We start from the raw sequence: 71,647 nt of genomic DNA, 5'->3' as shown, positions 1-71,647 counted from the left end.
ATGGTTCCACTTATAATCTGCTAGGGAGTTCTGACACATACACAGATGACTATTTGATAAGCATTGGACTTGATTCAAAAAGCCAGCACTTACTGGATCCATTACTATAGGCAAATCATGTCACTTCTCTGGGCCTCAGTTTTGCCCTCCATGAAATGGGCATAATGAGACTCGACATTTGCTTCCTCAAAGGTTGTGGGAATAAAGCACCCTGAGAACCATAAGGCATGACCAAAATGGAAGCTGTGGTTACTGTTATTGACCCCAGTTTTCCCAGTGTGGGTATTCCTCCAATAACCCAGATTGCTTTCTAATCCCATATAATTATCGTATGTGTCTTTCCCCACATCCTCCAGAGAGAATTTGTATATCCAAAGAGCTCAATCCCCTGGATCTCTGAATATCTCAAGCACATTAACAGAGTATTCAAGTTGTCCACTTGCTGTTCTTCACCCTCACCATTCAGGACTTAGAGATTCAAGGAACCTTCGAAACCATCATAGCCCACTTCTTTCTCCTGTCATATATGTCCCCAGAGACGTTTCTTGTCCAGAGCTGGAATTTTGTGTCTAGGGCAAACAAAAAATATGCCCAGTGCAAGTGCAGTGAACTGCACTCTCAAAGGTTGCTGGAGAGTAGGGTGGGATCAGGCATCTTCCTTTTTGTCATGAAATATTCTTGCTGACTCTGATTAGGTGCTGAGTTCAGCTGGCTCTGTGGGGCTCAAGGACTGAAAGTGCAGTAAGTACCCTCTACATCTCAGAAGCCTCATGTACAACTCATTAGAGAATGGGGTCATAGATTTTAGAGATGAAAAGAACCTTCCAGGAAACTGAGGCATAGAAAGGCTAAGGAGTCTTCCCAGGGTCATACAACCAGTCAGCATAAAAAACAGTTTTTGAAGACAGATCTTCTTGACTCCATGTCCAATACTTGGTCCACTCCTACATCTCATACATCCACAATAGGTCTTTATTTGTGGGGGTTACTTCTAATAATATAAAAGGATTCATTATAGATGATTTGAGAGGTATGGCAAAATGCTGCTGCTGCTGTTATTATTTGTTGTTTTTCCTTCATTATTGAAGAGGACCATGACAGGTATCATGACTTGCAATGAATTGACTTTAAGTGAAGAAGGTCTATGCAAAGTCACCAGCCTCACTCTCTCTTCCAGAGCCATTGGGGCAAGATATATTATCAGGATGACTGGAGATGGCCCCAGATGTTTAAGGCAATTGGGGTTAAGTGACTTGCCCAGGGTCACACAGCTAGTAAGTGTCTGGAGTCAAATTTGAACTCAGGTCCTCCCAACTTCAGGGCCAGTGCTTCATCCACTGTACCACTTAGCTGCTCTATGTGCAAAAATGCAATGTCCTATTGAAGGTATTCCCAAAAGGGAAGACTTCATGGAAGAGTTGGTATTTGAGTTCAGCTTTAAAGGATGGAATTTAACAAGAAGAGATCAGGAAGAATGGCATTCCAGATATAGGGAAGGCATAGAGGTGAGGAAGAGTAAGGAGTATTTCTAGTATAGAGAGTAGTCCAATATTACTAGAGTATAGCATAGAGGGGAATAATATGAGCTAAGGTTGTAAAAGTAAGGAGGTGCCAAATTGGAGGGAGACTGAATGGCAGATAAAGGAGTTTTAGACTTGACTCTCTAGGCAATAGGGAGCCACTGAAAACTGTAGAACAGCAGAGTTAATGAGAGCTCTAAATCAGGAAGATGAACTTGGCGGTATGTGACTAACAAATTGGAGAGGGGGAGAAGATGGAGATTGATAGATGTGCTATTATGGTCATTCAGGCAAATGATAATGGATGTGATCATGGAAATAGATAAAAGAGGGAATTGTGAAATGGATGAGGGAGGTAGGGTGGACAGAAAGGAAAGAAACAAGCATTTAGTAAGCATCTACTATATTTCAAGAACTGTGCTAAGATCTTTACAAATATTATCTCATTTGATCCTCGCAAGAATTCCAGGAGGTAGGTGCTATTATTATCATCCCTATTTTATGGAAGAGAACATTAAGGGAGACAGGGGTTAACTGATTTATCCAGGGTCATAGTAAGTATCTGAAGCCAGATTTGAACTTAGGTCTTCTTGACTGCAGACCTATTGCACTGCACTATCTAGTGTAGCGGATAAGACATATGTCTTGGAGTCAGGAAGGCCTAGGTTCGAATCTGGCCTCAGATACTTAACTATGTCACCATAGGCAAATCACTTAACCTTTCTGGGTCTCAGCTGATCCGTCTGTAAAATGAGCGGATTGGATTTGAAGGCCTTTAAGCTCCCATCCAGCTCTAAATCCATGATTCTACAATCATGAGTCATCTTCATAGAAGTGATCGCTGAGGTCATGGGGTGAATCCGTAGCCTGCCATCTCTCCTGGAGGTCGAGGAGGAGGCAGAAACACAAATAGAGTGACCAAAAGAGTGAATGATACTCTGTTGTGTCTCAGCCTCAGAGGCTGCACTGCATGCTCAATCACCTACAAACAAAAAGTCTGCACCAATTCTCCCTCTACTCCAGTCTTGGCTCGTAGCCTTTTCGAGTTAAATCATTCACCGTCAGTGTGGTAGCTGACCTTGATGCCATTTTCATTCTCACTGAAGGCATGTGACTATATCATCACTGAAAACATCATGCTAAGAAGCATGGGAGCAAATGCACAGCCCTGCTTCACTCTGCCTGTAACTGGGTAAACATGAGAGCATCACCCATTATCCAAAACCCTGGCCAGCATTCCATCATGAAACTGGCATCTAATACTGATGAACTCCTCCAGGCAACCAAATTTTGACATGACCAATAGTATCAAAGGCTTTGGTCAGATCAACGAATGTTGTGCTCTGCTCCTGACATTTCTCCTGGAGTTGTCAGGCAGTAAATGCTATATCAACTATTCCTCATCCCTTTCTGAAGCCCCACTGGTTCTCAGGGTAGGTGACCATCTTCCAGGTGAAGGATCAGTCTATTAACGAGAACTCTGGCAAGAATCTTACCAGCAATGACAAAAGAGAAACACTCCACCCTTCCTGCCCCCGGGATGGTCAACTTTTCCTTTATAGAGATGGACAATGGAGGCATCCTTTTCTTGTCATATAATGCAGAAGATTTCAGCCAGTTTTTATATGAGCAATGAACCCCTTGCCTCATAAATCTCAGCTGGAATAGAATCAGCACCAGGTGTTTAACCACAAAAGAGGAGCCTAAAGGCATTCAAAGCCTCTTCTTCATTTGGAAGTTTGGATAGGGAGGGATTAACTTCTACCTGAGGTGTATAATCAGTGGTTTAAGAATTGGTTGATAAAGGTACGGTGAGAACACAATGGAAGTGTTCAGTCCATCTCTCCAGCATCATGTCCTTATCACTAATCAATGTGGCTCCATCAGCACTGAGAAGTAGAGATGCATCGTAAATCTTTTACCCATAAATAGCCATTAGGGCATCATAAAAGCACTTTGGATAGTTACTATTAGCAAAAAACTGAATTTCATCTGCCTTCTTACTGAGCCAAGAATCCTGCATCTCTCTAAGCTTCACCTGTGCTTTTGATGAAGTTAAATGCTTCCTTCTTAGAGACAGAGGAAATATCCTGCTGGTAAAGCCTGTGGAATTCTTGTTTTTTGCTTAGCAGCTTTTGAATTTCCCCATTATTTTCATCAAACCAGTCCTGATTTTTGCAACTGTTCTGGCTCAGATGAGTAATGGCAGTGCTGTATACCAAATCTCTGAAAACTACCCACTCCTTTTCTACTCCACTGTTGCCAACCCTGTGTTGGCTCAGCATTCCCTCCAAGTTAGCAACAAACTGTTCATTTAAGGAGAAGCACTCTAATTTATTGAATTTAAGTCTGCTGGCAGTCATCTTGCCTTGGACCTGCCACTTTTGTTGAATGTGAATATTTAGCTTGGAGAGGATAAGTCTATGATCAGTCCAGCCCTCTGTACCACACATCTCCTTTGTCATTCTCTTACAATCACATAGTCTATTAAATACCAATGTTTGCTGTGAGGGTGCATTCATGAAGTTTTGTTGCATTTAGGCAAATAGAAGATAGTGTTGGTGATGAGGTCATGAGATGCACAAGTCTTCAGCAGTAAGTGACCACTGCTATTGCTGTTTCTAACTCCATTCATCCCAAGGACTTTTTGCCTACTCTTGCATTAAAGTCACTCAGAATTATAAGCTGATCCTCTTTCAGTATATTGATGATGAAGGTCTCTAAGTCTTCATAAAATTTTCCTTTGATCCCATCAGGGTTCATCATGGTGAGAGCATAGGCATTAATGATGGTGAAGTGGCATTTTCCTGCAAGTGGCAGTCACCTTGTTGTGAGTCTGTCATCCACTCCTTTTGGTAGACATACCAGCCTGTTGATTAGATTAGTCGTGATTGTAAAACCTACACCAGCTTCATAGTACTTCCCATCAATGTGGCTACTCCAGAAAAAAATGTGTATCCAGCTCTGACTTCAGTAAGCCAACCTTCATATTCCAGTCTTATTTCACTAAGAGCTACTATTAGAACTGCATCCCTGCCAAGTTCTCTTGCAACAAGAGCTCCTTGTCTCCTCTCAAGTCTACTGGATTTCATGTTGTCCTTAAGCATGTGCACTTTCTATGTATCAATGGTAAGTGGAATCATCTTTGCAATAGTTTTTTTATATTTTTTGTATTTTGACCATGGGGCAGGAGCCCTGACCGCTGCGGTAACCATGCCAGTGTTAGGTTAGGTGAAGCAGACAATTTCTAGAGGACTTTTTCCAGCCCCTTCCTATACCAGGAAGTGAGCAGTACAGTCCTTAAAAAAGGATGCTCAAGGGGAGCAGCTAGGTGGTACAGTGGATAAAGCACCAGCCCTGGATTCAGGAGTACTAAGTTAAATCTGGCCTCAAACACTTGACACTTACTAGATGTGTGACCCTGGGCACTCAACCCTCATCGCCCCACCAAAATAAAAGGCTGCTCAAGGTCAATTTCAGAAAAACCTAGAAAGACTTACATGAATTGATGCTTACTGAAGTGAGCAGTACCAGGACATTGTACACAGTAACTGCAACATTGTGTGACGATCCATTGCGAAGGACTTGGCACTTCTCAGCAATGCAATGATCCAGGACAATTCCAAAAGACTTATAATGGGAAATGCTCTCCACATCCAGAAAAAGAACTATGGAGTCTGAATACAGATAGATATATGCCATTTTCACTTTGTTGTTATTTTTTCTTATGGTTTTTCTCTTTTGTTCTGATTCTTCCTTTACAACATGACTAACGTGGAAATATGTATAACATGATTGTATAATATATAAATAACATATAAATAAAGAAATAAGTAAATGAATGGATGAATAAGAATTTTAAAAGGCTGCTCGGATACCCAGGAGGTTGCCAAATGCCACTGTGGCTTCAGTCCAGTGAGAAGGTGACCCCTTGGTCTGAGCCACCGGTATGCAGGGTTGTGACTACAGCCCCCACTGTATCTACATCCGCTGCTGAGTCACTTGTTGTTGCCACAGGACTTTGAGGTAGGTAAAAATGGTAAAAATGGGTGATGCCCTTTGACTCAAGCACAAGTTGGATTTAAGTGAGGCAGAGTTGTGCGAAGTCATTGACCTCACTCTCTCTTCCAGAGTCATCAGAGGCCAGTGGCAAGGCCAAAGTCAATACTACTGATGACGGCTCAGGATGCAGTGAATGACTTTGGTGTCATCAATGTCTAACCAAGCTTCAAGGGCTCCACTGTACCTGCTTCAGCTGCCTTTGTGGCCATTGAAACAAATTGTTTTCATTTGCCCATTCCAGTGGGGGACGTCTTCACTTGCTTGCAGTAGACACCCCTCTAAATCACTGATGGGCAGCCCACCAGTTACCTTCAATGTGATGTATCCCCTCTGCTGAAATGGTTTACTGGGTGTGGTCACTGCACATGCTGGCTTCTTGGAGCCATGGGTAAGAGTTATGTGAAAGGTGAACCCCCAAAGTGGATGAACAGCCCTGAAAAGGGCTCAACAGCCCTAACACCAGAGGTACTGGTCTTCTCTAAACACCCATACACCCCAATAATATAGGATGAGAGCATCAAGGATATGCATACAAAGTAAGAAATGAGATCCAAGAGGGAAGGTCATTACCAACCTGGGAGATCAGGGAAGACTTCATGGAGGAGAAGGCATTTGGGTTGGTTTTTTAAAAATAGGTAGAGGGGACAGCTAGATGGTGCAGTGGATAGAGCACCGGCCCTGGAGTCAGGAGTACCTGAGTTCAAATCCGGCCTCAAACACTTAACACTTACTAGCTGTGTGACCCTGGGCAAGTCACTTAACCCCAATTGCCTCACTAAAAAAAACCAAAAAATAGGTAGAAATTGAGTAAGCAAAGATGGGACGAGAGGGTGTCCCTGGTGCAAGAAAGAGCATGATGAGGGGTAAAAATGCAAGGTGCATTTGAGGGGAGGGCATTCTCCAGTTTCATTGAAGCACAGAGTACATGGAAAAGATAAAGCTGAAAAGTAAGATGGTACAAGGTGGCAGAAGGCCCTGAATGCCAGCCAAGGACAGTGAGCTTAAATGAGTAGATGACAGGGATCAGTAAAGATTTTTTTAAAAGAGAAGTGACCTGACCTTGTGAGGCCTCAACGACGTCCCAGTCCAGCCAAAGACAGACAGAGCCCTCTCCAGGGCCGGGGGCTGAGACCCAGGCTATGGATGAGGCACAAGAACTCACACAGTAGGAAGCTAGACGGTTCACCAGGCAGCTGAAAAAGGGAACCCCATCTGATGCAGGGTTGGAGAAGCATTGTGGCCTAGTACAAGGAACCTTGAGTGGATGCAGGAAAGCCTTGGGAGTTGAGTCCCACTCTCACAATCTGAACGTGTGACCATGGATGAGCCACTTAAACCCGTCTGAGCCACTGCTTCCTCCCCCACAGGGTGGTCAGGATTAGCTGGGAAGGAAACAAGCACTTATTATGCACCTACTGTGTGTCAGATATTGTGCCAAGGGCTTCACAAATGTTATCTCCCTTGAGCCTCACAAGAACCCTGAGAGGTAAGGGCTGTTATTAGCCTCTTTTTACAATTGAATAAAATAAGATAAACACAGGTTAAGTGACTTAATCCATATTTTACAGTTGAGGAAACTGAGACAGACAAACCTGCCCAGGGGGTCACACAGGTAGGAAGCACCTCAGGCTGTACTTTAAATCTGATCTTCAGCACTCCAGGCCCAGCACTCTCTCCACTCATCCACCTGGTGGCCTCTATTAGCTGAGGTAATAATAAACTTCCAGACACTATGTAAACGAAGGTCATTATTAACTCCATAGAGTTCACCAAGGGCAGCCCATAGTTGTGCAAAAGCACTGAGAATTCCCAGGGAAGTGAATGGGGGCAGGGGGAGAACGGCAGGTGCAGGAAAGTACCACGAAGTCCAAAAAGTCTGGAACAAGGTTGGGAAGGGAATGAAGGCCGCAGGAAGAACTGGCTGATGGGAGGAGGGCAGGCCTTGCAGAGGCTTATTCTATAGTGAGGGTAGGATGATCTAGGGTGAGAAAGACAAGGGAAGTCCCAAGATGAGACACCAGCTGGGGCACGGTTGGTTTTGAAATCCAGATGGTTGGGAACCGGGCCAGGAGGGGAATGGGAAGCTGGACCCGTGTCAGATAGCAGAAACAGACTTAGGCACTGAGATTAACGGTGGCCTCCAGCAACTAATGAAGAACATTTGGAGGGCTCAGGGAGAGGGGCGCCCACGCAGGACTGCTTATATCACACAGGGTAGGCAGTCATCTACTCCATCCAAGCCCAGGGCTGGTCCATGAGTAGGCATCAGAAGAGGAAACCAACCAAGCTTTAATCACATTCTCCCTTATTGGATTCCCCCACACCCACACCCCCGCTCCCATCCCAGCACCCTGGCCCAGGAAGAAAAGCCTCTTGAAACTAAACCAGCTTGGAGCAGAATCTCCGCTCACCTGCCCACCCCACCGCCCCCCATCCCCTTCCTTGAGCCTGGTCCCACCCCTGCCAATATATCAAAAAATACATATGAAGCACGGGCACCGGAATCCTACCATAATCAATTTAATTACATTGAAGATATTGCCTTAATAGGCTTAATTTTATTTAAAATACATCCAGCCAAGGCTGAGATGATACATTGTAGAAAATTGGTTCAATATTATGGATGGAGGGTGTCACCCAGCCCCTGTGTTTTACTTACACACAGAATACACTTGATTAACTAGGGGACAGTGTCATAAGCAGGGCTCAGAGGCTTGGAGGGAAAGAAACAATACATCCACCAGCTTGATCCACAGGCCATCTATGGGGTTTTAAAGCTAAAAGGTTCAAGATGACACCCCTCGCTCACCTATTTCTTTCCCACCAGCTAATGACAGCCGAATGGCACAGTGGATAGCACACTGGGTCTTGAGTCAGGAACACCTGAGTTCAAATGCAGCCTCAGACATTCTCTAGCTGTGTGACCCTGGACAAGTCAATTAACTTCCATTTGCCTCAGTTTTCTCATCTGTAAAATAGAGATAATAATAAGACCTATCTCCCAGAATTGTTATGAATATCAAATGAGATCATATTTGTAAAGTATTGAGCACGGTGCCTAGCACATAGTAGGTGCTATAAAAAAGTTAAGGAGGAGGAGAAGGAGGATGGAGGATGAGCACAAGGAGGAATAAGTTCTCTTCCATTCCCTGGAAAGAGCCAGGACTAGGAAGACAAATGGTTCTAGAAAAAGGAAACATGGTTTTGTGGAAGGAGCCCCAGACTTGGATCTGGATCCAGATGGTGCTTCTGGCTCTCACTCACTGTATAGCCTTACCCGAGTCACTGTCCCATTCTAAGCCTCAGTTTCCTCATCTGTAAAATGATGGGGTGGGTCCACATGGCTCCTGAGGTCTCTTCCAGCTCCAGACCTATGATTCTATGATCCCATCTCAGAGCCTCCTCTTTAAAACAGGGAAAATTATACTTTCACCCGCTGCCTGGCAGGGCTGCTGCAAGGAGCCTGCTTTGTGAACTGTAAAATGTTATGGAAATGGGAGCTATTACAATATTCGCATTATTGTTCCCTGCCATGATCCCATCTTACCCTCACAGCAACCCTGTGCCATCGCCTCCTTGCATATCAATTCTACATTCTAAATTGTATTTCCTTGGGCCCAGGCTCTCTCTACCTTCCAAGCTGACAAATGGTGGATGCACCAAAGTCACCCAAGCCTATCCTGTGCACTAATAGCAGAGGATATCAGGACATGAGGCAGTGACAAAATTTGTCCCCAGAAACAAGAAGGGAACGTGCACCTCTCTCCTTTCTTTGCAGAAGTGAGGGACTATGGATTCGGAATACTGCATATGCTGTCACACTGTTGATATACTGGCTGCTTTTGATTAACTGCCTGTTTTATTCTTTGCTACAAGGGATAACTCACCGTGGGGAAATGTGTTAGGAAATTAAGGTGACAGAAAGACAAAATATATAAATAAAAATCTAAAATAAGCACAAGTGCTTCAGTCAAAACCTACAGTGATCAGAATGAGGGGAGGATGGTTTTTGAGTGGCCAGAGCCAGACGTTGCATTCAGGAGACAAAAGGAGGTGATTTGGAGGCCATCCAAGGCCAAGGGGAAAATCTCTGGGGCCAGGGTGAGAGAGTCCTTTCTTGTACAAGGGACAGAAATAGGAACGGGATGAGCCAAAACAATTTCAGATGCTTACACAGCCCAGCCCAGGGTCCAAAGAGACCGACTAGTGAGAAACCAGCGAAGTAGGTCTTAGACAGGACTACAAGTCGTATGAGGACTGACAGTGATTCCAGTCCTGTGAGGTAGACTGACAAACTTATCCCTGTGCCCTGTAACGATCTTCTTGTCACCTAACCCATTTTATGCGTATGTGTTTTTCATACATCCACAGACTCTCAGGACTGGAGGGGACCTCGGAGGTCATCAAGATCAACCCATCCGTGAATGGGAATCTCCTTGGCAATATCAAAGTCATAGATTTAGAGTTGGAAGGGAGCTGAGAGGCCTTTCAACCCAACTCCTTCATTTTACAGATATGGAAACTGAGGCTGAGTAGGTGACTCACCTTAGTTATAGCGATTAAGCGTCCAAGGTGGAATTGAATTCAGGCCCCTTCCTCCAAGCCCAGTACTCTACTCACAGAAACACCTCGGAGCTCAGCAAATGGTCACAGAGCTCTACTTAATGACCTTTAGGAAAGGGAAACTGAGGCAGCCCATCCACTTTGGGATAACTCTAAATCTCAAGAAGCTTAAGAAGATGGAGCCAAGGTCTTCCACTCTTCCACTTGCACTCAGAACAAGTCTTTTCTGCATGATGGCCTTTCAAATATTTGGAAGTCCCAATGAGCCCCCAAAGTTTGCTCTTTTCCAGAAAAAAATGACCCACTTTTCCAAATGATCCTTCAAATAGTTGAGTTCCTACTTCCTGGGCTACCCCATCATGAACTCTAATACTGTGATTTCTGGGCCCCAGGATGGACCAACAGAAATATGTGGGGGCATAGGGACCATTCCTGGCAAACTCTCCGATCAGAGTATGTAGGCAGCTACCTACTTGGCCTACACTGAAGGCTGACCAGGAGGACACAAAACAGCTCTGGCCAAAGGGCCTGGTGTGAATCATCCAAGATTTACAGAGGAGCCCTGGGAAAGAAACCTATAAATCTACCTGGAGACACGCTAGAAGGGAGTAGCTATCCATCAGGCCCCTGGGCCCAGTTATTTACAGAGGAGCCTTCCTGCCAAGAGAAATAGCTCCCCTTTCTCCAGGCAGATGGAGAGAGTGAAAGCAACCCTATCCTCCCCTCTTTACCCCAGGACTCATTCTCTAGGTGGAAATTCATTCCCAGACTTAACAAGATAAATGAGTGGAGCACATTGGGCAAGCGGTATGCCCAGACATCAGACAGCCTTGTTCCCACTCCTAACCCATGCCTCCTTTTGGCCAAGGAGCCCCACTCTCCGCCTCCTACAGGAAGTCTTCCTTGATTGATCCATCCATCCCCCCCACTTTCTCTCCCCCATTCTTCCTAGAACCCTCTTTTTAAGGAAGTGCCCATTCCTTTATTATTCTTCTGGCTCGTAGCTCCTGACTCTATGAACTTGTCTTCACCATGTACCCAGGGAGGTGCTTTCTCTCCCCACCCTCCCCCCATGCAGTAGAGAGAGTGCTGGGCCTCCGGGGCTTACTAAGCACAGTGCCATAATTAGCATTTAATAAATGCTTGTTGTTATTCAGTCATGTACGATTCTTCATGGCCCAATTTGGGGTTTTCTTGGCAGAGATACTGGGGTGGTTTGCCATTTCCTTCTCCAACTCATTTGACAGCTGAAGAAACTGAGGCAGGTGGGGTTAAGTGGCTTGCCTAAGGTCATATGGCTAGTAAGTGTCTGAGGCTAGATTTGAACTCAGTTCTTCCTGAGTCCAGGGCTAGCACTCTATCTATCCACTGTGACACCTGCCTACCCTTAACAGAAATAGAAGAGGGATTAATTTGGGAGGACAGATAAGATTGGTAATGAACATCACAACCCATCCATGCCTGTTCATTCTATGTGACTCACTCTGTCCCACCAAAATACAAAAAAGGAGCAAGAATACGCTGTTCAGAGAATAGAATCTGTCCTCCCCCATCACAGCCTATAAGGGCACACCAGGGGGCATAGCCCCTGAGTTCCTATAACTATCTGTAATGATGAGATGGAGAGGGAGTGAAGGGAAAGGAGGGGCAGGTATGGGAGTGTGGTTAGGTTATAACTGCCCTGAGGGGCTGATGTGTAGTGGAGAAAGGGAAGAGGTTGAGAGCTTACATAGGCACAGGAGGCTGGCATCTGGGAAGCAGGGGGGGGGGGTTGCTAATAATTGGTTAAAAAAAAAGAGTAAGAAGGTTGTGTTAGACACAAAAGTAAGTGAGGGGTGAGATATGTTCCCTGTTTTCCTACTTCTGTTGGTCAATCACACACCACTTAGGGTTCTGCCACGGAGCCCATTTTGAACACCTCTGGTATAATAGATAAAGCATAGGACTTAGGGTCAGAACAGACCTGGATTCAAATCCCACCTTGGACACTGACAACTACATGACCTCAGGCAAGTCACTTAATCTCACTGAGCTCAATTCACTCTCTTGGTTTACCCATCTGTAAAATAAGCATAAAAATACTTACAGTCAGGGGCAGCTAGGTAGTGCAGTGGATAGAGCACTGGCCCTGGAGTCAGGAGGACCTGAGTTCAAATCCAACCTCAGACACTTGACACTTACTAGCTGTGTGACCCTGGGCAAGTCACTTAACCCCCATTGCCCCACCAAAAAAAAAACCCTTACAATTTCTACCTCCCAGGGCTGTCACAAGACTCAAATCAATCATTTAGCCAAAAAAAAATCACATGCCATATACAACAAAAGCAAAGATGAAATAGTCCTGCCCTCAAGGAGCTTATGGTCTATCAGTAACAAATGAGACTTTTAAAATGTGAAATGCTTTGCAAACTTGAAGTATCAGTTATTACCAGTGGGCTTCTCCTCCCCAGAAGTCTTCAGGAGAAGTCTGGGTGACCACCTATCAGGCATAAGGGGATGGGGATTCTTTTTCAGCTTTGGGGAACAGTGCGTTTTCTCCAGCTGTTCCCCATACCTGGAATACTTCCCCTCCTCACCTCTGCCTCCCAGCTTCCCTGGCTTCCTTCTCACATTCTGTGGAAAAACCTTTTCCAATCCCCCTTAGTGTTAGTGCCTTCCCTCTGTTTATTTTCATTTTTATTTAGGATGCATTTTGTGTGGACGTTTGCATGCTGTCTCCCCCATTACACTGTGAGCTTCTTGAGGGCAGTGACCATCTTTTGCTTTTCTTTATGTCTAAGCACGATGCCTGATGCCCAGTAGGCTCTTAAATATCATAGTCTTGGCAACTTGACTAGGTTGCCTCCAAGGCTCTTTCCATTATCCCATGGTGCCCCCTGGTGGTTCCAAACCCTGCATTCAATTCCCAGGGCTCAGAAGGAGATCATTTTGGACCCTTACAGATTTCTCCCCTCCGTCTAACAGAAGAAAGGGAAAACATCACCCTGTCTGGGAGAGGGTCACTTTCCCAGGTTGCCTTACACAAGAGGACCTTCTCCACCTTCATGCATGCCAAGTAGGCCTTGAATAGTGTTTAGAAACATAAATATCTAATTATTCCAGTTCTAAAATTCCCCCAAAATTTCCACTTCAATTCAATTCAAATCAAATCAATAAACATTTAATAAGCTCACATTGTGTGTAGAGCACTCTGCTGGGTGCTGAGTGAAGTAGAGTGTCTGAAGAAAATCCACAGTCCCTTCCTTAATGAAACTCACTCATAGTCTAATTGTAGAGTGAGATACCAACCCAGATGACCCTAAGACAGTCCTTAGGAACTCCTCCATCATGTCCCTTTGCAGGATACTTTCCCTTCCCCCCACTCCCACTTTTTAGTTTCTTTTTGTAGTCTTTCCCCATTAGATTGTAAGCTCCCTGAGGGCAGGAGCTAGGTGGTGGTGGGTTTTTTTTCCAATATGTTTATCCCCAGCATTTAACACAATGCCTAGTACATAGTAGGTGCTTAATATTTATTGACTGCCCTACACTGTGTCTTGATGGGAGACCATGCCCTAGGTTTGGAAGGTGGGGAATTTTGTACTTTGCTTTTACCAAATCATCTTACTAAATGCCTTTGCTTTAAGCCAAATGTATCCAGTGAGTGATTTTTCCAGGTATGACGGCTCATGAGCTATAGGAGCAAGAGTAGGTACCCCCAGGGTTCCCTGAGAACCTAAAGTAGCAGTCGCTTTCTGGATCCAAGCTGCCAGTGAAAGCTGTGGTGGTAGCCCAGAGGGGGTGGGACACAGAAATGGGAAAGTGTGGCTGTAGAATGCATCTAATGGGAGACTTGGGTGATTGGTTGGCTAGTTTTGCTGACCTGGTTATTTTTTCCTCTTTTAAAAAATTATTTGTTATAAAGCTGGCTCTCTGGAATGGATGGGGAGCTATTTATTGAGAAAGGTGGGTGATGTGAAAACAAAACACATCAATAAGATATTTTTAATTTTTAAAAAAGAAGTCACATTCTAGCTCAAAGTGCTTTGGGGGCTCAAAGACAGGGGATCACTGGGGGTGTCACAGAGGAACATAAGGACTGAAAGGCAATTATGGACGTGGATTAATCCCAGGGGGGGAGGTTATGGGCTTGGAGAGGTCAGTGGGGTTGGGGGCAGCCAAGGGATGGAAGGGTAGAGAAAGAGAGCCTGAAAACCCAGGCAGAGGAACCCCAATCTCATGCTGGTTCTGTCCCTAACTTACGACGTGACATTGGACACACCCTGTCTCCTCTCTGGCTTTCCCTTTCCTCCTCTATAAAATGAGAGGGATGAATCAGGGGGTCTCTCGGACCCCTTGCACCTCTCAAGTCAATGGTCCTGCTGTGTTATGATTCTGAGATTTTTACATTTCCTAAGATTTGATATTAGGGCAAGAAATCGGAGGTCACGGCAGCAATGCAGGGTCCCCAGCTGGGGACAGATTTGAGGTGGCAAATGGTGAGGGGATGGGGGACAGCCTAGACGCCTGCCCTGGAAAAGTTACAGAACAGACAAAGCACATGAAACAGGCCTCCTCTAGCTACCTATTCTAGGACCTGCCCGGCTCTGACTTTCCTCCCAGAGAAGAGACCTCCAGCAGGTTTTACATCACCAAGCCCTCCTTCTCCCGCTTCTGTCCCTCGCTTTCCCTCCCTCCCCTGCTAGCTTCATTGCTCTGGCCCTGGCATCCATGCCGAGCTGTAATGGGCCTCCTGGTGGACTCCCAGAATAGATGGCTCGGGGCCTGGGGAGCTCGGCCAGCCTCGCCCTCAGCCTCCCCCATTCGTAACGTGGACACAAGGAGGTTCCTTCGGCTCCCTGATTGCACTGTCTCCCTGCTGGCTCTGACTCCTTTCTGATTAAGATATAACAAGAGCTGCCTGATTTGGGGGCCCAAGGCAGTGGTGACACAGATCTTGGCCTCCTCTCTCTCTCTCTCTCTCTCTCTCTCTCTCTCTCTCTCTCTCTCTCTCTCTCTCTCTCTCTCTCTCCCCTGTCTTGTCTGTCTCTCCCTCTCTTTTTCTCTCCTTTCTTCCTCCTTCTCCTCTCCTAAGTACCCTGTCCCCTCTCATTCTCTCTTTTTCCTTCTTTCTCTCTGTCCCTTCCTACTCTCTAAACTCCCTCTTTGTCCTTTCTCTTCTCTTTCCCCTTCTTCTCTGGTCTTCTCCTTCTCTCCCCTTTTCTTTCCTTTCTCTTCTTTGTTCTTTCTCCTATCTCACTTTCCCTCTTTTTGTTATTTCTCCTGTCCTCTATCCCCTCTCCCTCTTCTCTTTCCTTCCCTTTTTCTTTCTTCTCTTTGTTTTCTCTCCTTTTCTAATCTTTTTGTCATTTCCTCTTTTTCCTCTTTCTTTTTTCCTATCTTTTTAGCTTTTCTTTTTCCTTTCTCTCTATGTCTCTGCCTCTGTGTCTCTTTTTATATCTTTGTCTCTGTCTGTGTCTCTTGCTATATATCTGTATCCCCCCTCTCCTCTCCTCTCCTCTCCTCTCTCTCTCTCTCTCTCTCTCTCTCTCTCTCTCTCTCTCTCTCTCTCTCTCTCTCTCTCTCCCCCCCCCTTTCCCCACTCCCCCTCCCTTTATCCTACCAAGCTTGGCTCTACGCAGCACACTGTGTTTACAAGAAAAGGAGGACAGATTTTTGTTTCTCTCTTTTGTCTCCCTTTCTTCCCTGGAGGTAAACGTGCTCACATCACAATCTCCCAGGAAGAAATCCTCTCAGAAAGAGGAAAAATAAGCAGAGATGGAGGGAATTGGGCCATTCCATGCTTACACACACACACACACACACACACACACACACATCCCCAACGTTTCCCACACAACCCCCCCTCAGCCAGCTTTCTGGGTAGAGCCCCACTGTTACATTTAGGGTAATTGAAAATGTCGATCTTTATTCCCCAGAATAAACAGTATTAGAGAAGGAGATTGAGGGGGAAGGAAGAAGAGAATAAGGGAGAAAGAAGAGAGAGAGAGAGAGAGAGAGAGAGAGAGAGAGAGAGAGAGAGATACAGAAACATATTGAGACAGAGATAGAAAGACACAGAGAGACAGAACTAAATAAAGAAGGAGAAAGGAAGAAAAGGGACAGAAAAAAACAGGGAGAAGAAAAGACACATGGGTAGAATGAGACAGAGAATTAAAGAGAAAAAGACAGAGATGAGAGAAATATTTCTGTCATTTAAAAAGCAATTCCCTCACAATTTCCCAGTGAGGGAGGGAGGGAAGTGACTTTAAATATTATTTTGCAGATGAGGACACAAGATCTGAGAGTGTCCGTGGCTTTTCTTGTACACAGCTTGTAAATATCTGAAGCAGGGCACCGACCAGCCTTTGGGGTTTGTTCCACACCCCACCCCCATTGCTTTTTTTCCTCCAAGAAGATGTCACAATAACAAGAGATAACATCCACCTCCCAGCAACACAGATGACAGAAGGTCCCCGTAAGTGGGGCTGAGAATGGTCTAGGACTGGAGGGGATGAGAGTGAGACCAGACACCTTGGGGCAGTTGACGGTGGGAGAGGAAGACAACTAAAAGCATGTGTCTAAATGCTTTCTATGTGAGCCCGTGCATGTCTCGTGTGCATGTATGTTTGTAAATGTGAAAACATGTTTGAAATAAAACCCAGATCCCTTAGTTTGGCCATTCCTCAACCTGACCCCAACCCATTAGCCTTTCCCACCTGATGGTCTTAACATAGAACCAGAACTGGAAGGGAACTTAGAAACCAACAAGGCCAACCTTTTCCAAATGATGAAATGGAGGTGGGGTGAAAAAGACACTGGGATGAAGAATAAGGACACCTACGTTTGACTCCCAACTCTGCCAGTGACTAGCTGTGTGACCCTGGCTGAGACATATGTCTTCTCTGACCCTCAGTTTCTTCATCTGCAAAATGAAAGAATTAAACCAGATGGTCCCTCACGTCTCTTCCAGCTCTGATAGCTCTAAGGACTCTTCTAACTTTGTTCCAAGACCACATCTGTCTCTAATATTCTATGTTCTGATGTAGTTCCCAGCCCTGACATTCTATGTTCTGTTTTCTAAACTGAGTCAAGAAGCATTTAAGTACTTACTGCGTTCTAGGCTGTGCTAAACATTGGGATTACAAATACAAACAAGAATAATAAGAAAAAAAAAGATAGTCCCTGCCCTCAAAGAGCTTACATTCTAATGAAGGAAGACCAGACGTAAAGGGAATCTTGGGGCAGGAGGAAGTGGAGCCTGAGGAAGCAAGAAGTCTGGATATTCAGGAGCAGAGTGGACACAGCTGGCCTGGGAACTGCCTTAAAATGGAGTCTCCAGGAGAAACTGACCAATCAGAGGAAAGGGATGCAGGGCAGCCACACCTTCCAGGGTGAGAGGGCTGCTAGACTCTGACAGAGAAAGAAATCCAGAAAATCAGGAGCCGCTGCAAGAGGAGAGAGAAGGAGTGAACCGCCATTCCACATTCTACTTTCTAAGGACCCTTCCACCCCCGATGGGGCATTCTGAGATCCTCCCCAGCTTTGACACTGTAGATTCCAAGACCTATTCCCCAAAGACCCTTCGCACTGGGACATTCTGTGATCTACTTCTTGTACACTTCACAGGGTCTGTCCCTAACTGCTTTTACTCCTGATGCCCCTTCTACAGGGAATAAATACCATTTCCTGCCCTTCCTGTGCTTGTTGAAATCCTGCCCCTCGTCCAGAGCCCGGCTCAGACACCGACAAGCTCTTTCATCCTCCTGCCTCTCCCTCCATGACCTTGACTCCCCAGAGCTCCTTCTGCCTGCCTCATCTTATCTTCTTAGACTGTGAACTCTCTGAAGGCAGGGTCAATGTCCACCAGCACAGGGTCCCAAATGAAGTAGGTGCTTCATTGAGGTTTGTTGAACTGAAGGCATACATAGTACACATACCTTTGTGCCCACAACATTCCTTCATGTGTTAGGGTTAGGTGTGAGCATTTGGCACCAGAAGGCAATGCTGGAGCTGAAAGGAACCTGGAGATCACTTGGACCATATTGGTTGCATGGGTGGGCACCATCCCACAGCTTCTCCCACACACTGGCTCTGTGACCTTGGACAAGTCACTTAACCTCTAGTGGGCTTCAAATAATAGTCAATAATGTCAAGCTGCCAAGAAAGGGCCAGTCTGCATTGGGAAGGGGAGTTTCTTCACTGCATGCTCCCAAACCAGTAAAATTATAGGGCCACAATTATAGGAACATACATTTAGAAGATGCCTCAGACATCATCTAATCTGACCCCCTCCTGTTACAGAGGAAACGCTGACACCAGGAAGGGGATTGATTTGCTCAAGGTCATACGTAGTAATTGCCAAATGGCAAGATTTGAATCTGGCCCCTCTGACTCCAGAGCCAGAGCTTTTCCCACCATACCTTAATGCTACAGATCTAGGTAAAAAACAAACCAAAAAATCAATCCACCTTAGGAAGCTCTGTACAAGAATTCAGTGTTTCCTGGAATCTGGGACTGACTCTCCACCATTATAGACACTCCCTCAGGATGTGACATCTAGACTGGGCTGTGAAGGAAGGTTGGAATTTGGGCAAAGGGCTCTAGGAATTTTGGAGAAGGGATAGAACAGTAACGATTTATAGGCATCAGTCTCATAGAAAAGTTGCCCTGAGCTGAGCCTCAGAGGAAGAAAAAGATTCTGGAATTCAGAGATAAAAAGAGGATGTACAAGGGATTGTGGGTGTAGATTCATGGAGGCAGGAGATGGCACCTCCAATGAACACAGAAGCTTGAGATGGACAAAGTGACTTTGGTACTTCTCTCTGCCCTGGAGCCAGAAGGGTAGGAAGTGAGATGGCCAAGGACCCAGAGGAAGGCAGCACCTTCCATTCCTACGGCCTGTAGTTTCCTGACTCCACCATCAAGGTGGCCTCTCCATCAATTGTCTGATGGCATCATTCACCATCCCTGAGACTTCTCAGAACAAAGTACCCATTGCTGGTCAACACCACCCTCCAATGTGTATTGTCTTCTTTTGTTAGAAAGTAAGCTCGGGGCAGCTAGGTGGTGAAGTAGAGAAAGCGCTGGCCCTGAATTCAGGAGGACCTGAGTTCAAATCTGACCTCAGACATTCAACACTTACTAGCTTTGTGACCCTGGGCAAGTCACTTAACCCTCATTGCCCTGCAAAAAAAAAAATAAAGTAAGTAAACTCCCTAAGGACAGGAGCCATCTTGGTTTTTGTTTGTATATACCTAGTGCTTAGCATAGTGTCTGTCATCCAGTAAGCTCTTAATAAGTGCTATTTCATTCATTCATTCACTTATCAAACAACCATTTGGGTCTCTACAGTCTCAGGTCTTCAGGACACCCTTAAAATTCTCCCACATACTCCCAGGGCATCCCAACTTTCCCCTTCCCCTTACCACTGCTTTTAATACCCGAGTGCTTCAGGCCATCAGACCTTCCCAGGCCTTTGCCCTCACTCTCCAGGATCATGGAGGCCTTTAGACATGCCTTGGGAGACTCAGTGAGCGAGCTCATCAGGGTGACCCATTCCTGTCCAACCCCCAGATTTTTATCTGAGTCATAATGCAATGTGTTGGGTGAACATAATGGCATGTGGACTCTTCACAACTGTTCTAGTTAGTGCATTCCTGTCTGTTTTGTGGAATAGTCACTGGGGAGGAGGGTGAGGAGCCAGGGCCAGCTGGCTCTGGACAGGGTGGGTGTGCTGGAGTAAAGGACAGCCAAGGAAAGCAAAAGAGGGAGCAGCGGTTAATAATGGTAGCTGGCATTGACATCATATTTCAAGGTTTCCAGAGCACTCTGTAGACATTACCTCATTTGAGTCCCACAGTAGCCTAGCAAAGAGCTATTAGAGGATTATTGTCTCCATATTACAGAGGGACAGGAGTTGGACCTGGGATTCCACTGGTATAGAGAGACTTCTCTATACCTCCACCAATGCAGGTTGGCACCTTCTCTGCCAAGTGATTTGCATGGGGTAACACAGCCAGTATGCGTCAGAAGAAGGCTGTGGACTTGGGGCTTCCTGGTTCTGAGGCTGTTTCTCTTTCCCCATACCGCTACTCACTTCAGATGACTTTCTGGAATATTGTGCCAGTATGGATAGAGGGCTGGCAGTCATGCAACACAACAGTCTTTGAAGGACTGAGTGTGACGTAGAAAGCAGTAGAGGAGAGTGTGATGGTGGTAAGCAGGTTGCCAACTAGAACCAAGGAGGACCTTTGATACAGAACAGAATGTCATCAGGAAAATGGTGACGGGAAGAGAAAATGGGCTGGTCACAATGCAAGGAGGATGGGTGACAAGTGTACAGCCCAAGGGCTCTCAAAAGCAGGAGAAAACAAGGACACCTCCCTCCATCCAGTGTGGTGGGTAAAGCCCCCCACCCCATTAGTATGGGTTAAACAGTATGGGCAGGCGTCATGCACAGTGATTAAATCACATCCACTGAAGTGTTTCTGTGCTATTACAGAGAGGGAAACTGAGCCTCAGAGAGGGGAAGCAACCAGTCTGTGGTCACACAGTCAGTAAATGGCAAAGGTGGGATTTGAACCCAGCATTCTCCAATCCATTGTTCTTCCCAGTGCAACACGATGCCATTGACTCCATGAATCACCTTGGGTTGCTTGCTTCCTCTCCCTGAGACTCTCTGAATGGGCTCTCAGAGCGTCTGTGTCTATGTGTAAGTCTGTCTGTCTATCTGTCATTATGTCCTTAAGTCTATCAAGATCACGGAGATCTGGGAGAAGGAGAACAGACTGTCCGTGGCCACACAGATACTAAATGTCAAAGGTGGGGTTTGAACTCAGGGTCTCCAAGACCTTTCTAGTCCTTGGCTGAGACCCAGATTCCATTCGTCACCTTGGATTCGTAGATCCCAGATTTTGAGCCGGAAGAGACCTCTGAGGCCACTCAGTCAGACCGTTTCAGTGTACAGGGGAGGGTGGCATCAGAGACAGGATTCGAACCCATGTCCTGTGACACCAGAACCAGGTTACTCTCCACCATGACATCCACTCATGAGCCTCTGGATTGAAGAGTTTATGCCAGTCTCTGCCCTCAAGGAGCTTCTGCCTAATGGGGAATAAGAAAATACAAGATACACCTGGGATAAAATAAAAGGAAGGCAGCGCCTGCCTTCCCCTGCTGCCTGCCTTTGACGAGTCAGCACCAGGGAGCTCTCACTCTATCCTTAGACTATCATTTCTGCCTCTGTGGAGTCATTCATGCCCTCGGGAAGCTGGAGGGATGGAGCCGATGAGGTAGGGGTTGGGGGAGAGCGGGGTCAGGCACCAGGCTGGGGCAGAGGGGAGAGGAGGTGGCCAGCAGCTCATAGATCTAGGCTCCAAGGCAGAGATTCTCATTTCAAGCTCAGCCCCGCTGGGTGACCCTGTGCAAATCTCAAAGACTCTCTGAATTCCTGCCCGTGGCCTGAGCTCCATTTCCCAGGGGGTGGCTGGGAGGCCAGGCTGTCAAGGAGAATGGAAATCGCTTTGCCAAAGGGCAGCCCACCTGCTAAGTGAGAGGCACCTGGAGGCAATCCATTCACCCTCAGCAAATATTGATTGTGTGCCCACTATGTGCTGGGCATTGTGGGTGACACAAAGCTGCGGGACACTGGCTGCTGCTTATTCATTCTCACTAGGCAGCTAGAGGCAGCATCCTTGTCCATTTTCCTTGAAAACCAGGTCATCCTTAGGAGCCCAAACATCTTTATCCGAAATGTCCCCCTTCTAAACAAGTTCTAAACACACAGTCATCCCTCTCCTGCCTCTCTTGTTCTTTCCAGTCAGGATAAACTTATCTCCTTGAGAAATCACAAAAGCCAAGCTGGAATCTACATATTCATGGGTCTTCCTGAGACTGTAGTGCTAATTCTCAACCCCTAATGCCCATTCCTGTTGCTTAGCCCTTCCTTTAGGGTCTGAGGTCTTCCCATGCTTAGTACTCATCCCCATCTCTGGTCCTCACTTCCTCCACTCCCATTCCTTGTACTCATCTCCCATTCATGTCACTCTCCACCCCATGTCTGGTATTTTCTCTCCCCATCCCCAATCCTTCATTTCCAGTCCCAGGTATTGAATCCTGCTATCCTTAATCTTCTCATCCCATTCTCGTTCTTTGTCCCCACTCAGACAATCAGCCTCCCATCCCTGATCCTCAGCCCTTATCCCTGGTACTCAACCTCTCTAGTCCCTGGTACTTAATTCTCATTACTTAATAACCCATTCCTCCCACTACCTATCTCTGATCCTCAATCCATAACTCTACTCCGAGTACCCGATCCTCATCTCTTGTCCTCGTTTCCCTATCCCTGTTTATTCAACCCCTGCCATTCCCTGTATTCATCATCCATCTCTAGTCTTCAATTCTCTCCATCTTCCTTATATTCAGCCCTTCTCCCCTGGTCCCAAATAATGACTTCTATCTACCATTTCTGGTTCTTCTTCCCTATTCCTGGAAGTTATCCACAATCTGCCACCCACCCCATCACTGGTCCTCTCCCCTCCCCATCAATGGTCCCTCCACCCATTACTTTTCTTCACTGCCTATCACCAGTTAATAACTTATCTGTGACAGGTTAGGTCAGTTGTTGGAATCTAGAGGTAATAGAGTATCTAGGGCTTGGCGTACTTTTTTCCTAGGTCATTTTCCCATAAGAAAAAACATTTCTTAATCACCACTCTTCCCCTCAGGAAGCTCAAGTATCTATGCAAAAAAAAAATATTAAAAAGCAATATACACAAAACTCAGCAAGAAAAGATGGAAAGAAAAATTCCATTTAAAATAATTACAAAATGTATAAAATACTTGGGAATCTACCTACCAAGACACATGTAGAAACTCTAGGAATACAACTCAAACAAAATAATGTTTACAGAAATAAAGACAGACTCAATAATTAGGGAAATATTAGTTGCTCATGGGTGGGCTGAGCAAAGAGAACAAAAACAATCATGAATTTACTTATTCAGTGCCATGCCAGTCAAACTACCAAGGGATGGCTTTATTGAACTAGAAAAAAATTATGAAATTCATCTAGAGGAACAAAGATAGAGAATCTCTAGGGAAATAATGGAACAAAGTGAGGTGGAGGGAGGCCTAGTAGGACCAGATCTCAAACTATACTATAAAGTGTCAATCATCAAAACAATTTGATACTGGTGGAACAAATTAGGTATACAACATAAAGAAGCAAACAAATTTAGTACCCTTAAAAAACTGAAAAACACCAGCTACTGGGGTAAGTACTCATTATCTGGCAAAAATGGTGGGAAACTAGAAAGCAATATAGCAGAAATTGGGCAAAGACCAACATGTCACTTCATATACCAAGATAAGATCTAAATGACATAGAGAGCAAAAATGACACCCTAAAAAAAAGTAGAGGAAAAAGGAAAAAAGACACTTTTCTGATCTGTGGAGAAAGGAAGTATTCATGCCCAAACAGGGGACTGAGAGGAACATGTAAGATTAAGTGGAAAATTTTGATTATATAAAATTTAAGGTTTTTTTCATAAACAAAACGAATGCATCAAAAATTGGAAGGGAAGCATTAACTGAGGGGGGAGGGAATCTTCAGTAAATCTCACTGATTAGGGTCTCTTTTCCAAGATATATAAGGAATTGATTTGAATGTACAAGAAAAAGAGCCATTTCCCGATTAATAAATGGAGAAAAGATATGAACAGGCAGTTTTTAAAGGAAGAAATCTAAAGTATCAATAATTATAGGGGGCAGCTAGGTGGTGCAGTAGATAGAGCACTGGCCCTGGATTCAGGAGGACCTGAGTTCAAATCTGGCCTCAGACACTTGACACTTACTAGCTGTGTGAGTAAGTGTAACTCTAAGTCACTTAACCCCAATTGCCTCACCAAAAACAAAAATAATAATAATTATTATTATAGGAAAAATATCCCAAGTCCCTAATAATTAAAGAAGCATAAATTAAAGCAATTCTGAGATTCCATCTTACACTCATCAGATTGGAAAAGCTGATAAAAGAAAAAAGAAAGTGACAGATATTAGAAGAGCTATGAAATGTCTTAGCCATTATGGAAAAGGTTATGGAACTATGCCCCAAAAGTCATCCATACCCTTTGACCAAGTAACACCACTACTAGGTCTATATTTCCAAAGAGATCAGACAAAGAAGAAAAAGACTCAATTGTACAAAGATGTTTATAACTTCTCTTTTTGCAACAAAAAAGAACTGGAAACTAAGGGGAGGCTCATCAACTGGTAAATGGCTGAAAAAAAACTACGGTGTATTAATGTAATAAAGTATTATTGTGCCATAAGCTATGACAAAGGGGGTGGTTTCAGAGAAATCCAGGAAGACTTGTATGAATTCATGCAGAATGAAGCTGGAAGAACAATTTGTACAATAACAACATCATTTTTAAAACAAACTTTGAAAGCCATAAGAACTCTGATAGATGTTACTAGGTGATAGATCATAAAGTGAGCTACCCACTTCCTGACAGATTAGGTGATGGACTCAGTGAATAATGAGACGTGTGTGTGTGTGTGTGTGTGTGTGTGTGTGTGTGTGTGTGTGTAGTATGCTTGATTGTACATATTTGTTACAGGGGTTTTGTATTTCTTTTTTCCTATGGTGGAAGGCAAAGAGAAAGTGAGAGAAAATTCATTTTTATTCATTGAAAAAAATAAAATGTTTTAAATGCCCACAGAATAGTCAGGTGCCGAGACAAGGGGCACAAATATTGAGGTCTGTAGGGACCCAGAAAAGAAAGCTCTAACTTTGGGCTACAGTAGTCAAGGAGGGCTTCCTGGAAAAGGCCTTGAAGAATAAGGAGGATCTGGAGCAATGAGAGGAAGCAGAGAGAGCCCTGGGAGCAAAGGCCTTTATTATACTACAATGAGGGTAAGAAGAAGAGGTGCCCTGACACTTTGGATTGGGACACTACCCTTGCAGCTCAGTCTGCTCCTTAGCAAGCTTCTGCTGACAAAAGCACTGGATGAGGGGCAGCTAGGTGGCGAAGTGGATAAAGCACCGGCCCTGGTTTCAGGAATACCTGAGTTCAAATCCGGCCTCAGACACTTGACACTAGCTGTGTGACCCTGGGCAAGTCACTTAACCCCTATTGCCCCGCAAAAAAAAAAAAAAAAGCAAAGCACTGAATGAGTCAAAGGATCTGGGCTTCTGGAATGCACAATGCTCTCGGTTGGTCCCTTGGTCCCCATGATTGGATAGCTCTAGATAGCCTCAGTTGGGTACTCTGCCAAAGGGGAACATGTACTGAGCCAGGTGGTGGCTGGAAAGGGTATGGAGTAGACAGGATCAGAACAAGAAGAGTCGAAAGCTTACCCATCAGAGCCCAGCTTCCCAGGGGCACATGGGAGGAAGATGAGGACGACAGCCAGACTGTGTGTATGTTGTGGAGGTAGAAAGTGTAAATATTTACTTTCTGGCTCCCCTAATGTGTTCATGACGTCATTTTTTGTTTCTACATTTGGTGCTTTTGTCATTATATAGTGCAAATTATTGGTCTAAACCTAATTTCTTCCAGATTGCTTTCCAGGTTTCCCAGTGGTCAAATAGTGTTCAGTACCCAGGAGAATATAACAGGAGTGATGTGCAATTTTTTCATGTGTTATGTCTTTGTCAATGGTATGAGTCTTTTGTGGCCAGGACACAGACTCCGTCCCATGGATATAAAGGCCCTCCCCTGATTGCTCCTCCTCCCTATCCCAGTTGTTAAAGGATCACAGGTTTAGGGCAAAAAAGGAAGATGGGAGTGAGTGAATGATAGAATGGGTGGAAAAAGGGACAGTCAGGAGACAGGCTTGGACAAAGCAAAGAGGCAGGTGTGACCAGGTCCTAGATAGCCTCAGATGCCAGGCTGTGTCTGAAATTTGTCCTTTGGGAACTTGAGAACCACTGGACAATTTAGATGCTCTGGACCCTCATAACAAGACAAGGTCCAAAAAATCATAATTCAGGGGAAGTAAAAGGGGATATGGGGAAATGGTGAGTCCTCTGAGTTCTTCCTCCACCCACCCCATCCCCAAAAAAACTCTGCTCTCTAAAACTGAGAGGCCAAGGATGAAGTAGAATTTCAAGAGCTTACATGTGATTAGGAAAAGTCCTAAATTTCCAGTGAGGCAGCCTGACCAGCATGTGCCTAGATTCATCTGACTGAGCCCCATCCCCTCCCTTATTGAGTTCTTATCCTATCTGCTATTCCTCTATCCCCTCCCTGAGCACCCTTCTCCTGACTAAGCTACCATCCCTTTTTTTTCTTTTTTTTTTGTGGGGCAATGAGGGTTAAATGATTTGCCCAGGGCCACACAGCTAATAAGTGTCAAGTGTCTGAGTTTGGATTTGAACTCTGGTACTCCTGAATCCAGGACCCATGCTTTATCCACTGAGTCACCTAGTTGCCCCCAAGCTACCATCCCTTTAACTGAGCTCCCTACCCCCCACACTGAACCTCTATCTCCTTTCCAAGACCTCTCAATGAGTGTCAACTCATTGATCATCCATCTCCCTCAGTGAGCTCCAGGTGTCTCACTGGGTCCCTTCTCTGATCCTGAGAGCCTATCCCTCTTTCCAAATCCCCTAACCTCCATATTGGATCTCCATCTTCCTCACTGTGGTCCCATCTGCTTCACTGAAAACTTGTCCCTTCATTGAGTGCCCATCCCCCTCACTAAGCTTCCCTCCCCCAACCCTATTTCTCCTCATTCCTTACTGACCCTCCATCCCCTTCACTGGTCCCTATCCCCCACATTGAGCCCAGATACTTTCATTCAACTCTCTCTCTCTCTCTTTCCTCACTGCCCTTCCCTTCCCACTTACTCTCATATACCCCTCATTGAGCCCCTATACCTTTTATTGAGCTCCCCCCCCCCAATGTCACTCAATCAATCAGCATCACTGAACCTTTCTGTCCCAGAGTGAAGGGTGGTTTCTAATCTCTTCTGTGATAAGGTTCATATACTTTTAAGTGAAAAAAACCTGCTTCAATCTATACTTAGAGTTCATCAGTTCTCTTTCTAGAGATGGATAGTATTTTTCATCATGGGTCCTTTGGAATTGTCTTGATCAGAGCAGCTAAGTCTTCCATACTTGATCATTGTTACGACATTGCTGTTACTGTGTACACTATTCTCCTGGTTCTCCTCACTTCACTTTGCATCAGTTCATATAAGACTTCCCAAAGGCTCCTTTTTAAACTACACAGAGAGAGAAGCATGCACATAGTCAACATACATTTAATAAGTACCTACTTTGTGCTAGGTCCAGTGATACAAAAGCACTGTCTCTGTCCCCCAAGGAAATGACATTCTAATTAAGAAGAGAACATATAAATGACAAAATAATCATCATAATAGTTAACACTTATATAGTGCTTTAAGGTTTGCAAAGCTTTACAAGTATTATGTCATTTGACCCTCATGACAACTGTGGTCATTTTCTATTTTCAAAACCTCAGTCTCTGAAGGTTGAGCTAAACTTCTGTGTCTGACCCAACCCAGTCTTACAAGGAATCTCTAGTCTAAGGTGAATTCCATTCAATCAAGCTTGGGTGGAGACAGATCCTTCTGTTCTAGATTGCTCAAGGCTGGGGGTGGTCTGGGTATAGGGGTAGTCTCTCTGTCCAAGAGTGATGTGTTATCACTCTCAGCCCCTCACTAGAGTAAACCCATGTCTCTTTGTAAAGTCCACCTCTAATTAAACTATTAGCCAATTGCTATTTGATGGAAAGCCTCTCATTCAAAGGCATATAACCCTAAAAATGTAGCCATACAGTCTCTTTGATGGAATGAGAAGATATGGAGCCCTCTTTGTCAATCATATGCTGGCTTATATTAATTAATTTAATTAATTATAATTTACCCCAAAACGGACTCTCAAAATTATTTTATTCACCACACTATCCCTGGTTCTACCTTGATACTCCTGGCTCCAACCATCTGGAAACCAAACACCAGCATCTTTTCTCCAGGATGGAGAAGGTCAATGACACCAAACTACACCTGAAGAATCATGGGGGCAGCTAAGTGGTACTGTGGATAAAGCACCAGCCCTGGATTCAGGAGTTCCTGAGTTCAGACCCGGCCTCAGACACTTGACACTTACTAGCTGAGTGACCCTGGGCAAGTCACTTAACCCCCATTGCCCACCCAAAAAAATTTAAAAAAAAAAAGAATCATGGACTCAAAAAATTATCAAAGCTGTTAAAGAACCTTGGAAATTGCCAGTCTCCTGTCCCCATTTTAAAGCTAAGGAAACTGAGGCCAGAGATACCTCAATAGGACTAAAAGACAGACTGATGATTCCAGCAACATGATGTGATGGAAAGAACACTAGATTTGAAGTCAGAGGAGCTACATTCACATCCTGCCTCTTCTACTTACTACTCAGATGCCCTTAAACAAATCACTTCATTTTACTGTGCCTCAGTTTCCTCATTGGTAAAGTGAGAAAGCTGGAGTAGATGGCCTCTGAGCACTGTTGGAGCTCTAGATCTAGGATCATGTGACCACGTCAGCTCAATATGGAGGATTCTTTGATAAGGTCAGTGCTGCCCGCAGACAAACGTCAGCCGGACAATCTCCTGTCCATCTCTGTTGTCTTGCAGCGAAGGGACTTGAGGACCCGGGGTCATCTCTCTTCCTAGCTGGGCTGGATTGAAAGTCTCTCCCTTTCCTTTTTATCCCCTGGGAATAAAACAAAACAAAACAAAATAAAAATATATGGAGCCTAAAGGGATGCTGTCAAGCCCTCTTTATGGCCTTCATTGGGGGTTTTACTGTCAGCCATGTGTAATCCCCAGCTCAGAGGTCCCCATTCTACTCTGGGCAGGACCCATTCAGGAAGTACAGCTCGTGCCTTCAACTACAGGTCTTCGGCTGCTCCTACAACCCCTGAGGGCAGCTGGGTCTCTGGGGCTTCACTGAAAATTAGTACCACAACCCCATGCCACTTTTGCCTCTGGAGAAATGGTAGCAGATTGCATCTTATTTGGCCCTGACTCCCCAAGGAGGAGATAGCCCAGAGCATCCAGATGTTGCTACATCTGGGTGATACAAGAAGGAGGCCACAGAAACAATGCAAAGTTAGACAAGTTTCTCTCCATTGGCTCATAAACCTAGAGCTCGAAGGGACCTAAGAGACCACCTAGTCCACCCCCCTCATTTTACAGATGAGGAAACTGAGGCTCCTCAGGTGGGTTAAAGAAACTTGCCCAAAGTTGCACAAGTAATAATCATCAGAAGCAGGATTCGCCTGCACCAAAATGTGTCCTTTAGAGACTCCTCTCCTAGACCTTCCCACCCATGCTTGGCACTTCTCCACACGGAAGCCCAGAATGACAGAATCTCAGGGTTGGAATGGGACTCCAGAAGGGACGAGCAGAGAAAGCCATTCCTTCTTCCAGATGACTGCCCTCCAAACATCTGAGGACAGCTATTGTGCTTCCTCTCTCCACCCCCTCCCTGAACCTTCTCTTCTCTAGGATAGATGTGTCTCTTTCCTTCCCCATGGAATGATAGCAAGGCCCTGCCCCATCCCACCTGCCCTCTTCTGCACCTTCTCTAGCTAATCAATGTCCTTGTTCAAATATGGCACCCAGAACTGAACAGAATACTCCTGACATGTCTCCATAGGGCAGGGTGCCTCAGGACCATCCCCTCCCAGGTGCTGGGCACTTTGACTCTCAGGCAGCCCAAAAGCAGGTTCAATTTTTTTTTTTACTGTCACACCACCCAATGGACTCATATTGAGTTTGCAATCCACTAAAACAAACAATTTTTTTTCAAACAACCTATGGTCTAACCCCAAATAATGTAGTATAGTAGAAAGAATGCTCAGGAACACTAAATGGGTATCAATAACCTCCCTGAACATCAATTTCCCCATCTGAAAAGTGGAGACAATTGTGCCTACTTCTGGGTTGTCATGTGGCTAAAATAAGATTGTATGTGTACAGCACTTTGTAAACCTCAAAGCCCTGGGTGTTGACTGGTGTCAATATCGTAAGATTTTTTTTGAACCCACAGTGTCAGACTTTACATTTATCTCCATCGAACTTCACCTCATCAGACTCAGAGCAGGATGCCAGCTTTTGAATCTTGTATCATAGCTCTCTCCCATAGCCAGGGACTGAGCCTATAATTTCATCGATATTGGGAAATCTTGATGAGAAAATCTAGTTTGCTATAAATGTAGATTGGCAGCTGCTCTGCCCCATATGGCCTTACAAAATTACCTAGGCATCAAGAGATTATGATTCACCCAGGGTCACACATCCAGTACAGGTCAGAGTCAGAACTTGAGCTCAGGTCTTCTTGATGGTGGATCCAACTCTCTATCCATCACACCAATGACTGTTGCCTAGCTCTCTATCATCTATGAATCTGATAAGCCTGCCATTTATGTCATTACCCAAGTCATTGATAAAATGGTTCAATGGAAGAAGTCCAAGTGTAGACCCCTGGGGCATGGCTATGGGAGGCCAGCATCCAAGTTGCCATCTCTCTGAAAGTCCATCTCATTTCCTAATTCCTAGAGCCTCATTCAGGGTTGTCTGTCAACAAACTCCCTCTTAGAGGGGATAATGTCTTAGGGTATCCCCCTTCCTGAGGGGTGGGGGGCTCTGTTTTGACATAAAATATTTTAGAGTACCTAAAATTTCTCAAGATTCCCAAAAGGTCCATTGGTCTATTTTGCAGTATATAATATCTTTTAAGACCTATGGATCAAATTTCAGATATTGTAGCTGTCAGGTGGGGTAGGGATTTCTGGGTGGGGGGTGGTCTTCTCAGAGCCTCTTACATAATATCACTTGGCCAGGAATTAGGAGTCCTGGATTCTAGTCCCAAATCAGGAACCTTGGGCAAATCATATCCCCAATATGGAGCCTCAATTTTGTCCCCTTTAAAATGGCTGAATTAGATTGCCTCTAAGTTTCCCACCCCCTACTCCTAGAAAGTTTTAGGTTCCATAACCATAAGATAGAAAATTCTTCTTTGGAGAAAGAGTTTCTTCCCTCCCTATCCCCTCCCCCAGCATTCCCAGGTGGGGCTTCCTGGCAGGACCACAGCCTTCGATGTCTCCCTGGCTGCCACACACACACACACACACACACACACACACACACACACACACACACACACACACACACACACACATACACACACACACACACACACACACACACATGCACCACCCGGCTACCACTAATTTCTCCAGCTGCCATGATAAATGGCTTTGTCGGCAAAATGACATCTTTCTAATCTGCCGGGAGACAGCCTGGTCCCTCTGAGGAGGCAGAACTCACTGGCACAGCCTGGGCAGCCAGGACACAATGAGTAGGAGTCTGGAGGGCAGGGGAGAAGAGCGGGTTTTTAATTCAATTTCACTTTCAATTAAAACTTGAATGTTACTGGGATTTTTTTAAGTGACTACATTATGAAGGGACTTACAATTCATTTCTCACCATCTCTTTCTGTTTCTCTCATTTCCACAAGATGTCTGAAGCCTGAGAAGGTTCTGCAGAGTTCAGAAAGGCCAGCCTCCTGACTCTGATTGGAGTCTATCCAAGCCTTCCAAGACAAATGCTTCTTTCTATTTTTTTCTACATGGATCTTTCTCCCTACTTTTCACTCCTTTCCTATGTCTTCCCCTTTCCTTCCCCATCTCTCCTCCTCTTTCTTTGTCTGCATTTCTCTCTCTCCCATTCCCTCTTTTTCTCCTCTGCCTCTTCTCACTCTCTTCCTTGCTCTCCATCTCTCTGTATTTTCTCTTTTACTCCCTCTTTTCTTTTCTCCATTTTCTTTCTATCTCTGCCTCTCCCTTACTCCTTCTCTCTTCTCTCTGTCTGTCTCTTGTTAGAGATCAATCTATTGGCAATGTTAAGGGCAACCAACGAAAAGGTTTTAGGAATCATTCTGGGGCAAGTATGGGACTGGTAAGTAGCAGGGGAGGGTTGGGGGGGGGGAGTGAGCTGGGTGTCAGGAATGATAGAGTCAATATCAGGAATTTGGGGGAGGGGATTGGAGATTACAGATGGAAAATTAGTAACATGGACAGGGATGAGGGTTAGGAGTAGAGGGATTTAATGTTAGGTATGGGAGAAGGTGAGGACCAGAGATGGATAGGAAGTAAGTACTACAAGTGAAGGGAGATTATGGTGAAGCTGGGACTAGGGACAGGCAAGGTAGACACTTGCACAGGGCCCATTGATGATGAGAGCAAAAAGGTCGATATATTACTTTGGTATCTACAGAACTCTTTGTTTGCTTGATCTCGCTGGAAAGTCACAACAGGGTGGCAGCCTGCTGTAGGAAGAGGAACTCAGTTTGGAGACAGAAGAGCCGAGTTCAAATCCAGGCTCCACTCCTCACTTCTTGTGTGACCTTGGACGAAGTCACCTAACACATCTCTGGGACTCGTCTGGAAAACTGAAAGCTTTGAATCTGATGGTCACTGAGATCTTTCTCAGCTCAAAATCCTATGATCTTAGTAAGAGGGAAGACAAAGACAGCAAGAGACAGAGGGGGCTTAAGATCCAGAGAAAGGTAGCAATGGGAAGCCTGCAAAACAGAGAGCCAAGGAAAGAATGGGGAGGGCTGAGCCCAGGGGTCCCTACCGCTCAGTCAGTTGGGCACAGCACAGTGTGCTGCTGCCACCTCCTGGTGAGAATCGAAGTCTCAGTGTCTGCCCATTGATAGGCAAAGCAGGTGGGTTTCAGGGGTCGGGGAGGAGGGGGAGGGTTGATGATGGACATCTGTGTGGACACAAAGTCCACATGTGCATGTAGGTCACAGACATGACACATGCGTGTGACACACAGGACTGCCACACAAGTTGAGTGGACCCAGACTTACATGGAAGAGGCTGCCTAAGCATGGAGGGACCGTGGAAAGGTACCCATTAATCCCCGCCCCCAATTCTCTCCTCTAGGGAGTAGCCACAGTTGCCAGTCAGCTCACCCCTTAGCAAAACCCCATCTTTATCTGGACCCACACTCCCCAAGATCAGTCAGTGGTAACAGACTCAGGCCAAGGTAGCCATGTCACAGAGCTATCAGAGAGATACAGAAGCATTCGCCCTGAGCCTGTTCAAAATCATGGTCTAAACATGCAATCCATTCATTCACTTATTCTCACCATTTTTTCTTACTCATCCTCACTCCAATATTTTCTTGGATATGGCCAATGTGGGAATGTGTTTTGCTTGACTATGCATATGTTACAAGAGTCTAGTTTGCCTTTCCCTTTTGTTATTTCCATTGAGGGTGGGGAAATTAAATCATTCTCACTCTACTCATTCATTTAACTCTTTCATCATTCTTCTAATAAATATGTATTGAGAATTTTCAATTTTCGCATGACTTTCCTCACAACATTTCTGCCAGTGGAGTATAATTGATGATGGTGGTGGTGGTGATGGTGATGATACCACATTCTAAGGTTTGCAAAGAGCTTTAGTAATAAGAATTGCTAGCAGGGGTGCTAGATAGCACAATGGATAGAGCACTGGCTCTGGAGTCAGGAGTACCTGAGTTCAAATCTGGCCTCAGACACTTAACACTTACTAGCTGTGTGACCCTGGGCAAGTCACTTAACCCCAACTGCTTCACCAAAAAAAAAAAAAAAAAAAAGAATAGCTAGCATTTACATAAGACTTTAAGATTTGCAAGATGCTTCACAAATGTCATCTAATTTAATCCTTCAATAACCCTGTGAAGTAGGTGCTATTATTATCCTCATTTTACAGAAGAGGAAACTGAGGCTGAAATAGGTTAAGTAACTTACCCAGAATCACACAGCTAGTAAATGCCTGAGGAAGGATTTGAATTCAGATCTTCCTGACTCCAGGTCCCACAGTCTATCCAATACATGACAATGTCTTAAGAATCAATTGGAGGAATAAATCATAGTAGTAATAATATTCAGGTAGATTTATATAGTTCATTAAAATTTACAACACTCTTGACATACATAGCTCATCTCACTATCTGCACAACAAGCCCAATTTTGGAGAGAAAACCCACACCCCTAGACACATTTAGAAATTGAAGAAACCTCAGAGTCCTCTAGTCCAACCCCCTTCATTTTACAGATGATAAGAGTGATGTACCTAAGGTGACACAGAGTCAGAATTGGAACTCAGGTCCTGTGACCCCAAGGTCATCACTCTTTCCACAGCACTACAATGTTTCTTCACCCTTGCCTCAGAAACAGGGGGCTTTGTATCCCAGTCCTATCTCTGATAAGTGGGGAGGGAGGAAGAGAGAGAGAGAGAGAGAGAGAGAGAGAGAGAGAGAGAGAGAGAGAGAGAGAGAGAGAGAAGCAAATAAATGAACAAATGAATAAAAAATGAAACATAAATGAATGAATAAACAAACAAACAAACAAACCAATCAAGAAACAGGGCTTGAGGAAAAGATGGACCGAGTCCAATTAGACTGTCAGGTCCCTGAGAGTAAAGACTTTTTTTTCTCCTTGCTGTCATCCATCCTAAGTGCCTAACATAGAACTAATCTGGGCACACAGTAGGTTCTCAATCTATGAAGAAAGAAAGAAAGAAAGAAAGAAAGAAAGAAAGAAAGAAAGAAAGAAAGGAAGGAAGGAAGGAAGGAAGGAAGGAAGGAAGGAAGGAAGGAAGGAAGGAAGGAAGGAAGGAAGGAAGGAAGGAAGGAAGGAAGGAAGGAAGGAAGGAAGGAAGGGAGGGAGGAAGGGAGGGAGGGAGGGAGGGAGGGAGGGAGGAAGGAAGGAAGGGAGGGAGGGAGGGAGGGAAGGAGGAAGGGAGGGAGAGAAAGTGAGAGAGAAAGAGAAAAAGAAAAATAGAAAGAAAGGGGAAAAGAAAGAAAGGAAGGAAGGAAAGAAAGAAACTAAAGTAGAAGGTGATGTTGTCTCCCCTAGTCTACCTCTTTAATAGTGAGGAAACTGAGGCCCAAGGAGTTCAAGTGACTCGTCTGGGGTAGCATAGTTAATTGGGGTCAGTCTTGGGATTTGAACCAAGGTCTTCCTGCTTCTAAGTCCAGCCTTCTCTTCACTAGGCTGGGTCTACCAAACCTCAGCAACACAAAGAGCAGAAGATAATTCACACGAGTGAAAATCACCCACAGGCATGAGCCACACTGCCGCACAGATGGCCGACCAGTCAGGCAGGCGGCTGCCATTGGAGGGTCAGGTGGCCTCTGCCAATGTGCTGGAACTCCCTGAATGTCTCAGAAACATGATGCAGAAGGGCACTGGTGTTGATGCATTCGGCATATGTGCTCAAGTTCTCTGGCAAGGCTGCCATGCAGCTGGGTTTTCTTAGACAAACACAGGGCTGTGGGAGCTACAGAGCCGGCTCGTTAGAGCTGAGAGGGGGAAACCTGAGCTCCCAGCTTGGTGGGGGGGGGGGGGCTCACAGGAAGGGCTACCAGAGCAAATCAGGAATTCTTCTGCAAGGCTGAGCTGAAGAAAAGGAGAGAAAAGATCCTGAAAATGGAAAGGACTCATCTAACCCCTTGTCAAACGAGAATAACTCCTTCTCCTATGTTCCCTCACAACTCTGTGAAGTGGGCAGGGCTTATATTATTATCCCACTTCACAGGAAAGGAAAAAAGATTCTGAGAATTTATATAACCCATGCCACTGATCTCACTTTTGTATCCTGTTTGTTCATCCTCCCACTTCCCTCACCTGCTGTTGCTCCCATCTGAGTGGCTTAGGGAGTCCCCTGTGCAGCCACATCAGTCTCTTTAGACAGCTCCCCATCAGAATAACTTCCGCTTTTGCCTTCAGAGTTTCATCATTAAGGGTTTCCCAGCCCTCTTGGGTATGCCCCACCCCCTGATCAGCCAACTCACCCTTTCCCTCAGTCCTTGGTAATTGACTCTCTCAGAATGTAGGGAACCCATCAGGTGAGGACTGGACTTCTACTCTTAAAGCTCTTGTGTGATCACTTGTGATGGCATCATGGTCATCTGTCTGGGCCATTCAGGTCCTTCAGCTCTTGAGTGAGGTTTTCCACCATCTGTTCTAAAGTATCAATTCTCCTTGACATTCATTCCCCCTTAGATTTTTCTTCCTGGTACATCTTGGTTTCATTTCCTCCAGGTACTTCTGTAGACCCTATGACCAGGATTTTTTTTCTCTAACACTTCACAAGGATTTATTGTGAGGTCCCTATCCTCTTCCACATTTATCACTTGGGTATCTCTCAAATCAAGCTATTTCCTCATGATGTCCAGAGTTTTCTCTAGTTTTGGGGAGGAGGACAGGGTAGGTGGAGTTGGGTTAAGCTCTGCAGATGAATGATGTGTACAAGGCCTGGCTGGTTCTGATTATGGTGGACCAGAGAAGAACCCTTCTTTCGAGGGCTCTTGGGCTACTCTGGTGTTGGCTTGACCTTGGGGCTCCCCCTCTCTCCTGCTACTGGGGTCACTCCTATGCTGGGCTTCTGCCATAGACCCCAGGTGCTGTGTAGCCTGGACTTTGCCCAAGGGCTTTCTCCCCCTAGAAATCCATCCCTGATGGATCCCATTTAGACAACCTGAGACTGCTCTGAAAAGCAAATCACCACATTCTCAGCTACTGGGCTTTTTTCAGAGAGAAAACTCCAGCATAAATTCAAATAACTTAAGTCATCCATCACTTAAATATCCAGGCATTTTCTGGTCTATTTCTCTAATTCCTCCTGCTGTCCAAGTGGTCTATGGTATATTCCCACCCCAACAGCACTTCTATTTCTTCCTGTGTATATGTTCATGCAAATGTTCTCCACCACATTTCTCATCTCAGTTTGTGGGATGTAAACATGAATGGACTTTCCTGAGAATATATAATGCTACTATACCACCCCTTTTGTTTACTCTGATGCTTTTTTTTTTTTTGGAGAGGCAATCAGGGTTAAGTGACTTGCCCAAGGTCACACAGCTAGTATTAAGTACTTGAGGCCAAATTTGAACACAGATCCTCCTGACTCCAGGGCCAGTGCTCTATCCACTGCACCACCTAGCTGCCCCACTCTGTCACTTTTCAATGAGATATACCCTTCCAAGGCCACATTCTAAACATAAGTCCTTGCCCACAAAGTCTCAATGTAATCTATGATAGCAAAATGTGTCCCCAAAGATCCTCAGCTGGCTCATCATCCATATTATGCCCCTTAACTGTGAATGTACTCCACGACTCTCTCCCGGTCCTCTTCTCTCCTTCTACTCTCACATTAACTCCCCTGGGTTTAATTCTCTTGATGCAGATGACTCAAAGACATCTATATCCAGGCCCAATCTCCCCATAGCTCCAGTCTGCCATCACCAGCTATCTAGTGGACATTTCCAATTGGAAGCCTCAGAGGCATCCCAAGAGCAACCTTTCTTTCTGAGCTAATTGGGTGTTACTCTCCTTCCTACATCCTAGAGTTCATACTGCTCTTCACATGCAACTCCTCATCCCATGAGCTGACGTTCCTAGTTACTATACCACCCGTCTTGTCTCTGACAGTTTTCAATGACAGCCCACATTTCCATAGCTGGAATGAGCTTCCCTATTCCCCGTTTCATGGTGCCCCTTCAAGATAAGTACCCCCTTCTCCATGAAGCCATAAGCGATTCCCTACCGCCACTACCATCAGCTGCCACTGCCCTTCCTCCCAGAATACCTTGTTTTTATTTTCTACTTAGTCCATTCATACCTATATGTGTGTGTGTGTGTGTCGTATGCCCCCAATAGAAAGTATACTCCCACAGAGTATATATTGTTTCATTTTTCTATGTCTTTGTATCTCCAGACCCCATTCCAGCACCTCTTATACAATAGGTGCCTCATAAATGCTTGTTGATAGGATCATAGATTTAGAGTCAAAAGGACCCTTGAAGGGCATTGGCCCAACCCCACCACCACCCCATTTCATGAATGAGAAAACTGAGGCTCAGCGAGAGGAAATTATTTTCCTAAGGTCGCACAGAGACAAAATAGCAGAACAGGGATGTGGACCCTGCCCTTCTGTCTCTAAATCCAAAGGCGTCCCACAGCTCACCTTGTGTTAGGAGCTCTTGCTCAGCCTGTTTAGTCACCATACTTGGCACATTTGTAGATAAATCTCCCAGGCCGTAGGCTTCATCACCAGCTCTCCTCTTGGATCATGTCTCTCATGAATTATTGGTCCACTCCCCTGCTGTCCTTCATTTGCTGCCCTTGTTCCTCTGTGGTGTGAGGCTGAGCTTTCTCCTGCCCTCTCCTTTTTCAGTTTCAAGCTCTCTTCATCGCATCCTCGAGACTCCCAGCCAATGCCCTGCCCAGCCCTCACTGGGACCATGCCATCCTTGGCCAGGAGTCCAAGGAAATGTTCTAAAGTGTCCTGCTCTCCTGCTCTCTGTTCTCAGCCTGCTGTTCGCTGCCCAAATCTGGCTTTTTCTTCCAAATGTGCAGGTAGTGTAGGAATAGCACCAACGCCCTTCAGGGATTTAGTTTGTCTTATTTTTCCCCAAAGACTTCACGAAACTTTTGTGTTGCATTTTAGGTTCCTTTTGGGGGCATCATTGTCCCCACATGAATAACTGGGCCTGGGCACTGGCTGTCACTTCTGAAACGTCTCAGGAGGTTTCCTGTCAAGTCCCGAATGCGTGCCCAGGAATTGAGCAGACTTCCATGTCTTGTGGGCAAATAGGCACCTTCGTGCCCCTTGGCAGAGTCTCTACCCCCTGCTATTCCCCTTTCCTTCCCCCATCCATCACTAGATGGCCTTTCACCTTCTTCCCTTCCTTCTCTGCATCCCCTTCCTCCCCCCCAGCCTCCTCATTTCTCCTCTGTCTCCTCATATCCTTTTTTCCTAATTAAATCATTTCTATTTGTTTTTTCAAGAAGCACATTCTTCTGATGACCTAGAGATTAGGGAAGAGTTACTACCACCTTTCGCCTTCTCCTCCGGGACTGAGACCAGCATGTCCCCTCAGGGCACAAGTGGGTATGACTTGGTCCTGGCAAAAAAAAGATTCTCTTTAACTTTCACTCAATTCCATTTTAATTTAATACTCATTAAGCACTGACAGTGGGCAGGGCATTATGCTGGGTACTAGGGAGCCCAAGGAGAAAAATAGATGAAGCGGTCTCTGATCTTGAGAAATATTTGGCTGGGAAGACACAATATGAACACAGAGGAGTAAATACAAAAGGGCGGGTGGTGAGTAATTAATGTATATTGGGGGAAGTGGGGTTGAGGAGATGGGGAGGGTAATTTTGACTTGTGATTTCACTAATGAAGGGAATACTGGTTGAAGAAGTTCTTTATACCCAAGCAGATGGACAACTGTTTAGAGAGTTGCCTAAGGCACTGAGGAGTTAAATGACTACCCCAGGTCCCTACAGCTTACATAGTCAGAGGCAGGATTTGAAACCATGTCTTCCAGAGCCATTACAGTGTGTTGCATTTGGAAAAAGAACTGAACCTGGCATCAGACTGGCCCTTGGCTTCAATCTTGTGTGACCTTGGACCAGTCATTTAACCTGTAAATGAAAGGGGATGGACATAACTGCATCCATTGTCTCTATGATCTTATAAGCCATATCAGGCAGCTAGGTGGCACCACAGAGGTCAGAAAGACTCATCTTCCTGAAATCAAATCCAGCCTCAGACACTTTCTAGCTATGTGACCCTGGGCAAGTCACTTAACTCTGTTTGCCTCCATTTCCTCATCGGGAAAATGAGCTGGAGGAGATAGCAAACACTATAGTATCTTTGCCAAGAAATACCCAAAATGGAGTCATGAAGAGTCAGACATGACTGAAACAAAAGAACAACACTTTGTGGGGCAGGGGGTTTGGAGATAGGGAGGCTCGTTGGAGGCTCTGTGTAGAAGCAGCACCTGAGAGATGCTTTAAAGAAAACAAGAGAGGCGGCTAGATGGTGCAGTGGATAGAGCACCGGCCCTGTAGTCAGGAGTACCTGAGTTCAAATCTGCCCTCAGACACTTAACACTTACTAGCTGTGTGACCCTGGGCAAGTCACTTAACCCCAATTGCCTCACTTTAAAAAAAAGAAAGAAAGAAAAGAAAACAAGAAATTCCAAGAGGTGGAGGCCCAATCCTCAATCTATTTTTTTTTCTTTTCAGAACCTCTCTTACCAAAACCTTGTGACAAACCAACTCTTTGTAATAATAATAGCTCACGAGGGCAGCTAGGTGGCGCAATGCATAAAGCACCAGCCCTGAATTCAGGAGGACCTGAGTTCAAATCTAGCCTCAGACACTTGACACTTACTAGCTGTGTGACCCTGGGCAAGTCACTTAACCCTCATTGCCCCGCAAAATAATAATAATAATGATAACAACTCACATTTATATCATGCTTTCAGGTTTGCAATAATCCTTATGATCTCCATGTTACAGATAAGCAGACTAAGACAGAGAATAAGTGATTTGCCCAGGGTCACACAGCTAGTAAGTGTCTGAGGCTGCATTTGAACTCTGGTCTTCCTGACTCCAGGCCCAGCTGATCCCATCTCTGAAAGCATGTTACCTGCGTGAGCTCCAACAAGTCACTTGACCCCTTAGGTCTCTGTTTCCCCATCTGTAAAATAAAGAAATTGGCCACTTTACAATAACAATGACTGGGGGGCTCCTGAGGGAGGCTTTGTTTATTGTTGATAGTTTCTGGGCTTTCCTTAGAAGATGGAACAGAGCAACATGCTCAGCTCCCTTTCACCATTGGTCAGTATATTCCTGTCATATCCTAAAGACAAGCCAATCCAAAGCAGAAATATGTTATCCAATGAGAGCAGCCTACCTTGTACCTCTATAGTGCTAAGAGCCAGGTGATTTCCTTGGGTTTCCTTGGAGACCAGTTGTCCTTTTCTTTTTTTTTTTTTTTTTTTGCTGGGCAATGAGGGTTAAGTGACTTGCCCAGGGTCACACAGCTAGTAAGTGTCAAGTGTCTGAGGCCAGATTTTAACTCAGGTCCTCCTGAATCCAGGGCCGGTGCTTTATCCACTGCACCACCTAGCTGCCCCCAGTTGTCCTTTTCTGAGTCTGTGATTCCCTTAGAAACCAGGTGTAGGGAAGGGTGCTCCCCAAATCCCAAGGCTTTTTAACAGGTATGTAGAAAACCCCATCTATGTGTGGGTAAGGTAGAAGACCTATAGACTTCGACAAACTTTTAAGTTCCTACTCAGAACCAAAAAGTGCCTGCCCTCAGGGAGTTTACACTCTAGGTGGTGAAGGTAACAGCTTCTACATGCTTGCTCGGCAGGCCCTCTGATGAGCTCAAGCTGTCCCTGAGCCTAGGGCATAAAAGGCAACCTTGCCATCCTTTTCCCATGCCCTTTTCCCCACTAGAAAGGATTCGGTTACCTGAGCCAGTCTGGGGTAGCTTGTCAAATTTGTCAAAAAGCCCAATAAACCATGTGGAGAAGAAAGGGTGGGTGTGGGAGAGACAGACTAAGGCTCTGCTGGCACCCTGGAAACACTGATTCTGTAAGCTGCTGGGGTGGGGCAGGGAGAATTAGCTTGGAGCCTGCAATCTGCAGAGTTTTCTCTACCTTAACAATAATAATAGTATGATGATGGTGATCATAACTGTAATGATAGCTCACATTTCTATCCAGCCTTAACATTTACAAAATTCTTTTCTCAGAACAATGTTGGCAGGTTGGCCATACTAAGTGTCATTGTCCCCGTTTGATAGGTAAACAAACTGAAGGCCAGAGATGGCTCAGGATCACATGGTTAATTAAGCATGAGCACTGAGACTTGAACTCAGATCTTGTGACTCCAAAAGCAATTGAAAGACCACACAGCTGGGGCAGCTAGGTGGCACCGTGGATAAAGCACCAGCCCTGGATTCAGGAGAACCTGAGTTCAAATCCAGCCTCAGACACTTGACACTTACTAGCTGTATGACCCTGGGAAAGTCACTTAACCCTCATTGCCCTGCAAAATGAATAAATGAATGAATGAATGAATAGAGAAAGGAAGGAAGGAAGGAAGGAGGGAGGGAGGGAGGGAGGGAGGGAGGGAGGAAGGAAGGAAGGAAGGAAGGAAGGAAGGAAGGAAGGAAGGAAGGAAGGAAGGAAGGAAGGAAGGAAGGAAGGAAGGAAGGAAGGAAGGAAGGAAGGAAGGAAGGAAAGAAAGAAAGAAAGAAAGAAAGAAAGAAAGAAAGAAAGAAAGAAAGAAAGAAAGAAAGAAAGAAAGAAAGAAAGAAAGAAAGAAAGAAAGAAAGAAAAGAAAAGAAAGAGCACACAGCTGCACACTTTCTCACTGTAAAGGCTCCTCTCTGCAATTGTGGTGGGATGGGACATTCCAAGGCTGATTCCTTGGCATGGGCTGGCTACACTGTGGAGAGTTCTGAGACTAACATGAAACATTTCCTGCCCCCAGGAAGCTTGCATTTTATCAGAAGAGACCTATATTCCATTTAGGTCTCTTAGCACATGGTATATACTTAATCAAAGCCTGACACCTCCTACCTCTTGGCAGAAAGATGGTGGACTCTGGGTGAAGAATGAGGCATGCATCTTCAGACACTGCCAATGTATTGATTTCTTTTGACTTACTATATTTCTTTGCTACAAGGTTCTATCTGAAGTGGAGGAGAGGGAGAGTCATTAGGAAAGGATAGCCATGATGTTGTTGGGGGTGGGGGTGGGGGTGGTGTTTTAAGACCCCTGGCTCTAGAGTCCAAGGCCCTGGGTTCAAATCCTATCTCTGAAACATTACCTGTGTGACCTTGGGCAAGTCTTTTAACTTCTCCAAGTCCAAAGCTATCCTTTGAAATAGAGACAGACAGATGGAAACACAGTCTAGAGGCAGAAGGACCAAGTTCTCTGCCAACAGACATTTCTGACCCCTCTATCACCCTACTGGTCTCAGCCTCCCGCACCTCTCCTAGGACTCCTGCCTAGCCTCTGGCTCTTGTGTTTGTCTCTCCCTGTCTCTGTTTCTTCCCACTGATCTTGTAACCAGGAAGTCGGGACGGCTTTGAAGAACCCCCAGCAGGGAGAACGAATCTTCAGTGTCCAGGTTTGGGGAAAGGTGAACTGGGTGAGGGAAGGGGTTCCCAGGGACTGATGAGAGAGAGCAGATTCTGGAGGAGAAGGTAACCTAGCAACCGTGCCACAGAAAGTCACAATGCAAACAGCTTTGGCTGGACAGAACTCCGGAGACTTCAGAGTTCTCCCTCCGCTCCGGACACCCAAGGGAGCCTTGGCCACATACATGGTAGAGCTTATAGCCAAAGCTGTGAGTCTGGGGATCTGCTCTGGGAGCCAAGCTTGCAGGGCAGGCGCAGCTGGGGGCTGAGGGGCTTCCATCTCCCGCTCTAGACGGGGAACCACAGCAGATCTGAGCAGTGGAGTTAGGATGGAGGCAGGAACCTGGCCACCCAATTTGACCCAGAACCTGAGGCTGGTTCCTGGGGTGGAATCTCAGCCCCACTGCTTACAAGCTGTGTGACCTTGGGGAAGTGCCTCATCCTCTCTGCGCCTCATTTTCCTTCTCTGTAAAATGAAGGAAGTAGACCAGATGACTTCAAAGGTCCCTTCCAGATCTAAAGCCTGGGACTCCTTTTTGACCCCAGTTTGGTAGGGAGGAAAAAAGAGAAAAGAGGGAAGGGCGTGGGACTGGGAGGAGCTTTGAAACCAAAGGCACCTATTGGAGAAATAGATCATCGATAAACCTTGAAATGTATCCCCCTCTCCCTCCACACCTCAGGTTAGGGTTCATCTCTTTCTCCTCTGGAGTCTGAGACAGAGGGACCCACTGTCAATCTTTTCCTGATGTCCCAGAGCAGTTACAGGGCTCCTCATCCAGCAGGGAGTGGGGAAGGGGGGCTGAATGGAGCTCAGTGAGGAGAGGAGCCCTCCAGGAGTATGGAAAACCAGTGGGGAGAGAATGGGGAAATTCCCTGCTGGGCATGAGGCTAGCTAGCTTCCCCTGCTCTTCTTGGCTTTGTTGAGGAGGTCCTGTCTCTTCTGGGACTTTCCCTGGGAAGTCCCAGGCTTTGTGGACCTTGTCATGCCAGCCTGGAGAAGTTTAGGCTGGCCATCCAGGGGGATGCTCACTTCTGAGGCTGGGGGTGAGTCCTGATGCTATCTGAGATCCACCCAGCCCCAGTCCCAGTTCAAGAAGTGGATTAAGCTTCAGGCCATCTCTGCCTCTGTCAACTTCTCTGACTCTCTGTCTCTCCCCTCCTTACTCACTATATGTCTCTATCTCTGTCTTTGTCTCTCTGTCGTTCTCTTTCTGTCTCTCTCTGTCTTTCTGTCTCTCTCCCCTTCCCTCCCTGTATGTCTCTAGCTCTGTCTCTCTCTCTCTTGCCCTCCCTCCCTATACATCTCTCTCTGTCTCATTCAGACTCTGGTACCAACAGCCATTTGGTCTTTTAGAAACCAGAAATGGCCACAGAAGCTAAGCAGGACATGTCGGACCATTCTCCAATGGAGTAAGTTGACCACCAGAGCAGGCAGTGGGACATGAGGAGGGAGGGGACTGGGGCAACTAAGGACAAGAAGAGGTACAGCTTGAAGCTGGGTTTCTTTCAGGATTCTTTTTGTTGTTGTTGTTGTTGTTTTTTTGCGGGGCAATGGGGGTTAAGTGACTTGCCCAGGGTCACACAGCTAGTAAGTGTCAAGTGTCTGAGGCCGGATTTGAACTCAGGTCCTCCTGAATCCAGGGCCGGTGCTCTATCCACTGCGCCACCTAGCCGCCCCCCTTCTTTCAGGATTCTTCACCCCTATGGGGCATAACTATCCACTAAGGATAAGTTCAGGCCAGAGTACATTAAGAGACTATTGTGTCCCTGTATAGACTTCAGGAGGAGACACAAAGTTTAGATAAGATGTTGGACTGTAAGCTTACTGAAGGCAGATGCTGGGTTTTATCTAAGTTTTAGACCTCTTCTGGATCTGACAAATTAGGTACTTTTATGTTTGTTTCTTGAGTATTTGTTGGAAGGTTTCAAAGATATATTATTGGTGTTCACTCCTACCACTACCAACAGCCCCCGCCCCCCCATCACAAATAAGTATGGTTAAGCAAAGCAAATCCACATATCGGGCACTGACTGACAATGCATGCCCCATTCCTCACCTGTAGTCCACCACTCTTTACAAGCTCTGCTATTGAGAAGGCCAAGTGGTACAGAGGAAAGACCTTTGCATTTGGGACAGATAACTTGGGTTTAAATCCTGCTTCTGATACTTGCATGGTCTTGGGTGAGTCACTCCACCTTCAGGGATCTCAATTTCCTTGTTTGTAAAATGAGGTTTACAACATGGCCTCCAGCTCTAGATCAATGATTTTAAAATCTAAAGACATGCCTGGGGGTTGGAGGCTAAGTTCCCTCCAGCTCCAGATCAATGGTGACTGTTCTTAATGAGCCTAAAGTCGTTCTGGGTTGCTTTCCTTGACATTCCAGTGGTTGTCCTGTAAATCGTTGCATGTTGGTGGCAGCATCAATAACTATGATGCACAATGATCCAGGAGAAGGGTGTGTTCTGGAACTGTAATCAGATGGGCATAAAGCACTTGCACGGGGAAACTCCATCTGTCGATGCCCATTAGCACCTCCTAGTCCTGGGAACATCCTGGAGTCACTGGAAAGTAAAGGGACGGCTTCAGGGCTCAGAGGTAGGACTTGAACCCAGCTCTTCTGAGTCTGGGGACAGCCTTCTCCCCACTGTGGCCATGCTGCCCCTCTACAGCCATTGGGGTGGGCAGTAAATAAAGTAGTGCATGGGAAACTTCATTATTGACAGAAGGGAACAATCAGGCAAAATGAGCAGCAGCAGGAAGTATTTGAGCCCAGCTTCAAGGGATGGGCAGGAATTCTACCAGCCAAGGTGAGGCGTGAAAGCATTCCAGGCACAGGGGAGATTGTCAGCAACCACTAGGAGGTGGGAAAGTTTGGGGCATCTTAGGCCCCAGAGATGTCAGTGAAGAGGCTCCCCCATGAATCTGGGCCAGACTAGAAAGTGACAAATGAGGCCTAAGAGGCCCAGCGACCTTGGGAGGCCCGCCCGGCTGGGGGCTGCCAGCGTTTTCTAAAGAGAAGGGGGAGGGGAAGCTTCCTCCCTCGGAGAAGCCAGGTGGGAAGGGGGCCAAGATGAAGCTCAAATTTCCCCAGGCTTCACCCTCCTTACAATCGCTGCCCGCTTTGTCCTGAGTCATATGGGGTCACATGGGGTCACATGGGGTCACATGGGGTCCAAAATTTGCAGCTGGAAGGGCCCCCGGAGGAGGAGCATCTGATCTAACCCCCTCATTTTACAGATGAGGAAACTGAGGCTGGAGACTTGGCAAAAGTGGCAGAGATCATAAGTAATAGAGTGGGGGTTCAAAATCCAGTCCTCTGACTCCAAATGCCCAGCTTTTCCCACTGAACCACAGTCAGACCCCCGTCCAGGGCCCAGACCATCTAGACCCCCCACACACACACACACACACACCTGCTCCTAATCAGGGCAGACTGTCTCCTGTAACACCGTGTCACATGACCTACATGACCTTGGGTCAGTCACTCTCCCAGTCTTGGGCTCCCCTTCCTCACTTGTAAGTGGAGGGGACTGTACCAGGTAGCCTCCCACGGTTCCTTCCATCCCTAGAGCTGTGCTCGTATGCTCCTGTTACCTCCCCCCCCCCCCCCAGGGTCGCTCTGTTTCCCATGAGTATAGTAATGACTATGCCCCGCCCGCCTCCCAGGGTTGTTGCAGGGAAGCGGCTGAGAGAGATGGGCTTGGAACAAGCGTCGGGGTTGTTGAGGGCGGCTTCCCGGCGGGGGACGAGGATGCTGGGTCCCTGCCCGGTTCTGTCTCTAGGGTATAGTCTTACACACGCTTCCAGGCTTCTCCTTAGGTAGCAGCAGCTTGCCCCCTCCCACAAGCCTCCACGCAGCCTCAGCACGTGGGAAGACTCCCTCCTCCTGTCCTCAGGGCTGCCAGCCCCTTCCACCTCCCCTTTAAATTGCCATCCCTCCATCCCGGGCCATTTGGCTGAGCAGGTAGGTGTTGACCACCTTCACTTTCTGGAATTTGTTGATGATCCCTGGGTTGGGTCAAATGGGAACTCTCTCATAATAACCTGGCATTTGGCGGCAAGAGACCTGGGTTCGAATCCTAGCCGTGTGGCTCTGGTAAGACCCCTCTGCACACTGGGCCTCAGGTTGCTCCCCAGAAGAATCATGGGGTCGGAACTAGCAGATCTCTCGGGTCCCCTGCAGAGCTGACGCTCTACTCTGGTCTGACTGCGTGTGGGAGAGGCAGAATGATAGAACGGGAGGAGGCGTGCTTCTGGGTTCAGAGGACCCTAGCTCCAATTCCTCCTCTAGCTGCTTGTGTGACCTGGGGCAAGGCTCTTCATCTAACCCCTGGGCCTCAGTGTCCTCATTTGTAAAATGGGGAGATCAGACTTGTTGACCCTGAAAGCCTCTCCCAGCTCTGATAGCCCGTGATCCTTCTCACCTACCACCCGAACCCCCATCACAGAGTTACAGGGTTGGAGGTAACGAACCGAGCTCCCTTCAGCCTCTCCTTCCGTCTCAGGGCCAAGACCAGCACGTTGAGAAAGGACTTAGTCAGGAAGTCCAGGAGCCAGAGCACCTCCAGACTAAAGGAAACCACGCTGACTCCCAAGAGGGCAGAGATCAGCCTCCAGGAAGTGCCCAAGGTCAGCCGGTCGTGGTCCCAGAGCACCCCTCGCTTTGGGCAGCTCAGTCACAACTCGTTCTTCTCCAGACACAATCCCCATCCTAACCGAGTGTCTCACATTCAAGGTGAGTGGGGAGGGAGGAGGGGGGACAAGCAGGGACAAACGTCAGTGTCTGGGATAGAGGCTTAGAGGAAGCACAATTCTCCCTAGACTGGAAAGGACAATAAAAATAAATTTAAAATAATAACTACTAACATTTATGTAGCTGTTTGAGGTTTACAAAGGACTTTACAAATATGTTATCCTCTCAACAATCCAGGGAAGTAGATATCATTATTATCCCCATTTTATAGATGAGGAAACTGAGGCAGGCAGAGACTAAGTGGCTTGACTAGGGTTACACAGGTAGTAAGTGTCTGAAGCACGATTTGAACTCAGGTCTTCCTGACTTCAGGGCCAAGCATTCTATCAACTGCAGTACCTACTTACCTAGAAAAAGCTGTGTACAGCCAGTAGGAAGTTCAGGTTACCAAGCAGATTCAGAGCATGGATGCTCCCTCCCCTAGCCCACCTCATCCCCCAAATCCCTATTGAAGGAGCAATCCGAAAGTCCTGCCGGCCCTCCCTCCACATCCTAAGCATGAGCCCCAATAGCACAATCCTCCATACATCCGATTCTATTTTTTTAAAATACAATATTGGGAGATTAAGGTATAGGGGTTGAGAGAAGGGATGAGGAACCAGGAATAGGAGACAAAAATCCTGAGTACTCGGTCAGACAATAGTATTCTCTGGGCCAGCTTTGGAGAACTCTTGAAAAGATCCCTGAACAAGACACTTAGACACACAATCCTGCCTGAACTCGAAGAAGGCTTCTTTTGACCTCTCTGTGCCTCAGTTTCCTCACCTGTAAAACAGAACTGCAAACTTGTTTACTGCCTCCCTCTAAGAAATGCAAGGATCCCCCAAGATAGTGGCTGTCAAGTACTAGATAGACCTCAAATCTCTATGTAAATGTCACCTTTTATTTATTAATAACATTCAAGGAGGTATTTTTTTCCTGGCCAGAAGAGACTTCTGCTTTCCTGTATCCAAACAGCACTGTAAAAATAGATGCGCTTCAGAAAGTACCTTAAAAATTGCCTTTTAAGCCTTTACTCTAAGAGAGAGAGAGACAGAGATAGAGACAGAGACACACAGAGAGACAAAGACACAGAAACAGACAGACAGAGACAGAAACAGAGAGAGAGAGAGAGAGAGAGAGAGAGAGAGAGAGAGAGAGAGAGAGAGAGAGAGAGAGACTGAATGTGGCCATAATTTCAGTGACATCGTTTCCCAGAGGAAACTGCCTCTATCAAATCTCTCCGAGTCTCCACTCCTTCATTCCTAGAGATCACAGATTCAGAGCTAGAAGGAACCTAATAGGTCATCTAGACCCATCCTCCCCTACCCCCTTTTAAAGATAGGTGACAGAATAATTGAATTAAAGCCGGAAAAGACCTTAGAGAGCATTTAGACCGACTCCTTATTTGAGATGAGAATCCCAGAGAGGAGAAATGACTATCCAACAGTCCCTCAGAGAGTGTCTGGCAGAGGAGAGTTTTGAACCCATACCCTCTCCCCTCCATGGTTGTCCCTGACATTTGCACATCTACCACCAGATGGTGACAGAGAGACAGGTCCATTGGTGTAAGGGAATTCTAACCCTTAGGTTGTCCCTGGGGATATTACAAAGAACTCCGGGAGAAAGACATTTCACAGGAAAGTTAGAGCTAACCCCATAGCAACTTCAAGTTCAGTTTGGGGGAAGGGACCGAGGTGGAAGGAATGATGGATCGCTTCTTTGGCTGCCCTCTGTGCTTCTGTACTTGGACATGGGCTCCTGTGGGTCATTGGCATTGTCCTCCTTTCCAGTAAGACCAAAGAAACATTGCCCCATGCCCAAGACCCCCATTAGCCCTTGAGAGCCAGGGTTCCCTTTCTAAAGGAAAACTAGAAACACAAGCTATCAAAGGAACGCACAAGGAGATTTTCCTGGAGCAACCTCGGGGCTGGGCCGTGAGCCAGAGAGAGCACCTGCCCTTTTCCAGGATCTGACCCCGAATTGGTCCATTTGAGGCCAGGGTCCTCGAAGGGGAGGGGCCTGGGTCACCCTTGCACTTCGATGGGCACAAGTGGTTCTCCCCTCCTCCCATTGGATAGGATCCACACCCTAGTATCTAGCTTTTAAAATGGTCACACTGTAAATACTTCAAGACAGCAGTCCTGTCTGCCCTGCCCCAGGTCTCCCCCTTGTTGATTGATTGATGAAGGCAAAGGGGAGATGCAGGCAACCTCTGAAGCTAACCGCTACTTATTTCCTCCTCCTATTTGAATGTGAATCCCTAGACAAGGACTTTCTTGCTTTTCCATTTGTGTACCCACAGACCTACACTTAATAAGTGCTTTTTTCATTCATTCAGCCACACACAAAGATGGAGACACCCTTGATCTTGACATCCTACAGAAAAACCTCCATGTTAAAGAATTCTGAAACCCCTTTATCTGACCGTAATCCAATTGTTTACCACCTCTCCCTGGGCAATCCACTTAATCAACCTCCTTGGGATGAATTCTTGGCATCTGTAAATGATGGGGGTTGGACTAGGTTTCAATGACACTTGGTAGCTATGACACTTTCATCCTGTTACCACCTGTGACATTTTCATTTTCATCTTTGTCTCTCCAGTGCCTAGCACAGTACTTGGCACCTAGTAGGTGCTTAGTAAATCTTGTTGAATTGAATGAGCTTTCTTTTTTTTTTTTTTTTTAGTGAGGCAATTGGGGTTAAATGACTTGCCCAGGGTCACACAGCTAGTAAGTGTTAAGTGTCTGAGGCCGGATTTGAACTCAGGTACTCCTGAATCCAGGGCCGGTGCTTTATCCACTGTGCCACCTAGCTGCCCCATGAGCTGACTTTCAATAAAGAAATGAATAACCCTAACCCTATTTGCCAAGCCTGTGAGAATGAGAGATAGCTTCATGGAGAGCTGATTTGGGAACCAGGAAGAGGTTCATTCCAGTCCTGTCTCTCACAAAGACTGGTTGTGAGTGGTTGTGTGATTCTGGCCAAGGCACCTAATTTTTCAGTGCTTTAGACAACTCTCTAAGACTGAGCTTCAGAGAAGGTGCCAACATGCGTGAGTAAAGCTAACTCCCTATCCAGGTGTTCTTTATACCAATGAAATCACAGATCCAGTCTCTATTTCTAGGAAGGAAGGAAGGAAGGAAGGAAGGAAGGAAGGAAGGAAGGAAGGAAGGAAGGAAGGAAGGAAGGAAGGAAGGAAGGAAGGAAGGAAGGAAGGAAGGAAGGAAGGAAGGAAGGAAGGAAGGAAGGAAGGAAGGAAGGAAGGAAGGAAGGAAGGAAGGAAGGAAGGAGTGAATGAATGAATGCTGCTCTCTAGCTGGAGTTCACCTTCCAGTCCAACATCTCCCTTCTCCTTGGCAGATCTTTCTGGAAATCCCATTTGCACCGTAAGAGACAACATAACTCACCTTCCACTGCCTCCACCTGGATCCAGCCCCAATTTCTCCATCAACATGTTAGGAGTTCCCCGAGTCCAGATGCCTATCGGAGATCCACAGTCCCTCGTGGAGCCTCGATTAAACCTGAGTAAGTACAAGGGGCACCCCTTCAGAGACATCCCTGGGATATCTTCTTGCCCTGACCTAAGGTTTGGGGTGGTCTCCCTTTGCCCCAAGGGTTGCCCCATGCGGGAGGGAAAGGATAGCTTATAGATGGAGGTCAGATTACAAGGTTATATTTGAGAAGTTGTGTGGTATGTGCGTGGGGAAAATCCAGGGTTCCTCTGTCCCCCCCATTTGTCACCCTCCCCCCTACAAACCTTGTTCCTAGGAGTCTACAAACCCAAGATCCTCAGAACTGTTCCCTTCATCCCTCCTTCCTAGTCTCTCAGTAGCATTTCTCTTTAAGACATAACAATCTGGTATTTTTATGCCTTCTTCTCTTAAAGAGGAAGGGGAGAAAGCCTGTTGGGATAGAGAGAGTCAGGATGTACCTGTCCTCCTGCCTCCCATCCTTACTTTTAAAATGTAGATGGGGCAGGGAGGAAAAGAAGGAAGTTTTGATCCCCAGTGAAAAGTCTTTCCTAGCAGAGCGATCCCTGGATATTCTGATGCCAGAGGAAAACTCACTGAAGTTGGGAGTTGGGACAGGGGACAGCATATGGGTCCAAGGTATGACCAATCCCAGTATGGTAAAAGAAAATCTGAAGAGTTTGAGGAACTGGGAATCCAGGGTGCACAAGGGGGAATGGGTTGGGGTGGAAAAGGCTATGAGGCAGGTACTAAATGGTGCAGGGGACGGGGAGGGGGAGAGGGAAGGAGAGTGACCAGGAGGTGCATGAAACATAGAGTCATATCTCTAGACCCAGGAAGGGCCTAGGGCTATGTAGTCCAACCCCTGTATTGGAGAAATAGGGATACTGAAGGCTAGAGAGGAAAGAGACAACAGCACAGACATAAACATTCCCCTGATTCTAAACCCCTATTGGTCATCATCCAGACCTCTTTCCCTATCCCCCACCACCTGATTCCTTATTCCCATCCCCTTTAGTCTTCCCATCCCAAAACTCCAACCAAGCACTACCTACCTCTTCACTGTGCCTTCCGGATTGCCTGTTCCATAGGCAACACACTTGCCTTTGTCTTAAATATTTTCCTCTCCCACTCGTTCCCTCTTTAGCAATCACCAGACCTGGTTCCCCCCTCCATGGCACACCTCCCTGGCCATCCTTTCCAGCACTGGCTGAATTTTCACTCATTTCCCTTCGCTCACTGGCAGAGGTGGGGGAATCAAAGGACTCCTTAGTGCCCACTGCCACTTGCAGGATCTTGACCACCACCATTAAACTCCTTTGAGGTCTATACGATCTACATCTCCCATTTAATCAAAATCCTGGTTGCTGTTCTCTACAGAGCTCTGGGATACACTCCTTCCTTCCTCAATGAGTTCAATACCCGGATCACAGTCTTTCTCTCCCCTCCAACTCCTGCCCTTATACAAAATAACTTTAACATACATAGTGGGAAAAAAGTTAGGGGCAGCTAGGTGGAGCAGTGGATAAAGCACCAGCCATGGATTCAGGAGGACCTGAGTTCAAATCCAATCTCAGACACTTGACACTTACTAGCTGTGTGACCCTGGGCAAGTCACTTAACCCCAATTGCCTCACCAAAAAACAAAAACAAAAACCATACATAGTGACCCTCCCTCAGCACCCTGGCCATTCAGTTCCTCAACTATTCACTTCCCATGACCTATTCCTTTGCCCCACCTCAGCCACACACAAAGATAGAAACACCCTTGATCTTGGCATCATACACAAAAACTTCCATGTCTGAGAATTCTGAAACCCCTTTATCTGACCATAATCCAATGGCTTACCACCTCTCCTTCTGCCCTCCCATACCAAACCCTACTCTTTGACCACAACCTCCAATCCCTCAACCCCTCAGTTCTCTCAAAGGCCATTCCTACTGCCTATAGACAGACCCATGCCTCCCCCTCACTTGATCCCTTCATTCCTGCTGAATATCAGCCTCCATCTTTTCTGCCCTTTATGACTCAACTCCTTGTAAACCATCAACAACAGGTGCCTCCACTTTCTTTCCTCTCATTCTCTTTTAACCCCAAGGAAGAAGTAATATCCCCTAGATGTTGATGCTTTGGTCAAAAGCCCCAGCTGCTCCACCCTAGTTATAGTTCTATTTCCCAGCCTGAGAAGCTTGAGGATGAGGGAAGGAGAAGCTTTCAGAGACCAGAGACCTTGACAGGTCCCAGGTTATGAAATCCTCCCTCCTACCACTCCCACCCCCTGTCCCCTGCCCTTGCCTCTTTTCTCAGGCTCATTGTCAAGTGTCTGGAGAGAGGAGCTAAAGGAACTGGCTTCCAAGGTAGCTGCTTTCTCCAAGGAAGCAGAAGTAAAGAAGAAAAAGGTAGGTGAGACGTAAGGGAAGGAGAGGGGAAGAGAAGAACAGTTAGGGGAAAGGGAGGGAGGGGAGAACAGAGCTGGGGGAGGGGGGTAGGTGAAGACATAGCTAGAGGGGGGCAGGACAGAGCTGGGGGGTAGGGGGAAGGGCTGGAGGAAGCAGTTTCAGGTCAAGAAAAAGAGGGCATTGGGCCTTGCCAGCCCACCCTCCCTGGGATGGCACCTTATAATGAAGACCACCAGTAGAATGATTTTGGAATTGGTTGTGGATTCAGGTCCTAACTCCTCTATTAATTAGCTGTTCAATCTCCCAGGGAAATCAGCTTCACCTTTATGAGCCTCAGTTTCCCCATTGTATAAGAAGGGAAATAATTATAACATTATAGGTTCCTTAGGGAGCGTCCAATTCCCCAATTCCATAGAAGAAAGTCCCAGAGAGAGAAAGGACTTGTCCAGGATCAAGAGAATGAGAAATGGATCTTGAATTAGGTCTCTGAAGGCCCTAAGACCCCTTGCCTCCCCTTGAAGTAAGCATGCTTCTAATGACCTCTGCTCGACCAGGGTAGAGGGCATTGAAGTTCTCTAGGTCAGACAAGGGGAAGGCCCCCCTCTCTCTGTCCTTTTCACAGTGGGAGCCTACCTTTGAGCCACAAGATCACCCAGCCCAAACCCTTCATTTTACATAGAACCCGAGATTAAGTGACTTGTCCAAGGTCACATTAGTATTTAAAAGACCAAATCCCCCATTCTTTCCATGACACCCCACAAGTCTCCACTCTCAGGAAACTTAGAGAAAAGATATAAATGGGTGAAACAGTGGGAGATAGCACATCAAGTCTTGCGCACAGTAGGCACTTCATAAATATTTTTTGAAGTTGTGTATGCTGAAGGGAGCAGGCACTCAGAGGAGGGGGAGCTCATGGAGACCTCCCTGGAGGAAGGGGGAATTCAGCTGGGCCCCAAAGAGAGGGAGAGAATTGGGACCGGTAGAGATGAGGCAAAGAGGATGCCTCAGGCAGGGGAAATACGATGCTTGGCACCTAGTAGGTCCTTATTAAATTCTTGTTGATTGAGTTAAGAGAGGTAATAAGGAGAACAACCTAGGACTTTTCTCCTGGGTTCCATCCCTTGCTTCTCTGTCCTGAGCCACTGGACCCAGAAGAGCCTGGCTTTGCCACTAGCCAGGTGACCTTAGGCAAGTCCTTTCCCTTCTCTGGCCCTCAATATTCTCCTCTCTGATAGGACGGGTTGACCTGGATGGGATCTGAGGTCCCTTCCAGGATTGACCATCTGTAATTCTGTCATAAGGAAGAGACAGAGAGGTTGACCCAGTACTCCCCAGAGACAGGGAGGCTCATCCCCGGCTACACACGGAGCATGACGAGCCGAGCACCCCGAACCTCCCAAAGAGGCAACCTTTGGAGCAAAGACATGACCCCTATTGTCCAGGACCAAGAACTACTGGTGAGCCTGAGAGGGGGGGAGGAGAAGGCCAGGGAGGGCAGCTCTGGAGCTCCCCAGCGAGGGCCCTGGGTCTCCCAACAAGCCCAACCCTTACATATTAGACAGCTCTTGCGCACTTGTCCTGAATGGGGCCGGTCTTCATCCTCCCGGTGTTGTGCCCTATCCTTGTGGTCAGCTATCTAGCAGCTCATCTCTGACAGGGTCCTGGGCAAGAACAGCTTCCTTAGGACCTTCCCAGAAGGCATTTGTAAAGGGGAGGAAGGGGAAGAAATGGGCCCTCGAAGCCAAAGGAATGAAGCTCTAGTGATGAATAATTGGGGAATAGGGAGTTACATTTGGGAAAGAGGGGTCTCCTGCTGGTGCCCAACACATACACTGACAGCTGGACAGCTTAATAAATAGGGTAGTGGACTTGGAATCAGTAAGCCATGAGTTCAAATTCTTCCTCAGACATTTACTAACTGTGTAGCCTCGGGCAAGTCCCTTAATCAGCTCTTTCAACCTCAGTTTTCTCATATATAAAATGGGAGTAATAATAGCACCCACCTCTCCCAAGATAGTAGGAAGGTTCAAATGAGATATTTTTAAGTGCTTTACAAACACTACCATGCTGTATAAATATTAGCTGTTACTACCATTACTATTACTACCAAAGTAGGGATGGATTTAATTGAACAAATTGATCATGAAGTGTCCCAAAGAATTACAAGACTCAGTGACTCAGTTTCCCAAGTTTTATTAAAATATTGCAATAAACACAGGGAGAACACCCGGGAGGTGTCTCAAATAGGGAGATGAAAATGGTTATATTTATAGTGAGAAAAGCAGGTTATCCCCTCATTTTCTTAATCTCCTCTTTAAGGAGGTACATGGGAGGTTTATCCTAATTTGAAATTCTTGAGGTCCTAAGACGTCCTCTAAGGCAGGTACCTTTCTCGCTAGGGGTGTGTTTTGGGGCTTTAAATGTCATCAGGTGAACCTAAGAACACATTTGGTCTTTTCTGCTCATGTTAGTAAAGACATGTTTAAAGCTGTCAGACCCAGAGGTTCTCTCTGTTTATGATCTCTCTTTACTTTAAGATCTGGTTTCTAGGTGTCCTGTCATCTAGGAATATTAATGGCTATTAATGGTTAATGGTCCCTAGTTACCTTCCCTAACCTTCTGTTGATATTGTTTGTTGATAATAACTTGAACCCTCTTGGTTACTGTATTGTTGATAAAATCTCAAACCTTAGTTTCTCTATTAACTCTTTTAGTTACTATTGATCAAGTAGGTTATCTGTTAACCCCTTTTAGCCTCCTCTATCACTACTACTACTACTACTATTTTGGGGGGGTGGGTGAGGCAATGGGGGTTAAGTGACTTGCCTAGGGTCACACAGCTAGTAAGTGTTAAGAGTCTGAGGCCGGATTTGAACTCAGGTCCTCCTGACTCCAGGGCCAGTGCTCCATCCACTGTGCCACCTAGCTGCCCCTAATACTACTACTATTACTACTACTACAACTACTGTCATCTTCACACTAGGGATGGCATGGCCAGTCACATGCTTAACCCCTTGAATTCCTAAGCAGGACACATCCTGGCCGTTGTCAGATCATGCCGTGACTCATTCAGAAGTCACCACTCCCTAGAGTTCACTGGATCCTGATTTACTTGAGTGGATAGGGAATGGAAGCCCCCTGGCTGAATGTGAATATTTATCTAGGAGGGTATCTGACATTTATACCTTAACACAAATTAATCTCTTGGCTCTCTCTCTCTCTCTCCCTCTCTCTCTCTCTCTCTCTCTCTCTCTCTCTCTCTCTCTCTCTCTCTCTCTCTCTCTCTCTCTCCCTCTCTCCCTCTCTCCCTCTCTCCCTCTCTCCCTCTCTCCCTCTCTCCCTCTCTCCCTCTCTCCCTCTCTCCCTCTCTCCCTCTCTCTCTCTCTCCCTCTCTCTCTCTCTCTCTCCCTCTCTCCCTCTCTCCCTCTCTCCCTCTCTCCCTCTCTCCCTCTCTCCCTCTCTCCCTCTCTCTCTCTCTCTCTCTCTCTCTCTCTCTCTCTCTCTCTCTCTCTCTCTCTCTCTCTCTCTCTCTCTCATAGCAGGACCCTAAGGAGAGAGAGAAATGAAATGAGTAGGTTTTGATGGGGAGAGGCTCAGACTTGGGGAGGGGGCTGGTTACCATAATGGGCAGAGGCCTAAAAATCACCTTTGTTCTATTTCATGATTTTACTGAGAAAGACAGACCCATTGCTATGTCTGAACAGAGCTCAGCTCTGGGACATGGACTTCTGACTTGTCCCCTCAAACAAACAACCTTATACCAAGGATTCTGAAAGTGGAGATTGGTTCTACCTGGGGCCCTGAGTCTGGGGCTACTATACAGTGGCTCTAGGAGGGGTCTGAACCTCCCTCCCCACCCTGAAATGAAGGTGAGACCTGAAACCAGGGGTGGGGTGCAGCCTCCATAAAGAACGGTCCCTGGAGGGCATCATAGGGGGCCAATTCCACTTCCAGCTGTTGCTGAGAAAGGGGATAAATACAGAGTCGCCCCAAACACCTGGGAACTGAAACAGCGGCTTTAGGATGTCAGTCCTGTGCAGTTCTCCCTTATCCTGGGGATGGAGATTAGCAAGAGTTCCCTTTGCTCACGCACATGGCACCACCTGACCACCCCTTCATCAAGAGCTATATACATTCAGGGTCGATTGTCCAGTTCTGGCCCTGATGTTACAACCAGGGCTACCTACCCTAGAGGGGAACAGAAAGGGCATGGATGGCTCTAGTCTTTGGGATGATGAAGCACCAAAGTATTCCTGGTGGTGGGATGGCAAGAGGATAGGGAATGCCCAACTATAGCTTCGAGCTCCAACCCCCATGAAAAAGTGAGCCCGTGGGTTTGGTCATACTGACCTGCCCACTGGATTCTTCTGCCAACAGATCCTGGAACTGCTGTGTCAAATCCTACAGACAGACTCTTTGAGTACCATCCAGTACTGGCTTGTCTCTGCTAGCCCCAGGGGTAAGATCCTACAGGGTGAAGGGGGAATCCATTGGGTCAACTGGTCTCTAAAGTCCCTTTCAACTCTTACGATTCTAGGATTCCCAGAGTCCTTCATTCAGGGCTTGAAACCCTGAGGTTCGACCACTGTGTGAAGCCCTTGGGCTTTTTACTAAGCATGGGTCCCTCTCCTTTCTTCATGGTCCTCCTACCAGACCCTGACAGAGCTAGGGGCCACTAGAGGTAGACCTCTGGCCTGTCGTGGCAAAGCAGATTGCAAAGAGAGTTCAAAGTGACCTGGGAAATCACTCCTGAAAAACATTCAAGACATATTCCTGTATGAGTGAAAGGTCTCACACATATTAGTTTGACCCAATCCCATTAGGCAAGCATTTATTAAACACCTACTATATACATTGGAATGTGGTAGATAGAGAACCTTTCTTGGAATCAGGAAGACCAGGGTTCAAATCCTACTTCTGACTGATACTGTCTGCGTGACCCTAGGCAAGCCACCTTCAGCTTCTTCCTCCTTCAGTCCCCCAGGGAACTCTGAGATACAGTAATGCTGGTTCTGAATTGGTAGGGAGAGTTTCCTACATCGAATCATAGATCTGTTGTCCAGAAAAATTACAGATCTAAGGCAAAACCAAAAAATCTGGCAATGCCCGAGGCATTGGAGACATACAGACAACCATGTAGGAGGCAGCATTAAAGTGAGCCTTGAAGGACATGTGTAGATGGTGATGGATGGAGACATCAGAGGTGTAGTCACAGCTGCGGAGGTGGAGGGTTCATGGGGAGTGGATGAGTCAGACAATGGGAACTCTTAAAGGTGAAGTTTGTCTTGACGGAGAGTTGGCATGAAAAGTAATAGCCTCGGGCAGCTAGGTGGTACAGTGGATAAAGTACTGGCCCTGGATTCAGGAGGGTCTGAGTTCAAATCCAGCCTCAATCACTTGACGCTTATTAGCAGTTTGACCCTGGGCAAGTCACTTAACCTTCATTGCCCCACCCCCCAAAAAAAGTAATGGCCTCATGCCCTGGCTGTGAACTCTTGACTTCTAGTCCTTTAGGGGGTAGAGGGAGAGGAGAGAGAAGGGGGTAGGGGGTCTGCTACAAAGCCAAAGCAAGGAAGAAAAGAAGAAGAATTTCTCAGTCCAGCCCCAAATTCTCCTGTGCCTGAGATGGGGCTGCTGAGGTGAGCCTGCCTCCTAGATCCTGAGCACCTGTCCAGGTGGGTGCAGAGGATCAGGGAGGCAGGATGGGGTGGGCCAATGACCCCTGCTCACACGCACGTGCACACGCACACGCATGCACACGCACACACCCCTTTCCCACTGCCCCCCTCACCCTCACGAACCCTCATTGCAGAGAAGGACCTAGTCTTGGGTCTCCTCCAGACGGCCGTGGCCGAGCTGATCCCCGAGCCCTTGATATCCTTGCCAGAGGAGAGGATCGTGACAAATCTGCCTGCCAGCTCCAACAGCCCAGGCTTCCTCAGCCAAAGCCTGGTGCCACAGAAGAGTCTGACGCAAAGGTGGGCAAACCTCGGGTCTAGCGGGGCAGGGGAGCCAGCGTGGGGTCAAATCCCTACAAGTCCCAGTCCAAAGACCTTCATTTAACAGGAAGAAACCGAGGGATCCTCCCAAGGCAGCGCAGCCAATCAGTGGCAGACCCCTCCTCTGCTGTGCTGCACCCAGGCCCCTTTACCCCTTAACCTTCTGGGGAGCTTTACCTTTCCTTAGCTGGTCAGTACATTTAACCTCACCATGACCTTGTGAAGTGGGCAAGGCTTACAGAGTCAGAGTTCAAACCCTCAATTTACCAAGAGGAAAGCCGAGGCCCAGGGGGTTACAAGGTCAACAGGAGTAAAGATAAGAGTCGGAATTCTAAAGTAATTCCTGGGGTTCTAAGTTGCCACGGCTGAAAGGGACTTCAAAGTCTGTCTGGCCAAACCTGGATTCCTGAGCAGGAATCCCTTCTAGAATGTCCCCAGAAGGGGAACAGCTGGAGGTCTTCAAACAGAGCAGAATTTTATCTAGATGTTTCACTTGCCCACATAATTATAACAATCACTAAGGCAGCCCCGAGTTCAAATCTCACCTTTAACATTCACTAGTTGTGTGTTTATGCCCAACTTTATGCTCGGTTTCCCCATCTATAAAACAGGCTTAATAATAGTGGTCACCTCAGCAAGCTGTGAGGCTCAAAGGAAAGAATGTATATAAAGCCCTTTGCAAACCTTAAATCACTATATAAATTTCAGTTACCATTTGTTATTTTGGGGAAAAAAGTTAACATTCCCCATTCTCCAAGAAATACCAGATTTCATGGCCCTGAGTCATATGGGGGGGGGGGCAATGAGGGTTAAGTGACTTGCCCAGGGTGATACAACTAGTAAGTGTCAAGTGTCTGAAACCAGATTTGAACTCAGGACCTCCCAAATCCAGGGCTGGTGCTTTATCCACTGCACCACCTAGCTGACCCTCTGAGTCAAATTTTTAACATCTGCCATCCCAGAGTCTTAACTAGAAATTCTGGGGCTTGTAGCAGAGACAGTAAGGGGGGAGGGTGGATTTGACACTCAGATGGCAATCTACCCTGCTTGGGTACAATGCAATTGTGACAGCCAACTTGTGGAAGGAAGGACACAAAAGAAAGTTTCCCCCCCACCTCTGCAACCATACCACTGGTCCAACAGACCCACAATGGAGCAGAGGTTGTGGTCATGCAAGAAGGGTAGGGTGGGATCCTCATGATGCCTAAATGCATAGTCTCTCCACACATACATGCATACACACACACACACACACACCAGGAAGTGATATGATAGGAAAAGATAAGAGGACTTAGTCTCCATCTCCTGGAAGACTGGCAATCTGGGGCAGAGCCCTGTTCACTCTCTCCAGTTATGTCTCTGTCCATCCCTATAACTTTCAGAGGCAATATTCTTCCCTCACTCCTCCCCAGTTTCATTCACCTGGAGATACACAAAGTCCCACCTCCCATGAGTGCTTACTTTCACTGTAACATCATTGATATAACAGCATCAAGGTCCTACCCCTGCCCATCCCTTGTAATTCCCACAGGCTCCTGGGTAGAGGGGCAAAGTTTCCAAAGTAGCAGATTTAGTTTTAATGTAAGGAAAAACTTTCTAATGATGAGATCTCTTCAAAAGAAAAATAGGCTGCCCCAGGAAAAAGTAAATGATGCCCCTCTTGAAGAAAGGTCTTTGTGCAAAGTCTGATTAAATGTCAACATTAAATGTCAAATATCAAGGTCAATAACAAACTTCTCTTTGTTTAGTCACAGTCAAAATGGACCGAAAACAAAGGCAGATTCTGCATCATCATGTGAAAAACCAGGTAAAACCCATTCCACTCAAAATTCTCAAGCTTCAAGTTTCTCCAGCTTTGTTATGTGGTTATAGGGGTACCAGAAGAACAGTCTGAGCTAGTGAGTCATCAGGCCGTGGCGATCCCTTCCTCCCCTCCCAACAGTGGGACCCTGATGGCTGAGAAGGGCTTGGCCAAGCCAGGGACCTCCTCTCTCCGTTGCTTCTCATTCCCAAGCCAAAGCTCTTCATCCACCCTGTCCAGAAGGGCTGGTGTCTGCAAAAAGAAGTCAGTTTGGTCCCTAGCCAGAGCCCCTCCCCACCCTCAGCTCTGGCGCCCCACCCCCTCCCCTCCCAGGAACTACACAATAGTGAGATGCTCCCGGTGGGACTTTGGGCGAGTCATTCAACTTCTCTGGGCCTCAGTTTCACCTTCACTCCCATATGTCCCTTTGGGCTCCAAATCCTATGATAATATCTAGAGCCCTTCCTGTGAGCCCAGGCCTCAGTGGGGCAGGAGGTGATAACTATGTTTCACTTGAACTTTCTCACAGCCCTTCAGCTCTCACAATAACCCTGTGAGCTGTGGGTGTCAAAGATGAGGAAGTGTTTTTTACAGGTGAGGAAACCAGAAACTCAGGGAGACAAAGGGATTTATATAGGGTCACATAGTGTCCAAGGCAGCTAATAGATCAGACGCTGACTAGGCGTGTGCCCCTGGGCAAGTCACATCACCTCTGGGTGCCTCAGTTTCTTCATCTGTTAAATGGGGCTAATAATCGCCCCTACCTGCCATAGTGGTTGTGAGGATCCAATGGGATGACATTTGCAGAAGGCTTTGCCAAGCTTAAGGCGCTCTAGAAAAGCTATCCATCCTCACGTTTTGAGAGAAGAGACGTGGTTCCTGCCGTCAAGACGCTCAGAATCTCACTGGGGAGGTGTGACGTAGAGCTTTAAAATGGCCAGTCATCAGCTTCCAAAAGGAACGAATTCACAGTGGTGGGTGTCAGCTATGGAAAGTGTCCCCCTGCCCTGCCCTGCCCTGGCCAAATACCCCCCTGCAGATTTAGAGGGGCAGACAGCCCAGCCTAGACAGATCTCGGTCATTTTCATTATGGTCACCTGAACACGTGGGGGGGGGGGCAGCAAAGGAGTCTCCTTCACCCCAGACCCACTTAATCAAGGGTGGGAGAAGAACTTCATGCTGTCCAACCCATGCCTCAATAGGAATCCTCTCTGCACCATCCAAAACAAGTGACCCCTTCCCCCTGCCCCCAGTTATTATTATTTTTTTTAGTGAGGCAAATGGGGTTAAGTGACTTGCCCAGGGTCACACAGCTAGTAAGTGTCAAGTGTCCGAGGCCAGATTTGAACTCAGGTGCTCCTGACTCCAGGGCCGGTGCTCTATCCACTGTGCCACCTAGCTGCCCCGCCCCCAGTTATTCTTGAAGACTACCTCCTGAGGCAAAGCGTTCTGCTTTGGGACAGTTTTAACATGTAGTTTCCCCTTACGACAGGCCTAAATCTGCCTTTCCAGGCCACTCCTGGCCCCTGATACTGCCCCCTTGACCAAGGCAGAATCAGTCCTATCCTTCTGTCCCATGACCTTTCAAAGACTTGGCTAACTGTCCCAGGTCCCCTCACTGAACCCTTCCCTAGCACAGTTTCTAGGAATGAACTAGAATAAACAATTCTAGGTATATAGTAAGTGCTTAATAAGCATTTTTAAACTACCTCCCACAACCCCCTCCCACCCCAGTTTGATTCCCAATGAGGCTTGTCAATGTCTGTTCTAAAATGTGGCACCAAGACTGGATTTAAGACTCCAGAGGCAGGCTGGCCAGGCCCTGCCCCTCCCCGGAATAAGATCAATGAGTTAGGAGGCTTAGTAGAGTGCCTAGCACACAGTAGGTGATTAGTAAATGTTGGTTGGTTGATAAAGGGAGGGATTGATGCCTATGGCAAAAAGGAGCCTCTAGCTTGGGGTCCTCTGGGACCCCAGGCCCCTTGCCTGACCGTGTGCACTAGAGCAGGCTTTCCTTGGTGGCTGAGCCTGCCACAGGCAAATAGACCAGCAGGAAAGACGTGTGGGGAGTATGACAAGGCATCATGGGAAAGGGCTTACTCAATCGGGCACAGGCCCATTGTGGGACAGTGACTGGTCCAAGGTCACACAATAAAGTTAGAAGCCAGGTCTTCCCCCTCCCAGGTCAGCCTTTAGATTAGGAACACTGGTTATAATCTCCTCCTCCTCCTCCTTCCCCTGTCCTCCCTTCCTTCCCCTTCCCGTGATAACATCATTTCTCTTTTCCCAGAATGCATTGGCAACGCCGAGGTTCTACAGTTGTGTGACAGTGTGGAGGACAGAAAGAGGAAAATGTAACTGAATCCCTGAAGGTTCCCCCTCCCCCACCGTCTACACAGGCATCCCAGTGGAGGGCGCTCCCTGCTTGGAGCTGGGGGTCCCCCTGAGTGACGGCCTTCATCCCAGTGACTACCTGATGCAGTCTCTATAAAATAAAATAGGTTGTCTTTGGTTTACGAAGATAACACTTCTGACCCACAATCCCTAGGCCATGCGCTCTGAGTGGTTTTTCCAGGAGAGGGGATGATCTCCACTGAGCCATCCTCACTCCCACCCAAGTCAGCCCAGGCAGTCAGTCCTGCCTGCAGTTAGTCCTCCTGGATGGGGCCCAAGGAGGCAGAAGGCCTCGAGGCAGTTCCCCGGCCCAGCCCAGAAGAGAGTTCTCCCCCATCTTGGAGCCCTGGGCCACTGAGACTTCTGGGCAGTTGGGCAGCTCCGGGCACAGGAGGACAACTTTGCCTGGCTTGGCCTCCCACTCCGGGTAGGAAGGGTGTCCGTCCCCAGCCCACTCACCCCCAGCTATCCGTGTCGTCTGCTTCCGTCTGAACGAGGATTTTTCAGACTTTTACTAGGATTGTAAATTTAGAGCCCAAGAGACCATTTGGTGATTGTTCAATCATTTTCAGCTGGTCCAACCCTTCATGACCCCATTTGGGATTTTCTTGGCAGAGATCCTGGAATGGTTTGTCATTTCCTTCTCCAGCTCATTTTATAGATGAGGAAACTGAGGCTCAGAGAGAGTAAGATGAGTGTCTGAGGTAGAATGTGCTCCAAGCCCAGCACTCTAGCCATCGCATCCTTAGCTGCCACATCTGCAGGAATACCCTGGAACAGACTCAGCAAATGCAGAGATAGATACAACACAGTCCTGCCCTCTGATGAGCTCAGACTTGGGGCCAAATAAATATATCAAAAGGCACAGTGGAACAGGGGTCAAGGACACAACTAGACGAAATATTTAGATGTCTCCTGTGATGATCTCACTACTTTTATTAGGCCACCAATTCTGTTGATAGATAGCTCCGATTGTTGAAAAGTTCTTTTTATTGAGACCCAAGCTGCTTCCTTGTGCTGCCCCCCCCCACTATTGGAACCCAAGCTTCTCCCTCGTACTGGCTTCTCACCATTGAGACCCAAGCTGCTCCCTCGTACTGGCTTCTCACCATTGAGACCCAAGCTGCTTCCTTGTACCGGCCCCCCACTATCCCTAGCTCTTCCTTCCAGACCAGGGGTTTGGAATCTCTCTTGGTCCTCTTGGGCCGTCAGTCTGGTGATGCCTCTGGGCTTCGCAGAACCTTCTCAGAAGCCTGGTTTTAAAATAAATGCATTAAGTAAAATACAAATGAAACCAGACATCAGTGAAAATAAAGATGTATTTCTTTCCCATCCCAGGTTCACAGACTCTCTGATATCTCTGCCCAGACCCCTTGGTGCTCCACAGATTCCAAGTTAAGAACCCCTCTTCTATCTAGGGTGACCCAGAACAAGTCTAGTCCCTCTCTGGGTCTCCTGACCACAGCCTTCTCTTTTCCAGGCTAAATAGTCCTCTTTTCTTCCAGTGAGACAAATGATTATCCACTGGTGCCCTAATCACACATTGTGAAGTGGGAAAAGGAAGGAAAGTTGTCACCTGAGCTAGACCAGACTTAGCCTAGCACCAACTTATGGGATGCTTGGTCTCTGCCCCTAAGCAGGACTGGTACAGGGCAAGGTACCTAGGGTTGGATGTGCCTAGGATGGGACCCTCTAAAAACCTTGCCTCCACATGAGCTGTGGACACCCCCCCCCACAATTTTAAGCTCCCTCCCTAGCTTCTGTTTCCCTGCCTGAATCAAAGGGCCACCTGCTTGTCTTTGTGCTAGAGCTATCTCTGCCCATTGAAGGAGGGGAGACATGACATTGAGAAGAATCCAAGTTAATAAGACTTTATCAAGGCTTCCATGTATGCAGAGAAGGGGGGGGGGACCAAAGTATAAATAATAGGGCATCCCTCCCCTTATGGACCTGGAATCTGGAAGTGACAGTCAGGATAGGAGGCATGTTCTGATCACTATAACACAAATGCATTTAGAGAGCACTTTGCAAAGCTATTTACAGAAGTTATTTCTTGGTAAGTGTCTAATAAGGGACTAATAAATCCCTAATAAAGGACTAACTGTTCTGTGAAATCTAAAGGGGACAGAGGGGACATGGAAGGCTTCTTGAAGAAGGCAGTTTTTGATTGGAGCTTTAAAGGAAGGTTAGAAATTCCAAAGCTGGGGCAGCTAGGTGGCACAGTGGATAGAGCAATGGCCTTGGATTCAGGAGGACCTGAGTTCAAATCTGACCTCAGACACTTGACACTTACTAGCTGTGTGACCCTGGGGAAGTCACTTAATCCCAATTGCCTCACCAAAAAAAAAAATTCCAAAGCTACAATGACAAATAATTTTACTAATAGTTGGGAAGAAAAGTATGACCTCTCAGGAAAAAAAAAACACAATCTGAAATGCACAAGACTTCACACATAAGATGAGGAATAATGGAAAGAACTGGAACATGTCTGAGGTAAATTGAGTTTCACCCAGATAGGTTAAGCCTACTTTTTGAGAATAAGAGAAGGGCATTTGGCTTGCCTTAACAATTCTAGGAATTTTTATTTTATTTTATTGAGGAAAACAAATCTTGGCAGGGCATTTGATATGCAAATCAAAAGTAGAACTTCAACAAGGAAAATTCTTTAAAATTTTATAACTTATGAATGACTGACAGTGTGAATTCTAACTCAAAAAAGCAGAAATTTGAAGTTCTTTTGTAGACCATATTACAATAAAAATAGTTATTCAGAAAGAAACTATGGGTAAGAGGTCCATTTTTAGACTGGGACCAAAAAAATGAATTGCTAGATAATGTTTGGGTCAAAGAACAAATTATAGAAACATTTTTAAACTATGGCAAAGATAATAACAATATGAATACAACATATCAAATTTTATGGGATGCAGCTCAAGTAGTTCTCAAGGGGAAAATTGTATCCCTGAGCTCCTATATTAGCAAAAGACAAAATAGGGAAGATTAGTGAGTTGGGTTTGCAGCTAAAATGAGAAAATCGGCAGATTAATATCCTTATAGCAAGTACACAATAAAAAATCAGCCAAATTAAGGGAGAAATTAACAAAACTGAGAGCAAGAGAACAAGTGAATTAATATCTATCTTAACAAAGTTGGGTTCCTGAAAAGACCAGTAAAATTAATAAACCATTAACAAATTTAATTAAAATGGAAAGAAAAAACCAAGCTACCAAAATAAAAAAAAATAAAATGAAAGAGATCAAAAGAATGGAGAAGAAATAAAGAAAATTCTCAGTGATGATCACACATCGTCAAAAACCAACAAATTGAGAGCAAAAAAGATGTGGATGAGTATTCACAAAACTATAAAAATCCCCCAATTCTCAAAATGGGAGATAGATTAAACAAAGGAAAATCAGAAAGAGTAATGGAAAAGGCTGTTAATGAGCTGTATTGTAATAAAACACTCAGGACTAGAAGGATTCATAAGCCAATTCTATCACACATTTAAAACAAATCTCTATACTATAGAATGACAGATTCACAATTATTTACAGTGTGATACAATGTAAAAAATAACTGGACTGGGAGTTAGAAATACCTGGATTTGAATCAAGGGTGTGCTAGTAAATGTTTAACATCTGGCTCTCTCCACATCCCTCCCACCCTTCCCCCCCCCCAAAAAAACCCCTTGTACCCAAGGCATAATTTTCAATTTGATGTACATCATTAAGACATCTTCTCCATCACTTTCTTAAGCCTAGACAAACAACAAATTAATTAAGCCTTTATTTGTAGTGTTTACTGATTCCCCCAGGTGTAAACGTTCCCCCTAAACAATCTGACCCGGAGGCTTATGGGGGCTGCCTTCAGGTGCTCCTGGCCCTGACATTTGCCAGCTGTGTGACCAGGGATACTAAGTCTGAACTTCCGAATCCCATTCTGGTGGATTGTAAACACCTAGAAGACAGAGCCCAGCACCAGGCACACAGGAGGCACTTAAGAAATCCTTGTTGGTTGTTCCTCAGCCCAATTGGTTATTGCTTTGTTTATGTTTTCTCTCGTTGTGTTTTGTTCTTATGTATATATTTGAATACTTGCAAATAATAGCATTTATATGTGTCTTTAAGGTTTGCCAGGCACTTTACAAATATTGTCTTATTTTATCCTTAAAATATCCCTGGGAAGTTGGTGCTATTATGATCCCCATTTTACAAATGAGGAAACTGAGACAGAAGTCACATCGCATTCCTTCTTTGTCAGTGGGGAAAGCCACAGTGTGGCCAAAAAGATGCTTTCCAGGTAAGGGGGCATTCCCTGTGTCTCGAACCTTTCCTAGCTACAATGGGTCTCTGAGAGAGCTAAGGGTGGATTAGAGGGACAGTCCAAGAGGAAGACTCCCCTCCCACCCTCAAAATTCCCAAGCCGACGTGTCAAACCCGCTGCCCTAGGGCCACACCCCAGGGAGCCCAGAGCAGATTAAAATGCAATTGGGAAATATTTAACAAAAGAAATAAAAATATGATAGGTAGATTCAGAGAACATAGATAATGTTAATATGATGGTTTCTGAGTTAATATGCAGCTGGCTGGGATCCTTAAGTCCAGTTTAGTGGCCCCCATTTCTCTTGGAGTTTGATACAATTGGGGTGACTGATGCCAATGCCTCCCCTCTGAGAAACCCTCCTGTACCTTGTATGTAGAAGGTCATCCGCATGTTGCCTTCCCCATTAGAACTGAATTCCTTGAAGGCGGGACTATTTATGCTTCTCTTTGCATCCCCAGCTCTTAGGGAAGTGCTTGGCACAGAATAAGCTCCTCCTAGATGACTAATCCTGAACCCCGAACAAAATTCCACCACGTACAAAACAATCATAAAATCTCAGAAGAAGGACTTCAAGTGTCACCAACTCCAAGTTTACCTAAACAGGAATCCTCTATCAGAAAGTGCTTTGGGTTTGGTGAAAAGTACGCTAGGCTCAAATCAACCAATCAACCTACTGTTTATTAACCACCTAGTACGTGCCAAGCACAGTGCTAAGTGCTGGAGACACAAACATGATGAAATAATCCTGACTTACAAGGATCCAACATTCTAAGGAGGGAGACAAGTACACACAAGTACCATTTGAAGGCAGAAGACCCAGATTTGATCTCTGTTCTGTTAATTACTACCTATAAGACCTTGGACAAGTCACTTAACCCAGAGATCTGGGCTTCTGTTCCTCATCTGGGAAACGAGTGGATTCCCTTCCTCTAGGACCATGACCTAGGTTCAGATCCTGATTCTGACACTTATGACCTTGAACATGTGATGTGAACTCCCCTCCTTATCTGTAAAATGAAAAAGTTGAACTAAATTACTTTTGGGGTCCCTTAGACTTCTGACAATGTCCCTGACAGGACTCCAGCCCAAAACGCCTCCACTGATGATGGGGAACTCACTACCTGTATGAAGGCAGAGGGGTTTTCCTTCTATGAAGCCAAGGTCTCCCATTCTACTGCTCCCACCACTGCTCCCCCTCTGCCCAGCAAGGCCAGACAGAGCACAGCTGATCCATCTTCTAGCCAGGGAATGTTTTGCTACTATCCCTTCAGTCAGTTCTCTGGGATGGTGGGACAGGAAGAAGATTCTTTTCCTCCACTTCCAAGAGGGTAAACTGAGGCTCAGGGAACCCGGGCATGCCCCTTGACAAGGATGAGAAACCCTGGCCAGTGGATCCAAGAATCCTGCAATGTCTAACCTGGGAGGGACCCTAGAATACAAAATGGTGGCTCTGGAAAGGCCTCAGAACATAGAACACAGAACCTCAGTGCTGGGAGAGAACCCAGGGTGGAGAATTTCAGAGATGGAAGGGATCTTCCAATCTCATTTGCAGCTAAAGAGACTCGGGCCCAGCAGAGTGGAGGAAATGACTCCCAAGGTCACACCCCTACCAGGTGACAGGGATGGGAGGTAAATCCTGAACTTGTCATTCGCCTATTCCCAAAGCTTGAGCGGTCTTCTTCCCAGTGACTGATTCACTGCCTTGACAACTTGAAGTTGCATTTACCCGTCTGCAAAATGGACTCATCGGAGGCTCACAGATTTAGAGCTGGGAAGGAAATGCCAAAGCTATTTAGTCCAACCATCTCCTTTGACAGATGAAGCACATGGAAGGGAAGTGACTTGTCTAAGGTCATCCAGGTAGGACGTGGTTGAGCTGGGATTCAACCTCACCCAGGAGACCAAGTTCAGTGCTCTTTCTACTGCATCATGCCGCTTCCCTTAGAAGAAACCATCCTAGGGGGCAGCTAGATGGCGCAGTGGTTAAAGCACCAGCCCTGGATTCAGGAGTACCTGAGTTCAAATCCAGCATCAGACACTTGACACTAGCTGTGTGACCCTGGGCAAGTCACTTAACCCCCATTGCCTCACCAAAAAAAAAAAAAGAAGAAGAAGAAACCATCCTTATGGAAAAGCTAGGTGCTAAGTGGTTATATCACAGTGCCTGGAGGGAGAAGATTTGAGTTCAAATCCAGCCTCGGACACTTACTAGCTGTGTGACTCTGGGCAAGTCACTTAGCCTCTGTTTGCCTCAGTTAGTTAAATGGGGATAATAGCAGCACCTCCCTCCCAGGGTTGTTGTGGGAATCAGTGAGATCATACCTATAAAGTGCTTCATAAACCTCCAAGTGCACTGTGAATACCTCAGGCACACATTTCTTACACTAGCTAATACCTGGGCTCCCCCGAAGCCTGATTTCTTTTCACTCCACCTCATTTCCTTTGGGCCTTGGATCTGTTGGTTGCCCCTCCCTAGCCATGGTGATCTCAGCTCCTTCCTCTCCCAGCACTGAGGAAAGGAAAACACATGCATCCACAGCCAGGAGACTTGGGCTTGCACCCCAATTCTGCTACCATTTGCTGCATGACACTGGGCAAGTAACCTCCCAGCTCAGTGATGGATGTGGAGTGAGGAAGACCTGAGTTCGAATCCTATTTCAGACACTAGCTGTGTGACCCTGGGCAAGTCAATTAATCTCACACAGCCTCAGTTTACTCATCTGTAAAACAGGGATGATATATAATAGCACCTACCTCACAGGGTGGTTGTGAGGATCAAATCCAATTAGATAAAGTATGTAAAGTGCTTTGTGCTATAGAAATGTTAGGTACCAGTCACTTTCCCTCTCTGAGACTCAGTTTCCTGTGAAGTCACTTCTATGTCTGTGTGAACCCAGCCTGGCCTTCTCTCTGGGTCCAGGGAGGTCTCTCCTGTCTTTGTCCTCAGTGGGGCAAAGCCCCTCCCAGCACCAAGCAAAGAAGGCTCAGATCCAGTGTCAGCTGCTTCTGCTGTCCCAGGCTGCCTACACGGATATACTCCAGGGGATGCTGAGTGGGGCCCCGAAGATGCAGGCAATCCCCAACCTCATCCCTCCTTGTTCCCAATTATCTCTCCTGTCTCTCTTCCCTATCCATGAGTCCTGGGGCAGGAGAGGCAGCTCCCCCTGGGACTGGGTATCAGCAAGTTACAGATCGGTCAGGTGACCTTGGGCAAGTCACTTTACCTCTGTGGGTCTAGAATCACAGAATGTCACAACTGGAGGAGTTAGCCTAGACCAACCCTCTTGTTTTAGAATCATCGAGGAAGCTGGGGCCCAGAGAGGTTAAGCGACTAACTCATGGTCACACCACATCTTCCCTGCTTCCAC

General features: G+C 46.4%; 1 protein-coding gene across 1 annotated transcript; it reads left to right on the top strand.

Annotated features, from left to right (window-relative positions):
• Positions 1 to 44,515: 44,515 nt before the first annotated feature.
• Positions 44,516 to 63,920, top strand: TBATA (thymus, brain and testes associated). The gene is made up of 13 exons (XM_043980272.1): positions 44,516 to 44,562; positions 45,216 to 45,334; positions 45,824 to 45,831; positions 46,767 to 46,937; positions 47,280 to 47,365; positions 47,660 to 47,889; positions 51,253 to 51,417; positions 53,671 to 53,762; positions 55,064 to 55,219; positions 58,140 to 58,221; positions 59,575 to 59,740; positions 61,510 to 61,568; positions 63,853 to 63,920. Exons 1-13 carry the CDS (start codon positions 44,516 to 44,518, stop codon positions 63,918 to 63,920), a joined length of 1,449 nt encoding a protein of 482 aa, XP_043836207.1.
• Positions 63,921 to 71,647: the final 7,727 nt, after the last annotated feature.

The sequence above is a fragment of the Dromiciops gliroides genome, chromosome 2, assembly GCF_019393635.1.
Source record: "Dromiciops gliroides isolate mDroGli1 chromosome 2, mDroGli1.pri, whole genome shotgun sequence".
In the NCBI taxonomy this organism is placed as follows: domain Eukaryota; kingdom Metazoa; phylum Chordata; class Mammalia; order Microbiotheria; family Microbiotheriidae; genus Dromiciops; species Dromiciops gliroides.
This window is presented reverse-complemented; position numbering and strand designations above follow the sequence as displayed.

What these genes read in the sequence shown, in the direction of transcription:
- TBATA (XM_043980272.1), top strand. Translation starts at nt 44,516, where the DNA reads ATGGCCACAGAAGCTAAGCAGGACATGTCGGACCATTCTCCAATGGA. An exon ending in TCGGACCATTCTCCAATGGA is followed by an intron (nt 44,563 to 45,215) that starts GTAAGTTGACCA and finishes CCTCACCTGTAG; the next exon opens with TCCACCACTCTTTACAAGCT. An exon ending in TCCAGGACCAAGAACTACTG is followed by an intron (nt 55,220 to 58,139) that starts GTGAGCCTGAGA and finishes TTCTGCCAACAG; the next exon opens with ATCCTGGAACTGCTGTGTCA.